General features: G+C 43.2%; 1 protein-coding gene across 2 annotated transcripts; it reads right to left on the minus strand.

The window, feature by feature from the left end:
• Window positions 1–208: 208 nt before the first annotated feature.
• LOC147611045 (serine/threonine protein kinase HRR25-like) lies at window positions 209–42,978 on the minus strand. Of its 2 annotated transcripts, XR_015263947.1 has the most exons (15): window positions 42,660–42,978; window positions 42,486–42,526; window positions 41,651–41,720; window positions 41,389–41,537; window positions 41,179–41,274; window positions 40,991–41,061; window positions 18,037–18,098; window positions 17,880–17,943; window positions 17,713–17,797; window positions 17,488–17,614; window positions 2,022–2,101; window positions 1,702–1,765; window positions 1,450–1,604; window positions 671–1,061; window positions 209–560 (listed from the first exon to the last, which is right to left on the minus strand). XR_015263947.1 is itself a non-coding variant. In XM_086785690.1 (14 exons), the coding sequence occupies exons 1-14, from the start codon at window positions 42,733–42,735 to the stop codon at window positions 756–758; spliced, it is 1,446 nt and encodes a 481-aa protein (XP_086641816.1). In that variant the 5' UTR covers window positions 42,736–42,978; the 3' UTR covers window positions 209–755. The 2 variants fall into 2 exon arrangements, 1 of the variants encoding a protein (XP_086641816.1); XM_086785690.1 differs by having other exon boundaries at window positions 209–1,061.
• Between the last annotated feature and the right edge of the window lie 29,111 nt (window positions 42,979–72,089).

The following is a 72,089-nucleotide window of genomic DNA, read 5'->3' on the forward strand; positions in this document are numbered from 1 at the left end:
GTCAACCTTACATTCTTGCAGGACCATAGGGGATAAAAATTGAACAGCTCAGTGTGGGTGAACATGGCTAATGGCTGCATAGAAGAGAAAGAGTTGCAAACACCCCGGGGATAAGCAATATCTACATAGGTTGATGAAAGAGAAAACAAACACATTTAATTTACTAACAATAATAGCAATTTACTCATTTAGTCGTACAAAGTTTATGTGCATGTCAATAGCCTTTTAACTGTTGCCAGCCTGCACTGACTAAGAAATAACAAATAACATTTTATCATTTTCTTGTGGCATAACCAGATAAAATAGCATCATGCCTCATGTCCACTTAAAACTGTGACATCTTGGAGGCCATTATTATGAGAATGAATCCCAACATTGTGTCATGTCACCTTGACCACACTCTTTTAACGGTCTTGATAGGGGTTCAAGATTCATATATGTAAATTTTAAAATAAGGGAGCTTTGATCCATCAAGCCTCCAACTCCATCATGCATTACATACAAAGACTCTCCATATTACACGAAGAGAGAGGATGAGGCCTCAGCAGATGTACAATAGACTGTCCAAAGAACATAAAAACAAGGCTCAAGTAGAACTTCCATGTGTGGACTGGTTCAATGAAGACCAAGCAAAAAAGCATCAGCACTTTGGAAAGGACTTAGCATTTACCTTGCATTGATCCGAAGATACCGACTCGTGCCACAAGTCTATATCTCACTTGAACACCCGCTTCCATGGGGCCAATGAAAACCATTTATTGCCTATGCTCCACGTCCATAGAGAGAAACTGAAAGCCTTTAAGCGAATCTTCATGGTTGCTTCGGACGGATGGATTCCGTTTGGGAACCACCCGCTTCTGGTCAGATGAGCCTAGCATTGAGGTGCGTTGGACTGACGATCGAAGGTTGATAGGTGCCGCTTTGCTTTTTAGTGCTCGAGATGCGTCTGCATTTTCATTCAATAACCCTTGCCTGCTGCTATTAGATATGACAGCTCTCCTTGATGAGCTCCCACCTCGGGTAAATATTGAAGCACGGCCATGCTCAGGTTCAGTTTGACCCTGGCAAAAATTGAAGCTAAAGCGATTGGTTATTTTTTGCCTTCGTGACTTGATTGCACTTTTACTCTAGCCATGGAGATTCTTACAAGGCTTAGATTCACAAATTCTACCCAGGTCTCGGTTTCCACCATCATTTAATGCAATTCTAGGTAGAGCTTTGCTTAGAAACCCAAATCTCAGTTTCTTGTAAGCACAACTTCCTTAGAATGCAATGTTGATTCACAATTCCGATTGTTGTTCTACCCAAGTCTCTGTTTCCACCATCGTTTGATGCAATTCTAGGTAAGACCTTGCTAAGAACAGCGATGGTGATTCACAACTGAGAAAAGAATAGAGTTCCAACTTCAGAATCGTTATGTTAGGGCTCATGGACGTTTGAAACACTGACCATGTTATTTGCAGCAATGCCATCAGCCACCGGACTCTTCAGCTTGGGTGTCTCTGATGAGACTTGAACACCTCCACCACTCAAGCCTCCAATGAGCCTACGTCGGGATCCATCTGCAGCATCAGAATTTCGTGGCAGCTGGTGGCCATCCAGCCCTGATTGCAAAAAGGAGGACTCCAATACTAAGAAGCTCGTGGATGAACAAACACAAATATTATCTACATAAATAAGCTGATAATTCTGCAAGGATACCTGGTAACAAGTCAGGAACAGCAGTTGGTGCCACAATGCCATTGCTAGGGCCTGCAGTTCCAATCTTCAAAACAGAATTTTGGTAGCTGTTAGGTATACGAAACTGGAAAGTTCATGCATGTAAATTTTAATAATTTTGCACACTAAAAGGCAAAAAACTAAATTATAAATGCCTCAAAATCCACAACTGAGTGCCTGAAAAGGGTGCAAACATGCATGGGCACCGGCATGCGTCGACATGCATGAGTGCATATGCATGGTGTGGTTCAGACAATGAGTTTAAACAAAGGACGGTTGAAATATGACACTCAGTAACTTACAAGTCTCTGAGGATTGCTGGCGATTTGAGACTGTTGATATTTGAGAATGGTCCAATCAAACACATAGTCGAACTGAAATCCTGAAAATCCCAGTACAAAAACTAGATTGGTACTATGCAAAAAAAATATTTTTAATCTAGTGGGATGGATGGTCCCATATTCATGGGATACTTTGTCAACTCAATACAAGTCTCCTTTTCAAAAGAACACCAGGCTCAAGCCTTGTTTCATAAGAAGATACTTGAAATATAGGAGGAAAGAGTTTATCCTCACAAAATTTTCTTGGAATTTGGCACTGGTGCAGATTTTCTGACAAAAAAATCTTTCTGGGACATGGGTAGGTGAGTCCTTACAAGTTTTTGAGGCGGTGTTAACTGCCTGGTACAATATTAGGTGCAGCTACCACTAGGCTCACATCACATCTCAGACCAGGCTCACGCATGTCCCTGCACGCTCACGTCATGTCTGATTTTTGCGAGACTGTTTGAGTAGAGTTTGGGGCCTGGTTTTTCTAGTTTTTCTTGGTCTACTGGACATGTTTGGGGGTGTTGAATGTTCCTAATCCTAATGAGGGGGCATGCAAGTAATCTAATCTCCCTATATGTATAAATGCCACTTCTAAAACGATACTTGCATTTAATATCTTCTACCAGCTGTAGATACCAAGTCCTGATCCCGTCCAGGATTAAGGACCAACTCTGTGAAAGGACGCCATTTAAGCAGACAGCTAACCAAATGGACATGTGCACCTGAAGATCATTGCTCTAGTGGTAAACATAGAGGACAAAGAAAACCTAATGCTAAAGCTAGGGTGTAAAAGAAGAATTTTTCCAATCTAAACACTGCCCTTTTGACACTAAGTGCTTACCCTAATCAAGCAGCCAACTTGAGAGGAATAGCTACAAATGAATATGTACGAAACCCTATGCACTCTTATACCAAACGCAAGGCTTGTCTGTCTAAAGTACAAGTAAATAATAGAGAAATAGAGAGCAGTGAAAGACTAAAAAACTCACTTCTAGGAGCAAGTGCTTTATGGACAAGCCCATTAGAATATGGCCAAGGGTGAAACAAATTGGCAAGGTTTGTTGGCAACCCAACCTTAGCTCCATCCAGATCACTTCCAAGCAATGTTGCATTTGTATGCGCACAGATCCTTTCGATGTATACGAAACATTCCATATAGTATTGAACGTTCAGTACCCATACTGAAACAGCCCACTTTCTTTATGTTTTTAAAATGACGTACCCTATCCTGTACATAGACAGTAGGCCACGTTTCACTCCTCTACCTGATCTCTACAGGTCACTGCAACCTGCCCCAGTCTCCTACATCCATACCTGTTGCACGTCCATTGACCGATACAAGCTGCAGCTCTCCTTAGATTCTCTCTCTCTCTCTCTCTCTCTCTCATGGTCCACATTGCAGTACGTTACTTGCCCCAGGGACCACCTGAAGAGGACCATCTAGCCAAGCCATAATATACAATGAGTCCAGGTGTAGCTCCAAGCTCCAGGAGAGATCTGCCAAATGAAGTGACGTGGCTCGTATCCTGTGATACCCTCAAGTCTTCTGGCTTGAGCTCGTGCAACAGAATCGGGTCCTCAAAATAAAAGAGTTGGACCTGTACGACTCTGTGTCTGTGTATTGCAGGCACCCAAGAGGAGGACATCCCCAAGTCTTGAAAATTCCATGATGTCATTGAAGAGAGACAAGTATGGGGACTGCCCACCTGCCATGGATTTGTGCATAGGTGGATGTTCTGCATAGGGGAGGCTCAAGCAAATAGACTACTTGATGGGATCCTAGGCTTTAGCTGTAACATGCAACGGAAGTATTCGTAATTAAGGATCCTATCACACAAATTAGTCCCCACCTGCCATGGATTTGTGCATAGGTGGATGTTCTGCATAGGGGAGGCTCCAGCAAATAGACTACTTGATGGGATCCTAGGCTTTAGCTGTAACATGCAGCAGCGGAAGTATTCGTAATTAAGGATCCTATCACACAAATTCTCACACCGCCTTCTGTATCCTGAGTTTCGCGAGTTTAGAAATCCACTTTTATGACTTCAAACTTTAAGAGATTGAGAGAGAGAGAGAGAGAGAGAGAGAGAGAGAAATTGTACACCGTATGGGGTCCCGAATTACCCACTGAAGGGCCCCCTATCCCATTTACCGGAAAGATATTTGCATTATTACTTTGAAGGACTGACTGTGGACTAATGATAAGCCAAACGCAAGATCTCAAATGACCAAGAGTCGGGCTGAACTGTACACGGCTGTAGAAGCACCAATGATGACCAATCTCGAGCCTATGCACTCTTCCCAATGGAATGAAAGAAGGCTACAAGTCTGAGGCTGAGGTAGGTGCTCATTGGGACTGTTCTAGGCTATGTATGAATGCTGAAAATGAATATGAATGCTGAGTTTTACATTCACCAAAGTGCTGCAGCAAAACGATGAAGATAAGGATGCTGAAAACGCAAGGTGACCTGAAGGGCTGAATGCTGTAGATGCTGTGTTTTGATAAATGAAGGCTGAATGCTCAAGCGTTGATGCTCGTATGTGCTGATGGATGAAACGTTGATGGCTGATATGCTGAATGCTCCAATCCCTTATGCTCCTTGGGGTGAAGGCTCCAAGCGTTGAGGTCTTGTTGGCTGAATATGATATGTATGAATGAATGATGAAATGCTCAACTATTTATATGGGCTTTTGATGCTGGTCGGCTGGCTACAGAGCTGGCCGACTGCATCATGTCCTGGATAAATGGATAAATAAGGTAAAAATGCCAATTAAATGCTATAAATTATGGAAAAAATACTGGAATAATACTGAGTAATATTCTGATGCTTCTGCCATGGTCTATGTGGTCTTATGTGCCTATGGGATGAATGATATGCAAAATGAAACCATGATACTGACTCTATATGCATGAATGCATCTCTTCAAGTGGGTTAAGGGACTTGGACTGACTGACTGACTGTCTAAGGCTGAGAAATGACCTACGTAGCTCGTGCCTAACTTATCCTAGACCGAGGATTACAATGGAGTCACGGCATACAACAATTTTCATCCTAAAGGGTACTAATAATGTACAATGTTGCACTGATGATGATGAGCCATCTTGTCACCATGCACTACAGTGCAGAGTGCATGTGGCATTAGCCCAACACATCCATGGTTTCATTATCCTCCCCCCTGCAACCCCCGGTTTTCAACCAAACTTACCTACCCTGATCCATTACCGGTACTTTTCCCAAACAACCACCTGTTAGTCTCCCCTCTTACTACACTCAGGGGCACTTCCATCATGACCTCGATAACATCTACTACGATCAACTCTATTGCCACTTCGCACTTCTGCCCCTCTCAACAATCACTCTCTCGGCCGACTACCTTTCTGCAAGATTCATCAGGCCTCCTTCCCTTGCAATGGCATGCACACAGTACCAAACCCCCATGATGACAAGTGTCCAGCCACTCGCCTGCACCTTTTATGAGAGCAAGAAACCGAGCAAATCACGAAGAGTGACAGAATTTCCACCATCTTACTCATCATCAGAAGCGAGCATTCTTCGTCCAATGCGAGAACAAATTTTACCAACTATTCTTAAGCATAGAGAGTGGTGAAGCATGGTGTAGACTACTTGAACATCAGCAACCCACTTTGGCACACCTTAAAAAAATCTGCACAACCCACAACCCACCTCAACCACCCTCCAATGTTACCAAGGCCATACACAAATTCCCGAACGGCAAAGCTAAGGATCATGAGGGATTACTCGCTAAGCATATTGCTCACAAATGTGATATCTTAGTTCCCTTGCTAGCTGATATGTTCAACAAGACCCTCTGCCAGGGTTTCCACCACTCTTGGTCCAGTAACACCATCAACGCCTATCAATAAGGCCTAAAACTACCACTTGTTGTCTCAAGCATCCCGTGTACAAACACAATATATGATAGTGCTGGTTGCTCACCTCCCAACCTTAGCTCCCCCAAAGAACCCTTGAGCTATGAGGCTAGACCAACACCTTGACCTCACTCCTCACCTAGCCACGGCATCCCATACCACTGTAGCCTCAAGGTCTAGGCCTTGCTGGGTGAAAAGACTTAAAACGCTAAGCACATAAAAGTTTAATGCTAATCAAAATTAAGCAAGACACAATAGAGGAGGAAAGATAGAACTAATCTATTGTATATTGCTAAAACATGCTATACTTACAATGCTCAACCTGGATCTTGACTTAAATCATGGTTATTTGTTGATTCACAACTTTTGTGATGATCTCCTACTGCTTGCGTTTGAGAGTTGGGGACTACCTTCTACTTAGTGATATCAACACCTATGTGTGCAAGAGCGAAATGCCTAGAATGCACTCTAAACTGCCCTTTTATAGGGTTTCATGTAGTTGGTCGGTTCAGGTCAACCTGCCTTTTTATGACCCCAAAAAGTCATCCAAAAGGCCTTCTATTGTGTTCATATTGTGCCCAACTTATGTCCCAGCTATTGGTCCATGTCTTGGGTTCCTTCGGGCACCTATTGGACTGCCAAAGCATCCCAAAATAGGCCATACTCTACCATGCACTCTACCTAGAAGGTGAGTGCAAGCAAGAAGAATGTACATGTGACACTCACATGAGTGATGCATGTGACATCCCCTATTGCTAAACTTGGAGCACTGGAACAAATCATGCACCTTTGATCCACATCTGTTCCAGTCCATCTGTAGGCTCAACCGTATCGATCTCCAAGCTCTCTGGCTCAGTAACTAGATCATTCATCATCTACAAGAGATGTATCCTCATCTTCCTCCGTATCGGACTCAAGAGACATGTATCATTTGGATACTAAATTTGCAAATATATGGGCTGATTTGATGGCTAGTCATGCACAAGCCTCTTATGTAGTGAAAGATGGCTATCTTATGATAGATAACTACCTATGTGAGGCTCTAAACATGAGACAAAAAGTTTTGGACGAATGCCATGCTCCTTGTCACCATTTGGTCCACCCTTTTGATTTGTACAGTGTCCAATGAGCCCGGACTTGTTTTACAAAGGATGCGAACTGGGAATTTTTCCAAGGTATGATGGGTTGCCAGACAATCTGGAACTCTATGAATTGTGATTTCACACATACATGGTATGGTGTGCACAAGTACAGGCTCATATATGGACATTTCACATGGAAGAGGACACCTATGGAGGTCAGGATTTGATGTGCAGTCTTTACAGAGGTTTAACTAGCACGAAAATGCCTGACAGATGGACACAAAACATAAGATTCATGGGATTTTATTCATTTATATGGTTTATAAGGTTTATAAGTGTGTGTGTACACACTCACTGAAGTTGGGCCGCCAACAATTGCTAAAGGAAACCAACATCCTTTTTGTACTGTATGGATATACTGAATACACAGCCATCTCTCTCTCTCCTCTGTTTATGTTGATTTCTCTTGCATCAAGTGTTCCTATGCAATGCTTAGGGCTGAAAGAAGACTCCAGAGCTTCCGCACGTGACAATGGTATCAGAGCTTTGCCTATTGGTGAAGAGATTCAACCAGGGAAAACATATGTTTTTTTTTTCCCTGCTTGTGTGGTTGGTTTTCAGATGTCGGTTGCAGTCCCATTCCGGTGTGACTCCTGTCCCTCGAAGGATGGTTGATTTATAGCCTCCAGAAGCAACCAGAAATGTCTCCCACACACATAGTGGATGGTATTATTACAACCATTCAGCACTTTGCATGGATTGCTTCTCCTTTGTATGACTTGACAAAGAAGAAGGCTATATTCAAATGGACTGATGTAGAGAGAGATGCATTCCTCAAATTGAAAGATGCAACTACACATGATCCAATGTTGATCATTCCGGATTTGCAAAAACCATTCAATGCCGAATGCATCTGGAAATTGCATAGGAGCTGTCCTAAATCAAGAGGGACATGATGTGGCTTATGAGAGCCGTAGGTTGCATGATACAAAGCTCTCTCTTGCCATTTATGAGAAAGAGCTCTTGGTTATAATTCATGCACTAACGATATGGAAACATTATCTTCTTGGGACTGATTTCACTGTGAAGACAGATCACCAAAGTTTGAGGTGTTTCTTACACAAACTAAATTATTGAAGAAGCATATGAGGATGGCCAATTTCCTCTCTATGTTTCATTTTCAAATCTTGCACACCCCATGAAAGAAGAATGTAGTGGCTGATGCATTGTCACAAAAGCCGTATGTAGCAGCTATCTCACTTGCCTCTCATGGAGACTCCTCTGCCATGCGTGATTTGTATCATACGAATGCCTGATTTTGCCACTATTTAATGTGATTTGATGGCTGGTCATGCCAATGCCTGATATGTGATGAAAGAGGGTTATGTTATGAAAGTTAATTGCCTATGTGTGGTGTCTAGCATGGGGTAAAACGTTTTGGATGAGTGCCATGCTCCTCTATATGCTGGTCATAGAGGCACAATGCCTACTACGCACGTGATTGAGGGGTATTTATTTTGGCCAGGTATACGAAAGGACATAGAGGCATCACCTATCAAAAGGTGAAATTTGATAGACAAAAGGCACCAGGGTTGCTTCAGCTATTTTCTATTCCCACGCAACCATCGAAATGTATTACAATGGATTTCATTGCAGACTTGCCATAGATCCAACAGGGTAATGATGCTATTTAGACGATTGTGGATAGGTTTAGCAAGCAAGCTCACTTCTTGTTGGTCAAGAAGACCATCAAGGCTGAGCGTATGGTTAAGATATATCTTGCACAAGTGTTAAAGGCATCATGGAATGCTGAAGTCTTGTCTAGTCATTTCATTAAGCATCTACAGGTGTTCCATAATCAAGCTTAGGACTCGATCACAGAAGGAGGCTTCCGTGCATGCAACAAGGGTGCCAATCATTTGAAAGATATTGTTTGCCACTGTCTTCACTTGCATTGTGGAAAGAAGTGGTAGTTTGATAAGGCTGGGGGCTGCCCATTGATGATGCTTAATGTATTTCACTCCTTAATGGTAATGAAAATGCCAGTTTAAGGAGGGGGGGGGGGAGAGAGAGAGAGAGAGAGATGTATTTCACTCCTTAATGGTAATGAAAATGCCAGTTTAAGAGGAGGGGGGGGGGAGAGAGAGAGAGAGAGAGAGAGAGAGAGAGAGAGGGACCAGCCCATCTTGTGGTCCCTAATGTTGTGCAGATGTGTCATGATGGAAAGAAGTAAATCTTTCGATGTATATTTGTGAAATGATGTTGCGATGCTTATGCTGAATTCAATGGTTAATTACAATGTTTAAGTCCAAATATTCTTGGTTTATGCTTCCGGTTTACTACAAGAAGACTACAAGGTGGCCAACAGATTTGCATCAGGGTAGAACCAGCACTGCTGTGTGTTGATAAGAGACTGGGGCGTAGAAAACAGCGAGGAGCAAACTACGCACCTCTCTTCTTGTACACGAAGTACATGAGACTTTTGGTAAGTGATTTTACGTGATATTCTCAAGCTTTTTACTTATGGTTGAAGCTTTTCTTCCCTTGCTTCTTGGAAAAATCAGAATCAGCACATGTTCATCTCCATGTTTTTTGTAAGTGACAAAGATACACCCTTGCTTTTTCCTCTCTTCCATCTCTCATACCCATAGCGACACCCCATCCCCTCTCCTTTACCGATGATTTATCGGATCATGAGCGGGAATCGGGAGATACACGTGCAGATGTTGGGGAACCCAGCCATGATCTTGAGTTTGGCCACCATACCATCATGGTGGAAGAGGAGGAGATGGTTGTGGTTGAGAAAGCTTATTTTGATAGTGAGATACAAAAATTTCAAGCAAAAGTCTCTACCCTAAGGAACCAGGGTAGTGAGATGGCTAATCTCCACAAGGAGATTACTGCCTACATCAACAAATCACTATTTTACATAAGGTGGTGGCTAGTACTCCCGCACCTGCAGGACCTACAAGAAAAACTCCATTCTGCATCCCTAACGTCTTTTCGGGGGAGAAGAAGGACAGAATCCAGGAAGTGGTTGATGCATGGTGAAATCAGTGAATGACCATTTTGCGTTCCACCCTCTCTAGGATGCTCGAAAGATTCAAATGGTACAAGGGCCTGAGGCATTCCGCTAAGAGCATCGGCAACCACATTAGAAAGACCACGAACATATTCAATAGCCATATGGAAGTTGGCCAAATACTCCACCCATCTGCCTTGTCGTACATTCATAACTGGTTGAGTGAGATATACTTCAGGGAATGATAATCTGTCTTCACAACAGAATCAGCTCCTGAAAGATAATGTTTCCAGGCTCGATAAGCATGAACAATGTGAAGAACTCCTTATCATACACTGGATAACGTGATGTTGAATGCTTATAACCATCGAAGGTGATAACTCGGCCTTCTTGTATGAGGATTGTGCCAATTGCAATGTGAGAAGCATAAAAATTCTGCGGCATTGGTCAATCCTTAGGATCAACAAAAACACCATCAACTAAAATGATATGCCCAAGGTACTCCAGTGATGTCTTTAAAAAATCACTTTTTTGAGGATTGATAAAAAGTGCATTGTCACGCAATATCCGAAAAACTTGATGCATATGCCTTTTGTGCTCATTGACTTAAGCACTAAAAACTAGAATATCCTCCAAATAAATAACCACGAACTTGTCCAAAAATGGTCGGGATCATGCAAAGGCCATCTAACATTCATCATCTTTACGAATATAAGAATAACGCTTTTATAATAAAACAATTTCCTTTATGCATCTTTCTATGCATAAAAATCAATTTTAGTAAGAATAACACTTTCCGAACTTTAAATCATTCTTAGAAAATACTTTGGCATGAAGTAATTCATCAATCAGAGGAATAGGATACTTATTCTTGATGGTGAGTTTGTCGAGAACACGTTAATCAATGCAAAGTCGCATTGATTTATCTTTCTTTTCCACAAGGAAAACAAGTGCGCCAAAGAGACTCTTACTAGGATAAATATGATCTTTGACTAAGAGCTCCGTTAACTGATGGTAAATTTTTTGTGATTCAGTAAAAGATACTCGAATTGCCACGAAGTAGATCAGTTGGATGATTCATTGGTCGTCGAGGAGGAAAAACTAGGGATAACTCCGTAGGAAAAAGATCCAAGCGCAAAGCAAAGAAGGGTTGAGCAACCTCGGAATTATGGTTAGGTATCATCTCTTCACTATAATATATCATTAAAAGTGTGGAAGAACAACCTGTCTTTCGAACCCACCGCTTTGCTTGAAAGTGCCGACAAAGTCGGTGTAGAAGGTTGATCGTGAACGCCTTGGAGATCGATGACTGTACCATTTTTGACAAATTATAAGGTGTCACTTCGGAAATTGATGAGAGCATCATCCTAATATAATCATTGCTCACCCAAGATCATGTCGTATCTGGATAGGGGCATTACCTCAAAGTCCATCTTATCACAATATTGGTGAATGTGATAAGAAAGTTGAGGAGCCATGTTATTGCACTTAAATCCAGACCCGTCTGCCAACTCTATCTCAGAAGCGTGGGGACTGCGAGTGGTGCATATTTGATGCGGCCACAAAGTTGTGGTAACATCTACTATTGATCAGAACAGTGATTGGGCAACCAAAAAATGATTCATGAAGTGTCAGCACATGCGTTGACACAAAAGTAGAAATAAGAGGTAGATTGTGCTTGTTCCACTGACGTAATTACACATGCTTGTGTATGCTGAGACAGGACCATAGTACGCTGGCCTTTTGAATTTTCTGAGCACTGAACTTAGGACTTGTCCTCTGAGCTTAAAGGTTTCATATTGGAGTTGTAACATGTAGTACTAACTAGCACTAACTACCACTAGAGTAACATCTATCAGCACTAATCAACATTGATTACACATTATCCAATATCAGACCAGTAATTTCATCTAAACACTTCCCACGGAAATTTCAGTTATTTAGGTTCTCAATTTGTCATTTCTTAATTTGGGTCTACTGGGTCAAAGGTCAAACTACGAACAATCTATCAGCACAATCCACTAATCTCATAGTGATCTACTGAAAGTCATAATCGTCTTCCAAGTTACTAACATCATCACTGGGATTCTCTTCATTCATCCTCATTGTGACTTTATTCAACTTATCTTCTTTCAACCAGAATTTAGAAATCATCATCTTTCAATCAGAATCTAAATCAATTCATCAATTCTCAACCAGAATTCTAAAATCACATCAACCAGCATTCGAATTCATCAGTCAACCAGTGGTTTCTCTAGTACCTGCCATCCATCATAGAAATCTCTCTCTGGTCCGACCTGGTTGACAAGCGGCTCCCTCCTCGTGTGGTAGAGGCTGGGTGTCCATATGGGTGAGCCATATAAGAGTGTAGGTGTGACCAATGTGTCAAACAACCAGAGTTTGGTGCGCGGCTCCTGAAACTGAATGTAGGCACATTGTCTCTCTAGTGCCCCTAGGGCTACATATCCACATGCCAATCTAGCCTCTGCTGCCTGCCTCATAGAGAAGTGTGGTCCGCTGAATGTGACTCCTAGGTACACACATGATCTGGTGTACTCCACTGATTCACCTCTAAAAGTGAACTGATGGTCGGATCTAGTCACCCAGGCCTGTGCGGTATTGAAGACCATAATCTTAGTCTTCCCAAGGTTCACTGTGAGGTCCCTATCTGCACAAAACGACTGCAAAGCATCCAAATGCTGTTGCAAACCCTCAAGGGAGTCTGCAATAAGTACAATGTCATCGGCATATAGCAGTATGGGTATCCAAACCCCTGCTAGACTGGCCCCCTGCCCCCCCATCCTGTCAATGTAGTCAGATATCTCATCAATGTAAAGTCCAAAAAGGGTGGGTGACAGTGGGCATCCCTGCTTCACCCCAATGGTGCTAGTCACTGTATCCGACATGCCTCCAGAAGTCCGTACTCTGCCTATCACCGCCTCATATGATTCATAAATGCCCCATTGCATCTCCTCGGGAACATCAATGTCATGCAATCTCCTCATGAGTCTAGCACGTGTCACCGTGTCAAAGGCTTTGCTGGAAGTCCACAAAGCAGCGATATATCCTCTTCCCCCGTGCTCGTCCCTCCTCAATGAGAGCCCTAAGGATAAATATGTGATCCAAAGTCATGAATCCTCGTCTAAAACCTACCTACCCAGGTGCTCTCTCTGAGTCCATGTGCCTCAGCCCATCTACTCAGCTCTTGATCCAAAATAGATCCGAAAATCTTGGCCAAGCAATCGCCAATCATGATGGTCCTGTAGTTCCCTAGTATCATGGGGTCACCACTCTTACATAGAGGTACAATAGTATGTGCCGACCAACTGTCTAGGAAACCTTCGCAAATGGCCCTGTTAAACATGTGTACTAGCAGTGGTGCCAATACATCTCTGGCATATGAAAAATGTTCTGCTACAAGACCATCCTAATCTTGGGCTCTTCCATTACGTAGTCTGTCAATAGCATCCAAAACAATCCGAATGGTGACAAAAGTACTATGATCCGGGCCCGTCGCTAACGGATGAGGGATGGGGGGCTGCCCTGGTACTTCATATAAAGTTCTTGCATATTCATGCCATGCCTCAGGTGTTGTGATAGGTGTGGGTGGCTGTCGCTCATGAAACATCTTCCACGGCCTCTTGCTGTCCTGCCCCAAAAATAGTTGGTATATCTCCATCTTGAGCTTGGCCAGGTAATCCCGCTTCTTCTTCCGCACAAGGCGTTTGAAGAGCATTCTAGCCTGTATATGTGTGTGGATGCCAAGAGTGATCTCCCGCTGCAGGCAGTCGTGAGTCTCGCGACATTCATCATCGTACCAACCATTCTGTGGGGCCATATGGCAAGGAGGGGTATATGGGAAAGCATATGCTGATGAACCATGTAATACATCTGCCAACTCTTTCATAAGCTCATCAAGTGGACTGCTCGGGTCAAGAGCGAACAGACCATCATATACTGCACTGCCATATACCCTAGAGGTCTCCCGAGTAAAGTGATATCTTGGGTATTTGGTATGACTAGAGGGTGGTGTGCCAACATATCCACAAGTCACAAAAAATGTCAAATATGCATGGTCTGCTGCTATCCCAATGGGTCTGCCCGAAATGGGATGTGCGAAATGTAGCATCGGCGGCTCCTCCAAGTTCGGCAGCAATCTCCTCTTCGTCCATGTTGTTGGACTGAAGGGGTTCCCGTTCTAGTGCTGATTCTGGTCCTCAGCTGGTGGCCCCCATAGGTGGCCAGCTGCAATTGGGGAGGCAGGTACAGGCGACAACAGGAGGAGAGAGGAGGCGCAAGTTCGAAGAGAGAGGGAGGGAGGGACGGAGGAGGCGCAGGTTCAAAGAGAGAGAGAGAGAGAGAGAGAGAGAGAGCATACCAAACCAGCTGTAGCTGTGTTGATCGGAGATCTCTCTTGACGTCCAACAAAAGACGTCCAACTGAGAGAGAGAGAGAGAGAGAGAGAGAGGGAAAAGAGGACACAATATTGGGTCCCGAATACCCTCTGTGGGGCCCCCACCACGAATGGTGTATTTGCTTTATTAGAATGATGCAAATCAGCAAAACAAAGACTGAAATCTTGACCTTCAATGTTCACCTTGATTGGAGCTTCCCCTTGGCTGTCCTGGCCCTTGGAAGGCAGCAATCCTTTGTGAATTATGAGATGATTGACTGAATTCCAGCATTGGATTAATATACCCCATCGTGCAACCAGTCGGCCAGCTTAATAATTCCTCCACGACCTGAATAAGTAGCTTAATTCTCATTAAAATAGTCGTTTCACACTGTCAATACTTGCTGGCCAGGCTGCACACCGATTGGACTGCTGGCCAGTCCTGTGCAGCCTGTGTGGGCTGCCCAGCCAGATTGGCTGGCTGCCCATGGGCTAGCCCATAGTCTGGCCAAGCCTTGAGGCTGGCCGAGTGGGCTGCCCAGACCTGCAACACTCGCCAACAGGCTGGCCAGGCCTCAAGGCTGGCCGCCTTGCTGTCCAGGCCCTTCTATATGCAAAAGGGGGAGCCAAAAGGACTGCCCCCTCTTCTATATGCAACCTAAATGCACCTACAGATGTCTGGCACTTGGTCGCAGACCAGACACTCAAATCACCTGACATCATTCCAGACGGAGACTTACAGCGCACACTGGCACTGCTTCATGTGCAAGACAATGCACACCTAACCTCGAACGCATAGAGTGGAACCCTGCCTGACTCGTCCCGGACTGGACTCACATGGGACTAGTTTCCACTCCAAGTCCTGCACGTTCTTGTTCAAATATGTCTACGTGGCATCCAAGTGCGAGATGCACAAGACAAGAGTTTTGTCGATTATTGGAACCAATGATGGTTACTTGAATACATGGTACATAACCCTGACTTTTGTTGTTCTTGAGAAGAGGATTGAGTAAAGTGTTTGGGGTTACGGGATTAGTCGTGTCCAAAGTCACATCCATAGTTAGATCCTCGTGGTTCATAAGATTGCTCGCGCCATGGACAGTTAGAAGAAAACCGACCTCGTTGGTGATACTTCTAGAAAGATTCATGCTGAGAAAAGGTCGAGCTTGAAAACCGCCAAAATAAGGCTTGAAACCATCACAAACCGATCAAATACCATTACTGAAGTTAGAAGATCATGGGCGACCCTCTGACGAAGATCCCCGAGGTGTAAAAGTGATGTCGACTATGCGCTTGGCATAGCAAATTGCAACAGACAGTTCGACTGGATTATAACTATGAAGGTTCGTGCGCAACATGGGTGTAAATCCTTTGACATAATGTAGCTTGTCTTCTCAAGACAATGTAGAAATCTCCAGTACCAGGCTCGTAAACTATGAGATAGAAGAGGCTAATGATCATGTTTGGGTAAAATGGTGTAGCTAGCATGCTTGGGAAAGTCCGCATTGCAGGTATGAACTACTTACGATCACATGCTCGAATTTCTCCCACATGCCGACGGTCTGCCCCTCAGTCAGTCGCGTCATTGCCACCATAAAAAGGCATTGTCTTTCAGCAAAGACATAGTGAAGGTAATCTTTTTTGCATTGGTGAGGTCCAAGGATTCAAAGTACAAGCGGAGCTTGTACAGCCATTTACCTCTGAGGGTATAGTATTGGTGTCCTTGATTGGTGCGTCGATATTGAGCTTGCATTGCCGCCATCTGAGTCTTTGTTCCTTTGCAATGGTCCTGGAGATGCTGTTGCACCCTAGTGAGAACCATCACTAGAAGGGCGAGTTGACACCATTGGAGAATAAGATTGGGGCGAGGCTATCACTGGAGGAGCAGCAATAGACAACTCAGTATAGCATGGGAGATCGGCTGAGACTTGGGGGTACTAGAGAGGGTGTCGGTGCCCGAGGACAATAGTCAGGTGTCAGATCACGCACTGTAATAAAAGCTGTAGGTGGCACATTTGGATAAAGACAGATTTCGTGGAAGAGGATGCGGCAAACTAGAATGGAGAGGCCCATGTACAGGTACCATTGCAGAAGAAGAAAAGTGTAATGGTGAAGGTACTCCTCGGCAGTAGTCACTGCAAAGATCCACACGAAGATGGGGGGTGCTGAAAAGGGGACACACACTAAGGGGTCAAAGGGGAGAGTACTGGGAGAAGGGATGACATGGAGCCCCAACAACGGGTGGGGCAGGCATGAGAGAGACCAGGGACTCGGAGGAAGCGGGTCATGACCTGGAGAGGAGGGAGCAGGACAGGGCGATCTCCATCGAGATGATACCTCTAAAGGGGGGCAGGGAGAAGGGGTCCCTATGATGGGGTTCTCAACCTGAGATGGAGTAGACTCCATGCGGTGGGCCTCTTCTGGGCCTGCAGGGGGCAGCCAGCAGCAAATCCTCTAGACACTCAGTAGGCAGATCATAAAGGGCGGTCAGGCTGCTAATACTAACCTTTTATTCACAATTATTTTTTAACAAATACTAAAGATAAGCGTTAATGATTTGGTTGCCCTGTTCAATGTTCACACCTATTGCTCTGCCTGCGGCCTGCCTACCTGAAGGTGCCCTGCCCAAACACTTTGCAACCTGCCCACCGGCTCCCCTATCCAGCCTGCCTGGTCGCAAATGGACTATGGATCTGGTCTACATCCCATTAGGAAAGCACTTGATCGGGGGCAGACCGTGCCTGATTGAGGCTGTTTGTCAGCTGTACAGGACCAAAGTCCTGCAGATCATCTGATGCATACCATCTGAGCAAGGTGTGTCCCAAAGACCCTTGTCTGTGTTCTGATTTGGGTTTCCTTCTTCAACACAGCAAAAACCCAACTTTAGAACCCAAGGAGCCAATACATTGACAAACCATATCTTCAGCGAAGCCAGTAATTAAAGACTAAGCAAAAATTAACCAACTCCACTAGATCAAATGCATCTTTTGAATCTCTTTTAGGTCTTTCAAGCCCTCATTCATTTGACCAAAAAAAGTAAGTGCATGTACCTTCACGAATGAAAAGGTCCCGAAAGATTCTTTTCAGGTAGGCATAGTCAGGCTTGTCGTCAAAGCGTAATGACCTACAGTAGTGAAAATAGGATGCAAACTCTGATGGATAAGACTTGCACAGCACCTAACACACATAAGCGTTTGAGATTAGCTTCACTATAATACTCAAAATAGTGGGATTTGCACATCTCAAGACCAAATTAAAGCAAAAATAATTGATACCTCAATAGGAGTGGTCATCTTCTTCTCGCTTATCTTTTCATATTTCTGCTTTTTGGTTCCAGCTTTCAAACCTTGCCAAGGCAGGCTAATAGAAAAAAGTATGTCATTGATTAAAAAGAGCCAACATCTGCATCCTGGCTACTGCTAGTAAAAAGCCCAAAAGTTACCTTCCCCGTAAAAAATACATGAGCACATATCCAAGGGACTCCAGATCATCTCGCCTGCTTTGCTCTGTGTTTTACACAGCCATGAGAAGTTTAATAAATCCATCTTAAATCACAGGCTCAACTAGGATTCAAATAGACACTTTGAAGCTGGAATTACCGATTCCAATATGAGTATTGATACTTGCATAGCGTGCAGTTCCAGTCAAATTTTTGTTTTCCCTGTAACATCAACAGAAACAATATTAGAACACATTAGAATGATCATATAGAAAGCCACTACCCACAACATCCTGCACTCCTTGGGACAATCTGGAGATGCCATCTCTCTCTCTCTCTCTCTCTCTCTCTCTCTCTCTCTCTCTCTCTCTCGTATTATTTTGGGCACATGGTTGTAACTTTGGTCTCATAGGTCACTTTGGCCTTTTGAAGACGTTAATATAACATTTCATTTCTCTCTCTCTCTCTCTCTCTCTCTCTCTCTCTCTCTTCTCTCTCTCTCTCTCCCTGTTCGCTGTTCGCCCCTGCTCGCCGCCCCCTCTGTTCGCTTCCGCCGCCCTCTCCCTGTTCGCTGTTCGCCCCCCACCCCCCTCTCCCTCTGTTCGCTTCCCCCACCCTCTCTCTCTCTCTCTCTCTTCACTGTTCGCCCCCCACCCCCCTCTCCCTCTGTTCGCTTCCCCCACCCTCTCTCTCCCTCTCCCTCTGTTCGCTTCCCCCACCCTTCACTGATGTATACCATTTTATACCCCCAGTATGGTACACGATGGAGCTAGCTAGGTTGCATATCATGATTGTATACTCCATGCATATAGCTTTGCATTCTCCTAGTAGTAGAGCTCCATCCCCTGCACACCCAGATTCAGCTTTTTTTTGTTCAGTACTTTTTCATTTTGTTGGGATGACAGAGGATACCCCATACAGGTACTCCGATTTGTCTCATAGGCCGAGTTCGGTCTTCTAGAAGACGTTAATAAAATGTTTCTTTCTCTCTCTCTCTCTCTCTCTCTCTCTCTCTCTCTTCGCTGTTCGCCTGCCTGGGCTGGTCCGTCCGTCTTCCCACCCACCCAACCACCCACCCTTCCTTCCTCAGGCCCCCAAGGCAGCAACATAACTCTCTCTCTGCTGAATCTCCTCTTTTCTCTACATGGCTTGACCGCCCCCCCACCCCCCCCCCCTGCTGCTGCGCGCAGGTGTCATGGATTAATTTCCAGTCCATTGGCTATGGGAAGTACTAAAAAAGTCATGGCCAAGACCGGAGTTAAAGAGGAGCTCGTGAAGGTGGAGGACAAGCTCAGCACAATTATCAAAGAAAACAAGAAGATGGTCGACTCTTCCGTTACCGCAATCATAAACCGCCTCTCCAAACTCGAGAAGGGATTTGACAAAATCCAAGAGCTCGAAGAGAGAACATCCAAGCAAGAGGCTGAGATTTCAGCCCTAAAGGAGGAACTAGTGGAGGCCAAATTGCATGCTAAAAGTGAAGCGGCTGAAATCTCAGCCCTCAAAAAGGAGTTGGAAGCCACTTCACAAGGCAAGCTTGAGGATGGAAAATTTCAGCCCTCCTTTATTGAAGAGCTGAATACCATCAAGGAACAAATGAGGATCATTCGAGAGGAGGAGGAGCAACATAAAGAGAAGACATCTTCACGGGTGGCGGTGATCACAGAGACACAAAAGAAGGACGAGGCGGAGAAATGGATCGAGGTCACCAAGAAAGGGAAAGGTAAAGAATCGCCACCCATCCCCACTCCCACCATCATCAACATGACCCTTGAAGAGGAGCAAAGGAGGAAGACCCGGGCCTTACATGTACGAGTGTCCGGTCTAAAAGACCGTGATGATGCGGAAGGGGAAACCAAGGAGCTCTTCTCTACGATGGGCATTGAAGCCACGCACACAAAGGCATGGAGAGTGGGAAAGAAGAGAGAAGGTAGTGGCGAATCTTCTAAGGAGAGAGCACTTATCATTCGTTTCCTCTCCATGGAAGCGAAGAAGGACTTCTTGAAGAGACGTCCTACACTCAAGAAGACGGGAATATTTCTTGGAGATGACCTCACACTCTTGCAACTTGCCCACATGAAAGAAGTTATGCCCGAGAAAAGGGCAGCCCGAGAGAAAGGGAAGTGGCCTTCTATAGAGATGGTAGAGTGGTGATTATGGAGAGGCGCTCTTCATGACGGCGCGAGACCTATGGGACTACACTCAAAGTTGCTACTTGGAATTGTAATGGATCTCTACGCCTTGATGTAGGGGCTTTTGAGGATAGTTTCACTGGGAGGGACATCATCTTCTACTGTGAGACGCATCAGGCTCCTGGACAGTCCATGCCACATGTTAGTGGATACCAATGGGAGACAGCTTGTAGAGAGGAGACTCGTTCAGAGCATAGAGGACGGGGCTCAGGAGGAGTGGCAGTATTGTTTAGAGAGGAGCTGCAGCCACTGATACATATAGTCCGCACAGATGAGCAGGCTAGGTACATGTGGGTTAGACGGAGGGCAGAGACGGGCAGATATCTCTACATTGCTATATGCTATTTTGCTCCTAGTACATCAGTGTATGCATCACCTAGCGGGCAGTCCCCCTTTTCTATTTTGGATGATGACATTTGGGAGTTCTCCAAGGATGGTGACGTCATTCTCCTGGGGGACTTCAATGCTAGGACCGCCCATAACCAAACAGTATTTTATGATACCTCAGAGGAGATGTTGAGGGAGCTTGATGTTAGGGATATGGGCCTATCTAGACTCTCACAGGATAATGAACATACACTGTATGGGCGGTATTTGATAGACATGGGGAACTGCACATGGATTGGCCATCCTGAATGGCCTACAGAGATTCCCAACAACCAGCGGTTTCACTAGCTTTCCACATCGGCATGGTGCTAGTACAGTGGACTATGTTATGGCTCAGCCCGGTCTCATTCCCTCTTTTCAGGATTTTATGGTGGGCACTAGGCCGGTTGGAGTAGCAGTGGATCATGCTATCGTGTCCTTCACTCTCACATTTCAGTTCACCACCGCTCCATTGGGACAGGTCTCCACACACACTTGTTATACCTTTACGAGGGAGACTGACACCGTGTACACGAATGAGATATACAGACGCTTATGTGCCGAGGAGCCGGGACGGCCATTAGATGATCTCACTCAGATATTGATAGAGACGCTTCATGCTGCAGCATCAGAGGCATATCCCCATAGTCAGCCTACACGGAGACGATCTGGGAACATGCCCCAGAACAGCTAGTATGATGAGGAGTGCAGAGAGATGAGGATCAGATTACAGAGAGAGGTGCTCATGGGTGTTACCACTCACAGACAGTCACGGCTTACCTTCCGACGCCTAGTGCGACGGAAGAAGAGGGCTTATCTTGCTCAGTTAGAGAGGGATTTGTATCAGTTATTTATGAGGCAGGACTTAGACGAGGCATGGAGACTATTCCATGAGCATTCACCATCACCAGCCATTACCTCCATAGAGATTTGGGGTGAGTATGCAGCATCCCTATACACAGCACCAGGACAGCCGCCCCTACCAGACCCATCGGAGCCACGCCCAGAGACGTGCTTTCTTTACTGCTGAGATGGTAAGGAAAGCTATTGACAGGATAAGGACTGGGAGAGCATATGATCATGATGGTTTGGTAGCAGAGCACTTTATTCATGCCAGAGATATGCTTGCAGAGCTTATTGCTATGATGTTTAACCGAGCCATGTGTGAGGGTTTTCCTGAGACTTGGAATATGTCCACGATTGTGCCTATCTTCAAGTCAGGGGATCCCATGCTTCCTAGGAATTATCGTACCATCATGATTGGTCACACATTCGCTAGATTATATGCATCTATTCTTGAGCAAGAGTTGAGTAGATGGGCAGAGAGAGAGGGCATACGTACATCAGGGCAGGCAGGGTTCAGGAGAGGTTTCTCCACTCTTGACCATATCTTGACACTCAGAGCTATTATTGAGGAGGGCAGATTATATGGCAGGAGGATTTATTGTTGCTTTGTGGATTTCCGCAAAGCTTTTGACACAGTACCGAGAGCCAGACTGATGCGCAGACTACAGGAGATAGGAATCACCACAGAGCTGATTTGGGGAATCATGGCTTTATACAGGACAGTTGTGGGGCAAGTACGTACTACTGAGGGTATATCTGAGATGGTTCACTCCACTATTAGGATGAAACAGGCTGCCCCCTTTCTCCCACCTTATTTGGGATGTATGTGGATGAGGTTTCGGACTATGTAGAGAGGGAGGGTGACAGAGGAGCACAGCTAGCAAGGACATGGATTCCGCTGTTATTGTATGCTGATGATATTGTGCTAATCTCAGATTCTCCAAAGGGGATGCAGCGTCATTTGGATGCATTGCACACGTTGCACAGGACAGTGGATTGTCTGTTAACCTTGGTAAAACCAAGGTGATGGTGTTTAACACCACAACACAGTGGGTTAGGAGGTCAGTACCCACCTTTACATATGGTCAGGAGACAGTGGAGTATACAGATGCATATACTTACCTTGGTGTGGTTTTTAGTGGCCCACTATTTTCCTTGAAGAGAGCAGCGAAGACCAGATTGACCAGAGCTTATGCAGCATTGGGGAAACTAGAGAGGATGTGTTCGTAGGTTCAATTTCAGGAACCTCGAACAAAGCTTTGGCTTGGTCACTTCAGCCATGCTGTATGGAGTGGAGATATGGGGACCCTCAGTGGATCACCACAGCCGAGCTGGTAGCACTGATGGATGGAGATGTATGGAGAGGCCCTTGATTTCTATGATTTCCCGGATGATTAGGGCCAAGGCCTCCGTACCACATGATATTATCCGTGCAGTGATGGCTGCCCCCTCATTGGTAGTAGAGGCACTCACTCGATCAGTCTCCTTTATACATAGCACTTGGGCTCTCCCTAGAGACAGATATGCTTGCTTAGCCCTGGAGTCTTCACGACAGTTGGCATCAGAGGGAGACGGATCATGTTGGTATGCATAGATGACAGCTTGGTTCCAACTGCATGGCTTTAGTATGGACAGGCTACCTCCATTTCAATACTCCCTGGATGCACCCTCCCTCTCTCTCACACGGGCAGAGATTACCAGACTTATCAGGCAGGACTTGACTCAGCTGGACACTAGGAGGACATGGATACAGCCGACACACGAGCTTGGTACGAAGATGGCTTTCTATAGAGATCATCTTCTCTAGCTCACGGAGGATGGGTTTGTGATTAGACCCAGCTACATGGATACTCATCTTTCTCATGGGGTACGGTGTGCTATTGGTCAGATGCGCACATCCTCACACCAGCTAGAGATTGAGAATGGCAGATTCAGAGGAGTACCAGCTGAGGCCAGGATTTGTCAGTTGTGGCAGATGGAGCCAGAGACAGAGTTACATTACATATGTCACTGTCCAGTATATTATGAGATACGAGGCCGTTTTCACTGCCTGTTCAAAGAGGGTTTCGGACCACTTTCTAGAGTCATGAGATACCAGGATCAGAGATGCCTCGGATTATACTTGCTGGAGCTGCGTAGACATAGAGAGGGTCTCTTGAGAGGGAGGGGATCAGAGAGGGAGAGACACCTACAAAGGCCGATTACAGACTTCTTTCGACCAGAGATTGGGTAGTCAGGCCAGCAGGCATTGCAGCTAGTCCCAGAGTATAGCCGCACCAGAGATACATTGATTGATCAGGCTAAAGAGCTGGGGCGGTCCAGCCGCCCCAAGATGAGAGGCCCATCCCAACACCTACAACAGAGGATCGGGACCATACTTGCACAGCATGGGAGACGTCCAGTCAGAGTACTCACCATGGAGGACATTGAGGATATCCACCATCGACCGATGAGAGACATCTTTGGATAGTGATGTATATGATGCTTACCTTTGTTGCTGGAGTTTTCCTTCCCAGATGTTATCCATTAGGAGCTCCTAGTACCTTACTTTTCCTCATAGTTGTTGTTTCAGTTTCAGGTAGTTGTTTAGTTGTTTTAGCTTTTCTTACACAGACATTGTATCAGATCCACCAATTGTTGTAACCTTTTTGGTCTCATAGGTCATTTTGGCCTTTTGAGGACGTTAATATATCATTTCATTTCTCTCTCTCTCTCTCTCTCTCTCTCTCTCTCTCTCTCTCTCTCTCTCTCCCACCACCATCCACCTCTTTCTTTCTTTCTTTCTCTCTCTCTCTCTCTCCCCAACTTCAGATATACTCTCAGTTTTGGTCTCATAGGCCACTATGGCCTCTTAGAGACGTTAATATATCATTTCATTTCATTTCTCCCCCACCACCCGCCTCTTACCCCCCCATATCCACCTTCACTCATATATTCATTTTAACCATGACCTTGATTCTATGTATGAGGATCATACGTCTCCCCTCATTTCTGATCTTGATCCCACCTTGCCCATCTGCATCCTCACTTTACAACTATCCTCCAACATTCATAAATCCACACATGCCAATTTTCCTGGCACCATTTGTTTGACCCTGAGCCTGGCCGACTGCATCTGTGACATGGCCGACTGCACCTCATGAGTCGTGGGACTCTTCTGCTGTTGCTGCTGGCCGACCCATCTTGATGCTGGCCGACTGTGTTTATCCAGTCGTGAGGATTCTTGTGTCCAGTCGGCTACCTACAGTAGGTCGACTGCTGATGTGGGGGCATATAAATAGGCCCCCAGCCCCCTTGCCACTTGTGTATATAGAGCAGAGTTACACGCCTACTTCTCTCTCTCTTGTGCTGTATTTTTCTGCCTGCGTTTTTGCTCGTGTTCCCAGATCTGGTCATCATCTCCGCTGCGTATTCTGACAATATTTGCTAATGAGAATATACATGTCTATGAGCATCGAGATCAACGGGGTCCTCCTGCCACTACAGGGCTGAAGCCACAGAAAAAATGGGGAAAATAGGGAAAAAATGCGGAGAGTGGGGAAAAATGATAAAACACCTCATAAGGGCGGGCACACCCACAACAAAGGCCCTGGTGTATCAAATAGACAGGAGATGACTTTCCTGGCTGTGAAACCAACCACAGGGAGCTGGGGTGCCGCCTGAGCAAATCCTGAGATAGCGACTTCGTGAAGAGGTCCACCGTACTGACCTCCGTCGAACGGATGACCATGGGTTCCTCTAGTGGAAGCCCAAACCTGCAATGCAACCTCTGCATCCTCACCACCTCACAAGCAGCATCACTAGCAGCCCGGTACTCTGCCTCTGTGCTCGACAAGGCAAAAGATGACTGCCTCTTACTACTCCAAGAAACTGCTACTGGGCCTGAAGTAGATCTCCTCGTGTCCGGATCTCCTCCCCAAACCGAGTCACTCCAACCGTGGAGTCGGACTCCATCCAGCAATCCCCCTCCTGTGTAAAAGAGTCCATGATCCTTCGCATGCCGCAGAAACCACAGGAAACGCAATCCTGCCTCCCAAAGAGACATCTGCAATCATGAGCTCAACTGCCTCATCAGGAAGCTCCCGTCCAATCTGGTGTCCATCAACCAGATCAATGAACCATACTGCTTCTGAGTCAAAAAGGCATCAGACTGCTCACAAGGATCAACACCTGTTACGGTGCACACTGCACAAACAAGTCCTGGAAACCTTATGAAGACCACGCAAGGCCTTCTGAAACCTGTCAACCACCCCCTCTGAATCCGGAACCACAAAGCCTGGAGAAAACACCTCCTTCTACAAGTAATCAACTACCACCTGCCTGGCTTTCCGAAAGGTCCCTGTGGAAAGAACATCCTCATCTACTGGAGGTTCTTTGTCCCGAACACGACGAGACATCAAAGCATAAGTGACATGTTCAGTTTCCTCTGACTGACGAACACAAGAACTACCAACCTCAGTACTGGAAAGTTCCTGCCAACTGCTGCCATCTACTGGCAAGCTATCCACCATCTGGTCCCGGAAAGCCCGCACCTGCAGCGTATCCACACTTAAGTGGCCATTACCAGACTGCCACTCATCACAAACCTGAGGACCTGGGAGAGAGAGTGCTGAAAGCTTGTAAACTCCATTCTCCACTCCGCCTTCCCAAACCACTTGGCCTGTTGCTTTGTCCCGGAGAGCAACAAAATGCTCATCAAACTCCACCCGTACGCCAGTCTTGCAAACCTGATGCACTGACAACAGATGAAAACCAAGTGCCAGAACATACAACACCTGGGAGGAATGCTTCCCCCCTCTGCCATCGGGAACTATCTCCATCCTGCCCTCACTGTGAACTGGGATAGTGGACGTATCCCCAGTAAGAATGTGACCAAAACACCTGAAGAGATCCTGTAAACCGGAACGGGAAGGAGTCATGTGCCTGGAAGCACCACTATCGAGAATCCACTCCCGAGTATCCGTTGCGGAGAGTCCTCCAATCTCCTCCCTGCCTGAAGAAAATGAAACATCGGTGTCCACCGCCTCCAGGTGCACAAAAGCCAGAGTCTTCATGATTGCTGCTGAGGACTCTTCACCCTTATCGGTCTTCCGCTTGGGACATTGCCTCCAATAGTAGCCTTTCTCGCCACAATCATTACAGGTTCTCTCTGCCTTCAGTTTCTCACGGTCAGCGTCGGACTTCCTCTCAGAAGACTTCTCCGATGAAGCCTTCCCTTTGCCCGAGTTACGCCTTTCAACCGTTGGCCAGTTAAGGCCTCCGAACCTCCACCCTGAGGAGGGTTCGTGAATCGTTCCTCCTGGTCCAGGACCATAGGCACAAGCTCCTCCCACGTGATGGTGCTAAGCCTGCCCCACTAGTAATCAAAGACGAGTAAAATGCTAAGTACGAAGAGGGCAAATGTGACAGCAACGTTATGGCCATGTCCTCTAACGATATCTCCTTCCCAGCCTGAAGAACTTCCTGCTGAAGAGCCTGCAGCTTGTTAATATGCTCCCGCATCGTCGATGACTTTGCAGGGCTCATAACCCGCATCTGTACTTCCAAGGAAATCCTCTTCATGGGCGATACCCTGACCCTGAGCCTAGCCGACTGCACCTCATGAGTCGTGGGACTCTTCTGCTGCTGGCCGACCCATCTTGATGCTGGCCGACTGTGTTTATCCAGTTGTGAGGATTCTTGTGTCCAGTGACCAGTCGGCTGCCTATAGCAGGCTGACTGCTGCTGATGTGGGGGCTCCAGTCATGAGGATTCTTGTGCTCCAGTCGGCTGCCTACAGCAGGCCAACTACTGATGTGGGGGCATATAAATAGGCCCCCAGCCCCCTTGCCACTTGTGTACCAACACAGGGATTTTCTTGTGTATATAGAGCAGAGTTACACGCCTACTTCTCTCTCTCTTGTGCTGTATTTTTTTGCCTGCGTTTTTGCTCGTGTTCCCAGATCTGGTCATCGTCTCCGCTGCGTATTCTGACATGGTATCAGAGCCCTAGGCTCTAGATAGTTCTTGGGATTTGTGTGAGCAAGAGGGGGACTGTTGTGTGACTGATTGGTGGACTGTTTTGGATTGTTCGAGAAGAGGAGAAGCAAGAGGACGGCGGGCTGATTTGCTGGACAGCCATTTGCAAGTATTAGTTCTTCTCTGTTCCCGCCCACCCACTCTTTTCAGAGTACATCCCCGCAATGGCAGATCTCTTAGAGATGGCCGAGAGGCATGTGAAGATCCCGACACTCCCCACGTTCCCGGTGGAACGTCAGTTGGACGGGAGTAACTACGGCATATGGAAGGTTATGATGGAATCTGACCTCGCAGATTTCGTCGTTGTTGGTATTCCACGGCCGGAAGTAGAGGAAGGGGAGTTACCGTCAACCCAAAAGGACCGGGAGGCTCAGACACAGATGTGGGATCGTGTCAATGCCAGGGTCCGTTCGTTTATCTTTCTCAACTGCACACCGCAGGTAATCAATCATGTAAAGCATATGACACTGGCCAGAGGTATATGGCAACATTTGGCCTCTCTTTACAACCTCCTGCCACTATAGGGCTGCCTCCCAAGCCACAGAAAAAATGAAAAAAATAGGAAAAAAATGCGGAGAGTGGGGAAAAATGATAAAACACCTCATAAGGGCGGGCACACCCACAACAAAGGCCCTGGTGTATCGAACTAGACAGGAGATGACTTCTAACAAATATATGGACAGATTTAGGGACAGATTTAGAGCGGATTTTGCAGCCCTACAAGCTCCCGGAAATGCCCAAGACATAACCCAATGGTTGGGATACCTTTTGGGTGTAGTTGGACACAATATATAACTTTTTGGACAATGTTTTGTGGGGAAAAATAGGCAAAACCGACTTAATTACGAATTCATACCTTTTCCCTATAAATAGGATCATTAGACATTCATTAGAATCATCATTCAAAGATCAAGAGAATCCATTTGTCAGAGTCTACAAGGCAGCAAGGACACACTGGTGGATCAGCAAGAGCTTCTCTTGTCCGATTGCAAGTAGAGGACTGCAGGGATCTTTGGTATGCATCATGAAGCTGTGAATCAGCAAGATCATTTGCATGAAGCTGTGAATCAACAAGATCATTGTATATATAGCATGTTTTGGCAATATACAGTAGATTTAGGTCTATCTCTCCTTCTGTTCAGTGTCTACTAAACATAGGATTAGCATTAATCTTCTTTGCTTAGCATTAATCATGAACAAGCTTCCGCAACGCATGTTACATTGGTATTAGAACTTAGGTCATCCTAAGACAGCCCTTAGCTTACGTTTTGTGCACGTTGAATTAGGGTTTTTGAAATTAGGGTTTGCAGCCCAAAATTAGGGTTTTTGTATTTTGCATGAGTTCAGCCCTAGCAACAGTGTTTTCAGCCCTAGATTCAGTGTGGAAAGTTGAAAAACCAAATTACGGTTTCTGTTTTTAGGATTTCAGCCCATTTTTGCATGTAGCCTAGGTTGCATGTAGGAAAGAACACAAGACTTAGCCTAGGTCTAACCTATGTAGAAAAAGACTTCTTTTTGCTACTCCCTCCACCAAAACCTCACCTTGATGGAGAGCAATGATGCTTGGAAAGAAGAGTTACAGCGTGCGTATGAGACTATGCAGAGTCCTCGAAGACGGGAAGATGAAGAACGATAAAAAAAGGAAACAAGAACGCCAAGCCCAGTATGAACAAATCATCGCCGAGTATAGGCAACAACTCATAGAAGAGGACCGTCGGCAACACGAGAAAGAAGCACATCAAGTAAAGCTTCAAGAAGAGGTATGTCAAGCCCAACTTTTGTACCACCAAGGTTGGGCACACCTCAAGGAAACATGGGCACAGTTCATGGCAGCATCAATAAAGGCCAAGGAGGAATCACCTCGGGTTGTGAAGCAACCTAAGACTGAGAGTGTTGACACAACAAAAAGAGAGCTTCTAAGACGAGTCTTGGAAGACGTGATCATAGAAAGAGGTGTTTCCGAAGAGGTGCTGAAACCGATCCCGTAAAGTGGGAAAGACTCAATTGGACACCTACACGTTTAATAGCACAACTTTAAAACCACAAATATGAAATGGACAACTTAAAATAACTTGAACTTTAAATGAACAGAAATGGAAAGATGGACACCAGCACTGGGGCCGGAACGGGCCGACCCCCCCCTCAATATATGATATATTTATTGGGAGTATTTAAAGAATACAATGCTCCATGGGTTCTGAGAACCAGATGATGTCCATGTACATATGAAAACAGTATTAAACAAATAACTCGAATTTTGATGTAGAAAAACTCGGAGCAGAACGACCACTAGTGTGGTCCAATCACTACGGTCCTGTGCTTTCACTGGACTCCGCGGAGAGCGCCACACTGGTGTTCCGAGACCACGCACAGACAGGCGCTCTCGTACTAACGCCTGGCTCTCCCGATCTCAGCACCTTTGGACCGAGGTTCGCCCATATAGCTTGGACAACCCGGCACCGAACGGGTGTAGGCCGAGCGGGGCGAATCTTTTATCAGATTTAAACATATAGAACTTTACTCAAATCTGAAAATCACTTACTTGTAGGTGGATGATAGAAGACCAAAACTAGTAGTGTTTGCTGAGGATGAAACCACCTTTGTTGGAGAAAGAGTTGTCTAGTGTGGAACTATCAAGACCAGCACCACCACGAAGTTCCACAGCCGCCTGCTGTGAGAGTAGGAGTGCCCACTAGCAAGGGGAGCAGAAAGAGTAGTATGTGTAGTTACCTTGCTGTGAAGAGCTGGCTGTCTTGTAGGAAGGGAAACGTAGCCCTCCAGAGGTGGCAGCTGCTGTGCAGGGTAGGCAGCCGACTATAGGAGAGGACGGAGGGAGTAGTGTGCAGCCTGCAGATAACTCCAGCACTGAGTAGGGGCAGCGCAGCCTATGGTGCAGTCGCCTGTAGGAGAGGGTTCCAGCCAGCCTGTAGAGGGTAAACACCAACGCACATGGGGCAGCGCAGCCTTCAGGTGATGGCAGCTTTTGTATGGAATACCAGCGCACAGTAAAGGGCAGCGCACAGTAGAGGGCAGCGCAGCCTGTAGGTAATACCAGTGCACAGAAGGCAGCCCAGCCTGTAGGTAACTCAACGCAGCCACCTGCAGTAGAATTCAGTCGCCAGTAATAGAGATGGGAGGAGTCGCCTGTAGAGGGGCAGTTGCAGCCAGCCTATGAAGGGGCAGTCGCCTCTTGTGTAGCTGTAGTATCCTGAAGCAGCAACAAGATGAACTCCAGCCGGTAGAAGAGCAAGCGCAGAGATGGTAGCCGCCTGGTTCTCCACGTAAGAGAGAAGCGATGCATGCCACGCTTGAAGAGGAGGCTCTTTTTAATTAAAATAAAGGTGGAGTTAACCTTAGTAATTCCTACGCATGCATGAAGGGGACTAGTGGGGGTTGGTGACCATGCCCACCCCCACACTCACTTAAAAGTGAGGCTCCCCACCTTGGCCCCAAAGTGGGTGCCCAAAGGGGGTGCCCACTTTTAAATGAATGTGAACCCCTAACCTTATAAATCAAAGGGTTAGAATATAACACATTAAAACAACATGTACCATATACTTACCACCTGTTCACATGCACTGAAACTCGTCAGAATACAGAGCAGTCTTCACGACTCACTGGCAGGCGTCCCCGCTCAGTAAGTAACACGTCAGACAGGCAAACACACAAATACAGGTCATGCGAAAACAGTTTCAAGCATGCAAAATATGTGTGCATGTGCAAAAGTAACATGGACATATCTCCCGTTCATGGAACATGTACAAAATATCTGTCGGCACAAAACTGGCACGACATTTATTACATAAAAACCTGGTCTTCCTATGGAGTGACAGTCCCATAGGTAAGACGCAGTTCCAGGCACGAGTTTCCCTAGGTGTGACAGTCCCATAGGTAAAACACGGCACGAATACTGGCCCTTCCATGGCGTGACAGTCCCATGGATCGAACACAGTCCAGGTCATACACGGGTGGCACTGATCTGGCTCCCGTCCATACGACACCATCCTGCTAACACACGGGTGGCACCAGTCTGGCTCCCGTCCATGTCGGCAAAATACTGGCCTCTTCACATGAGACACTGGCCTGGCCTCAAGTGAACGAGACGCAAAAATGTGGGAATGGACCAAATGGTCGGCCAATTGGTGACATCCCCCCGGGCTTCTAAAGAGTTGACCTCAACTTAAAAGCCTCAAGATATGCCTGCAACAACTGCGGATAATCTGCAAAATAATCTTCATTTACCCATTTGGCATCAATAGGCAAATAATTCTTAAACTTCACAAGGTATCTCCTGGAAAGCTTTCCTGCAGGTAGCTTTCTCTCCTTGTGAAAAACAATCTGTTCTGGCTGGAGGATCTCCTCAAGCTCTTCAATTTCTGGCGGATCTTCTGTGACAGGCTCATCAGGATCTGGCCCCACATATTTCCGAAATAGACTCACATGAAAAGCATTGTGAATCTTCCAATGACTAGGTAAAGCAAGCCTGTAGGACACTTCATTGATTTTGTGAATCACCTTGAAGGGTCCATAATAGCGAGGAGAAAGCTTAGGATATGATCCTTCTCGTCCTGGCCTCTTTCGAAGCCTAGCCTTCTCAAATTTCAGCAATACCCAATCACCTTCTTTGACTTCCATGTCCCTTCTATGCTTGTCAGCAGCCTTTTTATGCTTATCCTGAGATCTTGCAATGGCTGTCCGCACCTGACCAAAGGCAACATCCAAGTCACGAACATATTCATCAGCTGCAAAAATCTCATCCTTGGTACGAAGGATGGGTGGCAAGACCACTCTGCCATAAACAACGTCAAATGGAGCCTTTCCTGTGGAAGCATGGATTGTATTGTTGTAGGCAAACTCAACAAGTGGAAGATACTTCTCCCATGCACTCTTTTGATCTGCCACATAACACTTCAATAAATCCAATACAGCTGAATTCGCAGCTTCACTTTGGCCATCCGTTTGGGGATGATAAGCTGATGAAAACTCAAGCTTAGTACCCATATTATCAAACAAAGCCCTCCAAAATAGGCTTGTAGTCCTGGGATCTCTATCCCCAACAATGGATTTAGGCATACCATGATGCTTGAAAATATTAGCAAGAAAAAGCTTTACCATATGATCAGCTTTAATGGTTTTCTTGACGGGCAAGAAGTGAGCTTGCTTGCTAAACCTGTCCACAATAGTCCAAATAGCATCATTCCCATGCTGGGATCTAGGCAAATCCATAATAAAATCCATCGTGATACTTTCCCAAGGTTGCGAGGGAATAGGCAATGGCTGAAGCAAACCTGGAGGCTTTTGCCTGTCAAATTTCACCTTTTGGCAAATAATACATGCACGCACATAAGCCTCAATATCTTTACGCATGCTTGGCCAAAAGAAATACCTCTGAATCATGCGAGTAGTAGGCATAATACCTCTATGACCAGCATAAGGTGGAGCATGACATTCGTCCATAACCTTTGGACGCAAATCCTTCACCACACATAGGCAATTATCCTTCATGAGATAACCCTCATTGAGAACATAAGAGGCATGTGAATGACCAGCCATTAAATCAGTCCATACATGGCAAAAATCAGCATCCAAATGATACAAATCTCTCATAGCAGATAGATCTCCATGAGAGGCCACTGAGACGGCAGCAATATAAGGCCTCCTAGATAGTGCATCGGCCACTACATTTTTCTTTCCTGGAGTATGCACAATCTGAAAATGAAACATGGAAAGAAAATTCGCCATTCTCATTTGCTTCTCTGAAAGCTTGGTTTGAGATAGAAAGTATCTCAAGCTTTGATGATCTGTCTTGACCACAAATTCAGCCCCAAGAAGGTAGTGTTTCCAAATCTTTAAGGCGTGAATTACAGCCAAGAGCTCTTTCTCATAGATATCCATATGAAGCTCAGCATCATGCAAACGACGGCTCTCGTATGCAACTGCATGCCCTTCTTGATTTAGGACAGCTCCTATGCAATCACCACAAGCATCACATTCAACCACGAATGGCTTGTGCAAGTCAGGAACAATCAATACTGGACCACATATGATCGCATGCTTGAGCTGCAAGAAAGCATCCTGTTCCTTTGAAGTCCATTTGAAAACAGTTTTCTTCTTCATGAGATCATGTAGAGGAGTGGCAATCATAGCAAAATGCCTTATGAAACGCCTGTAGTACGAACATAATCCCAGAAAACTTCGTACTTGATGTACGTTTTGCAGTTCGGGCCAATTCCGAATAGTCTCTATCTTTGCAGGATCCATTGTAACTCCATCCTTGGATACAATATGTCCCAGATAATGAATCTCTGAAAGGAAAAACTCACTTTTCTTGGCATTGACGAAAAGTTTATGCTTCCGCAACTCTTCGAATACTGTGACCAAATGAGTTCTGTGTTCCTGCTCATTCTTGGAGAAAACCAAGATATCATCAAAGAAGACTCCTGTAAACTTGCGATGGGATCGGAATATCCTATCCATCATACGATTAAAAGTAGCAGGAGCATTGGTGAGACCAAAAGGCATTACCAAGAATTCATATAATCCGAAGGCTGTCCTGAATGCAGTCTTATGGACATCTTGTGGCACCACGCGTATCTGGTGATAACCACTCTTCAAATCAAGTCTGCTAAAGCAAGCTGAACCATCAAGCTTATCCAGTATATCATCAATACGCGGAATAGGAAATCTGTTCTTGATGGTGAGCTTGTTCAAAGCTCTATAGTCTACACACATACGGAATGATCCGTCCTTCTTTTGAACTAGAAGCACAGGAGAGCAGTAAGGTGAGGAACTGGGCTGAACCAAACCTTTCTCTAAGAGCTCGTTTACCTGCTTCATAATTTCTTCTTGTTGTGCAGCACTCACTCGGTATGCGGGTTTGTTAGGTGGAGAACTACCTGGCACAAGATCTATACAATGATCTTCGGGCCTTTGGGGAGGTAGTTCACCTGGCAATGAGTCAGCAAAACAGTCTTTGAATGCATTAAGAAAATTCAGCCTATCATTAGACATAGCATCCACACTTTGATGATTTGGCACAAGACTATCACGCACAAAAACCAAGTACGCTGAAAGACTCTTTTTCATTGCTTTATTTATTTGGATGTGTGATACAACTGGGATGGAATCCCCTTCTTTGCCAGCATCAATAAAGTGCATGCGGCCTTTATGCATAAAAGAAATCATATTGGACTTGTAGTCTTTGCGGGGCTCAAGCCTATGATGCCACGGCTTGCCCAACAATACATCACATCCATTCAAAGGAGCAACTAAGAAATGCTCATTGTCAAGATAGCCCTGTATATGAATACGCAACTTCCCAATCAAAGGGGTAACCTGCACCTCTTTACCAATGAATGCAGCTTCGGCTTCAATCTGAGGTCCCATGTTTTCAACCTCAATTCCCAATGCAGCTGCCATTTGCATAGAGATGAAATTGTCAGTTGCACAGTCATCAAACATGAAAAGTGCGGGCTGATCCTTAACTTGCCCCCATGCCTTGCAAACCATTCTCTCCTTAGCATCATGACCTGTATTACCTTGCACATCAGGAACTGCATGAACATTTGCTTTAGTATGCTTGTCCTCGTGCTTTGGTTTGCGATCTGGGCATTGCCGGAACATGTGGTCTTTGCTACCACAAGAAAAGCATTTTCCATCCTTAGCATATTGCTCTCTTTGCTCCGGGGTTAATCCAAATTTGTTCTTTCTTGGGCCCTGTTCTTTATTTTCAGCTTTACCACCCTTGTAAGGCTCCCGGAAGTTCTTTTTAGGTGGCTGTCCACCCTTTTGCTGATTTGGGACAGCCTTGTCCTTCGCCTTGGAACCTCCTTGATCTTGCTTGATCTTGAGCACCAATTGCTCTGTAGCAAGGGCAGAAGCTGTGAGTTGTTGCAACGTATGTTTTGGGTGCAATTCAATACCCGATCTATAAGCAGGTTGCAATCCAGAACGAAACTTCCTCTTTCTTTCCTCCTCAGAGATTAGCATGAAGGGAGTCACTTCCAGCAACACTTTCCAAAATTTGTTCACATACTGTTGCACACTCTCATTATCTTTTTGTTCCAGCCTGTCCCACTTTTGAGTGAGAGTTTGCTCTGCATTGGGTGGCAAGAACTGAGCATAAAATCTGTCTTTGAATTCCTTCCAAGTAGAGATGGGATCCTTGGTGATCTTTTCGGTGATCCACCAATGGGCAGCAGTGCCTTTCAGAAACATGCTAGCATGGCGCACCTTCGACTTTTCTGTGAAATCCTCATCACTAAAGGCAATGTCGAACTGTGCCACAAACGCTAGCACCTTAGAAGCATCATGTTCACCATGAAAGACATCAAATTTGACAGATTTATCACCTGCTTTGAACTCCTTGAGCTTCCTGGCATGAGGCTCATGGTCCTCTCTTTTTCTTTTCCCCTTATCCAACGGGGTAGCCCTATCTGCATGGGCTCCATGGGCCGTCATAGAAGCTTCATGGGGCACGGTGGCATGTGCTCCACGAACTCGAAGCTCAGATGCATGTGACTTACCTGCATATGGCATGGTCTCTCCATGAGACAACTCAGAAGGCAAAATTTTTCTGGAAGCAGACCTGTCACCATGAGATACATATCTTGCATGCATGTGACTTTCGTGTCCTCCATGAGCACTGGCATACATATTTCTGTCAGGCTTAGTGCCTTGGGGAGAGGATGCATGACGAGAAGTGACAGTCACCTCTTCCTTTTGCATATAAGATTTCAGCCTCTGGGATGCAGGATCTCCATGCTTTAAACGAGGTGGATTTCTGAATTTTAGCTCTCCGTCATCCCCCTCTTTGATATCACCTTTGCGAAGGAGATAGGCAAGTGCCAACTCCCTTGGTTTCTTGCCCACTTCACGAGCCATTGATTCAAAGGTTACATCAACCATAGCATCTGCCTTCCTGGCTTCAATAGCACTTTGCAGATGAGGATCTTCATGCAAAAACTTCAATTCTTGCTCTTGAGCCTGCAAAAGTTTTCTCATATGTTCCATTTCAGCCCTCATAGCATCAGGGTCTTGTTCAAGCATAACTGTCTTTCCTGGAGACAGTTGACCTTTGGATTCACTATCCAGAACCCTTTCAAGAGGCTTGTGTCTACCTCGCAGGGCATCAGACCCACGAGAAGCACTAGAGGGACCCCTCGAATTTGGTACTTCCAAAGGGTTGCCTTGGCTGTCCATTGTGTTCAAAGTTTGCTAAAAGCGGGATGTCCAATACACAGGTTCGTTTCCCCACTAGGAAGAGGGAAACAACCGTGCTCTGATACCAATGAAACCGATCCCGTAAAGTGGGAAAGACTCAATTGGACACCTACACGTTTAATAGCACAACTTTAAAACCACAAATATGAAATGGACAACTTAAAATAACTTGAACTTTAAATGAACAGAAATGGAAAGATGGACACCAGCACTGGGGCCGGAACGGGCCGACCCCCCCCTCAATATATGATATATTTATTGGGAGTATTTAAAGAATACAATGCTCCATGGGTTCTGAGAACCAGATGATGTCCATGTACATATGAAAACAGTATTAAACAAATAACTCGAATTTTGATGTAGAAAAACTCGGAGCAGAACGACCACTAGTGTGGTCCAATCACTACGGTCCTGTGCTTTCACTGGACTCCGCGGAGAGCGCCACACTGGTGTTCCGAGACCACGCACAGACAGGCGCTCTCGTACTAACGCCTGGCTCTCCCGATCTCAGCACCTTTGGACCGAGGTTCGCCCATATAGCTTGGACAACCCGGCACCGAACGGGTGTAGGCCGAGCGGGGCGAATCTTTTATCAGATTTAAACATATAGAACTTTACTCAAATCTGAAAATCACTTACTTGTAGGTGGATGATAGAAGACCAAAACTAGTAGTGTTTGCTGAGGATGAAACCACCTTTGTTGGAGAAAGAGTTGTCTAGTGTGGAACTATCAAGACCAGCACCACCACGAAGTTCCACAGCCGCCTGCTGTGAGAGTAGGAGTGCCCACTAGCAAGGGGAGCAGAAAGAGTAGTATGTGTAGTTACCTTGCTGTGAAGAGCTGGCTGTCTTGTAGGAAGGGAAACGTAGCCCTCCAGAGGTGGCAGCTGCTGTGCAGGGTAGGCAGCCGACTATAGGAGAGGACGGAGGGAGTAGTGTGCAGCCTGCAGATAACTCCAGCACTGAGTAGGGGCAGCGCAGCCTATGGTGCAGTCGCCTGTAGGAGAGGGTTCCAGCCAGCCTGTAGAGGGTAAACACCAACGCACATGGGGCAGCGCAGCCTTCAGGTGATGGCAGCTTTTGTATGGAATACCAGCGCACAGTAAAGGGCAGCGCACAGTAGAGGGCAGCGCAGCCTGTAGGTAATACCAGTGCACAGAAGGCAGCCCAGCCTGTAGGTAACTCAACGCAGCCACCTGCAGTAGAATTCAGTCGCCAGTAATAGAGATGGGAGGAGTCGCCTGTAGAGGGGCAGTTGCAGCCAGCCTATGAAGGGGCAGTCGCCTCTTGTGTAGCTGTAGTATCCTGAAGCAGCAACAAGATGAACTCCAGCCGGTAGAAGAGCAAGCGCAGAGATGGTAGCCGCCTGGTTCTCCACGTAAGAGAGAAGCGATGCATGCCACGCTTGAAGAGGAGGCTCTTTTTAATTAAAATAAAGGTGGAGTTAACCTTAGTAATTCCTACGCATGCATGAAGGGGACTAGTGGGGGTTGGTGACCATGCCCACCCCCACACTCACTTAAAAGTGAGGCTCCCCACCTTGGCCCCAAAGTGGGTGCCCAAAGGGGGTGCCCACTTTTAAATGAATGTGAACCCCTAACCTTATAAATCAAAGGGTTAGAATATAACACATTAAAACAACATGTACCATATACTTACCACCTGTTCACATGCACTGAAACTCGTCAGAATACAGAGCAGTCTTCACGACTCACTGGCAGGCGTCCCCGCTCAGTAAGTAACACGTCAGACAGGCAAACACACAAATACAGGTCATGCGAAAACAGTTTCAAGCATGCAAAATATGTGTGCATGTGCAAAAGTAACATGGACATATCTCCCGTTCATGGAACATGTACAAAATATCTGTCGGCACAAAACTGGCACGACATTTATTACATAAAAACCTGGTCTTCCTATGGAGTGACAGTCCCATAGGTAAGACGCAGTTCCAGGCACGAGTTTCCCTAGGTGTGACAGTCCCATAGGTAAAACACGGCACGAATACTGGCCCTTCCATGGCGTGACAGTCCCATGGATCGAACACAGTCCAGGTCATACACGGGTGGCACTGATCTGGCTCCCGTCCATACGACACCATCCTGCTAACACACGGGTGGCACCAGTCTGGCTCCCGTCCATGTCGGCAAAATACTGGCCTCTTCACATGAGACACTGGCCTGGCCTCAAGTGAACGAGACGCAAAAATGTGGGAATGGACCAAATGGTCGGCCAATTGGTGACAGGTGCCATTACTCGGGATGCATGTGCCAGAACCAAAGCCAAAGCTAAAGCCAGAACCAGAACCAGAACCAGAACCAGAACCAGAACCAGAACCAGAACTAGCAGGTGGATCTTTCCAAATCCTATTTGAAGGAGGATAAGGTCAACCCAAGGAGGTGGATCTCTCCAAATCCTATTTGAAGGAGGATGAAGTCGCCCCGACAGTCTCACAGAAGCTTCCAGAAAATCTCTCCGAATCTTGTGAGGAGAATGAAGAGACATGTAATTCACAAGATCCAAAGATCGAGCCAAAGAACTTGAAGACCAAGTCAGACAGCTTGGGGAATGAGCCGATGGATATGAAGGACCAGAACGGAATCGGAGCAAAGGTGTATGGATTACCCCAGTGCTCCAAGCTTAGCAGGAGGGGATGTCATGTGCATCCGCTAATCTCGATGCTCATAGATATGTATATTCTCATTAGCAAATTTAGGGGCAGCTTTAGAGTGGATTTTCCAGCCCTACAAGCTCCCGAAAGTGCCCAAGACATAGCCCAATGGTTGGGACACCTTTTGGCCATAGTTTGGAAAAACATACAAAATCGACTTGATTAAGAATTCATACCATTTCCCTATAAATACGATCATTAGGCATTTGTTAGAATCATCATTCAAAGATCAAGAGGATCCATTTGTCAAAGTCTACAACACAGTGGTGGATCAGTAGGAGCTTCTTTTGTCCAATTGCAAGTAGAGGGATATTCATAGAGTCCAAATGTGGTCTTGAATGCGGTCTTGTGAATGTCCTCTGGAACAATCCTGACTTGATGGTAACCACTCTTCAAGTCGATCATGCTAAAGATGGTGGCTCCATCCAATCTATATCTAGGATGTCATAAATCCTAGGAATAAGGAGCATGTTCTTCACAATGATCTTGTTAAGAGCCTTGTAATCAATACACATATGCCAAGAACCATCTTTTTTCTGAGAACCAATAAAACTAGGGAACAAAAGGGTGATAAACTAGGTCTAATCAAATCCTTCTCTAATAACTCATGATCTTCTGGTCTCTCTCGAGGTAACTCTCCTCAAAAAGTATCTGCAAAATAATCTTCATATTTCCTTAAGAAATCTTTTCTTTCAAGATCAAGAGTTGGGACTCCGGAGTGATTCATCACTCTCAGATTCCTTTGGATCTCTGAAATATACCAAGTACGAAGAAATAGATTGCTTTATTGCTTTAGAAACCTGTACGTGACTGATGAGTGGAATAGAATTTCCCTTAACTCCTACATCAAAAGTTACATTCTTGCCTTTAAAAGGAAACCTAATCTTGTTTCCAACCCAATCAATGACTGGATCTATCTTCTTATGCCAAGGCATACCCAAAATTACATCACAATGTCCAATTTTACCAACAACAAAGTTCTCATGCTCCACATAATCCCCAATCTATAAACAAAGCTTTTCCAAGATAGGGGTCACTTCTGCTGACATTCCCTCAAAAGCAGCACCTCCAGAAATAGGAACTCCGAACCTATCTGGAGGGAGGTTCATAGCTTCGACCACTCGGGGATGGATATAGTGGTGGGTAGCATCACTATCAAAATGAATAAGCACGGGGTGGTTAGCCACTTTGCCCCAAGCTTTGAAAAGTTGCCTTCTCTCTGGCGGTGTATCATCCTGGTGTTAAGAGTTCCTTTGGCATAGGTCTCTCTGGTCTGCTCTATTGTATGTTTGCATAGTTGATTAGTGTTAATCTCAATTGTCCTTGGCGTTAATCAGAACACACTTCTATAGGCATGTTAACTCTAAGAACATTTCGTACCTGTACTTGATGTTTCATACTTAAAGATTCCAAATATAAGAACAGAGATGCCATATTTCATGCTTAATCTCCTGTACACTCAAAGAAACCTGTGCATTGACCAGCTTTCTTGAGTGGCTGCTGTGGCAAATGCTGTACACCTTACATCCAGACTTCACTTATGTGCCGTTATAAACTAAGCTTTCTATGGTCTTAGATTATGTTTTAAATAAGTGTTTGCCAGTATTCCAATGTGCTCTCTCATTAATTTCTCGATTTCAAAAGTAAGATAGCCCTAAAGTAGGACCATCTCTTCACAGGTGCAATGCGTACAGAGTAGGACCATCCAAGCTTTCTTACAAAGTCCCTCAAGCGAGTTTAAACAAAGTTAGAACACACCTTCATGTGAGTTTAAGATGAGAAAAAAAGGCACTAAAAACCTGTACGGGATGTGCTGGTGTGTCGTTGGATCTCTGTACTTCTTGGCAAGACCAAAGTCGATGATGTAGACCTGCAACAAACCAAAGTATTGTTAAGTGAAATCAATACTCTCAGTTGTAATATTTTTTACATTAAGAGGCTGTATTCTCAGCCACGATATAGCTAGATCTTAGGATTTCTGGCATGCCTGGTTTGCCCTCCTCCCGAGTCCCATTAGAAAATTGTCAGGTTTGATATCCCGGTGAAGGAAGCTCTTTGAGTGTACATACTCGATCCTGTTGATCTGTTGAAAAGTTGAACACAATTCAATGAGATCTTGGCATCAAAGGTCCTACAATGAGATGAAAATACAGCAATTGCACTACAAAGACGTAATTTATTTGGTCAACAAACACACCAGTTGATCTGCAAGCATCAGTGCTGTTTTGAGAGAGAACTTTCTGCTACAAAAGTTAAAGAGATCCTCCAAGCTTGGTCCCAACAAATCGAGCACCAACACATTATAATCCCCTTCTACGCCACACCATCTTATGTTGGGAACACCAGCTGTGACCATAACATTCAAAACACAGCCATTTCATACCATTATCTGAACAAAAAAGTCTATGGAGAAGAGCACCACCACAATCGTGGATCTCATGAGTAGACAAGAGCCTTACTTCCCCCTTGGAGTATCCTATAAAGCTTTGACTCATACATCAGCTGCGGATGTTTCGTCTTGACACTTTCCTGAGATCATACCTTGCAGAGTGTCAGTAAAAATAATTATCTGCACCCCTCCCCCAAAAACGAAAGCAAAGACTATTTGGAGTGCATTTAAGTATACAATCTCAAACATAGTAATTCAAATAAAAGCCACTTAGCCCCCAGCCCTTGAGAACCGTAATAGGCCCATTGTATCTCACAATGTAGCCCTTGGCTTTACATAGTCAGTCCAGAGCAGCCCTTTAATCTATGATGAACCAAATGCACATCATTTAAGTTCACTCAGAAAGAGCCACAATGTACAGCACCATGTTGCGCCCTTAAATTTTCAATCAATACAATCAAAACAAGCACTTTACAACCATGGTCTGTGCCATGATGCACACAGCATAGTCCCCTAAAGCTTTTATATACACTCCAAAACCACCGTGGTTGAAACCATGATGTGCAAGAATCTAGCTTTCATTCCCACTATTACACAGTTGTAGCCCCTTCCATATACCTCAAAACCATGTTGCATCACAATATCGCCCATGATATCTGCAAATGCACCCCTCCCCCCTCCCTCTCTCTTTCTAACCAAAAAAATGAGACATTCCCTGTAAAAAGTACATATCATTTTCCATCCCCACCCTTTATCCAAGGAATCTGATCCGAGTGCCTTTGGCCCTCAAGTAAATAATAAAGAGAACAAACAATGTTGCCCCTCAAAAAATGAGATTTTAAATGATAACAGAATGTTAATGAGATGTTAATATATGTCCCATTAATGTCAGAGCAAGGACTTACCAATTTGATACCGACCTCCTCGTTGGTCTGGACATTGGTTCCTGGACAACCCCCCACCCCCCCCCCCCACCCCCAAAAAAAAAAAAAAGATAGCAATTCAGATGAGAAAGAGGGTAGGAAGATGTGCCTTCTCAAATCTGAAAAGCGGATCTATGGAGGCAATCGGGGTAGTACCCAGGTAGATCTCGCCGAAAGAACCACTGCCAATTTTGCGCCCGAGACGATACTTGTTGCCCACCCGCGGTTCCATGGCGCCCTCTTCGCCCAAATTGTGAGAACATGCATATATGTGGGTGGGCTTTTTCACCAAAATTGTGGAAAATGCATGGTCTCAGAAAGAAGAAAACTTGGCGACATGGGATCTGGGCTAGCGAGAAGGGTCGGAGGGGTCGTGGCTGAGGTGGGTTTTGGCTGGCAGAGCAGGTTACGGAGGGGAAGGTACTTAAATTTGGGTTCCCCGGCCCCCAAAAGTGCACGAGAGAGAATGCCCAACTCACCCCATGTGGGTGAACTAGAGAGAGAATAATGGTACCTTCTCTCACCCTCCCTTGCCACGTGGCGGACACTTGCCTCAGCCTCCTTAACATACAGGGGATTCACACGCATGCCCCATATAACCTCTATGTGTCATTGTCCACTGAATTTTATAAGGATTCCTTTCACTTGATCATCAACAAGGATCAAGAAGACATATCTTTAGGCTTGCACACCCCTTAGAAAGAGAATAAACAGAGAATAATTATGGTACACACGCACAGATAAGAAGAGAGAGAATGCCCAACTCACCCCATGTGGGTGAACTAGAGAGAGAATAATGGTACCTTCTCTCACCCTCCCTTGCCACGTGGTGGACCCTTGCCTCAGCCTCATGTGCCTCCTTAACATATAGGGATTCACACATACCCCCATAGAACCTCTGTGTGTCCCATTTCTTGACATCATTGTCCACTGAATTTCGTAAGGATTCCAAGAAGACATATCTCTAGGTTTGCACACACCTTAATAGAAAGAGAATAATTATGGTACATTTTGTTCTTCCCTCTCACCCATCCCTTTGCCATATGGAAACCCTTATGTCTCCCAACGCTTCATTGTAGAGCAACTTCACATTTGACTCTCAAGCTTTGCATGTTCAAGTTGTTTACAAATCACTTATTTATATCCAAGAAAGCATGTTGAAGGATTGGCAAAAATGTTTGTCCATAGCTCAAACCCTTAGGTCCTCTGGATTTTTTGGCAAGCAACATTAGATTGGAAACACCCTCACACACATGAAGCAAAACATCATATTTGTGTACACTGTAAATGCCATCCAAATGTGGCTCTTTGTAAGAACTTCATTCCATTCTTTGAGATGGTTCTCGATCACCTTGTCAAAGACAATGTGTTCCTCTCATGGACCTTTGGGGCCACATCAATCAAGTATCCTTCTATTCATCTTAAACAGCAAGGCTAAGTGACTGCCACCTCATTTTGCGAGCTCTTACTCAAGAAATTGTGTTCTTGGAAAGTATATTTATCCATGTTAATCTAAGGATATGGTGCAATGACTCTTTTATTATCATTCGTGGATTCCACATAATTGTCACTCTTGATTTGGAACAAATATGTGTGCAACATGAGTCTATTCTCAAATAACTATTTCTAGAAGGGTTGATGAAGGTTTTGGTACTAAGCTTCAAATAAAGAAAGTGTAGTTTTTTCATATACATGGGCTAGCATGCGAGAGTGCAACAACATGGGGTAGAAGTATGAAAAGCAATGTAGGGAATAAAGACACGAGCATCCCCTTTGTCATTTTCTTTGAGATGGAGAAAGTTATGGTTTTTGTAGCCTATGTTGGCTTAGAATATAGCCCATCATAGTAATTTACACTTTTTAGTTTGTACCTTAGTCATTACAATTTTAACTATCAATAAAAAGCACAAACATACATGACGTTTTGTATCACCTGGGGATATCTTATAAAGTGAAAAGTATAAACATACATTACATGAAGATATAAAGATATGGATAATAAATAATCAGTATAATATTGTTCATTGTCTTGTTCTTTGTAAGATGATGATAATTGATTGTTTATTTATTTGTTCATACATTATTTGATTAATATGGTAATCTTTATGTGTTGGATATCCACCAACATTGTTGGCAATCTTGTTGCAATTGATGTCCCGTTGTGCTCTAGTTTTAATGTCAAGGCTTTCTCATGGATTTATCGCTTGTTGCAGGATTACCCCTCCCTACTAAATGGGGATCGTCTTGGGCTTTCTTATGGATTTATCGCTAGTTTGTGAGATTACCCTCCCTACTAAACGAGCAGTCATCTAGGGCTTTCTAATGGATTTATCTCACTACTTGCGAGATTACCCCTCCCTACCAAACGGGCAATCCTTTAGGACCTCATTAAGTCGAAGGATCTTATTATATATCGTCTCGCAATGAGGCTCTTGAGCATGCAACTCCTGAACAATGAGGATCTTATTTTATATTGTCACCAATGAGGTTCCTAAGCATGCAACTCCTATGTGCGTTTGGATTTTGTTTGTCAATGCTTATGCGTTATCCTACATTTATCATTTTCCTGCACATTTATTGGCTCTCCAATTAGCCAGCCATTGGAGTATAGTGGATTGTATAGAGTTTAAGACCATTCACTTTTTTAATGGGTTAGGTTAGTCCCATCTGGGTGAGATTCCCTGCCCCATGTGGTTTGATGATTTTTTGTTGTTTTTCTCGTTGAGTGGGATGGATGTCTCTTTTGATCCAAATACAAAAAAGGAACTGTTAGGAGGGGTGTGGCTATGACCAATAATTGTACCCCAGCTTCTTGCGAGTGGGCTAGTCTGCCTTGTGTCCTTTCATGGTAGATTCTGGTGTGATCAAAGTTCGAGCACAGATATGGAGTGGGCCGCTTGGTTGGAAAGGCATCTTCAATGCTAGGAGATAGTGACCCGGGCCAATCTGCACATTTGCTGACACTAGTTCCACATCTTTAGAGAATTTTGTCAACGGCCAATTTAGTTCCTCTCTAGATTTCGTCTCTCACGCGGTTAATTTGGTTCCTCTCCATATGGCCTTATCCATTGACACATGGTTGTTTTTCAAAGATGAAGGGGATTCAACAGCACCCCTAACTGAATTAGACATACCAACACCCACTTTTGAGTGTCGGGTCGCATGGCGACTCCACCTCCCACTCAATAGGCCTTCAAGATTAATTTCTCTAAATTTAAAGGAAATAGAATGGGGATTTAGATACATATATTGCAAAATTCCAAATAGTATATATCGTGCCAATCAAATGGTAATTGATAGGATGAAGTTGGAATGATCCCACCCACGCTTGCAATGTATTCGTATGCTCATTATGGACCTGCTCATTTCACCACTTATACTGTGAAGGTGGCATTTCTTGATGGGTTCAAGACATATAAAACCACTCCATGCCTGCTTTAAAAATTACACTCTAATCTGAGGAATATGCATCAAAGCTCTGAACGATAATGATTTCCTTAATATCAATTTCTGGTGATTATCTTTTAGCGGAATGGTTTGTTTCGAGCCTCCACAAAAATGATTCAAAGCCTATGTTTGCCTTTAAGGATTTTTCACGAAAAACTTGTGGTTACAACAATAATTCGATCAAGACTTATCTTGGATCTATCTGTGACAATTTAACAATGAAGAAAAAGAAGAAGAAAAAATTAACATGATTCGAAAGAATCCGATACTTCTAACTCAAATTGAAGGCAGCGATGCTGAATCCAATTTGGACTCTGACTCCAAAGTCCCAAAAAAAGAAGGACATGAAGGCAACTAACAGGAAGACCGAGGATTGATTAGTAGCCACTTTGTCCAAGATAATCGGTGGTGTTACTATAAAAAAGTTCAAAGGTCCACCAAGATGTCTGGTGCACCAAGCATAGAAATCAATGTTACAATAAGTAGGACTACAAGCTCACCAAGTATTGTGCTATCTGTGGCACAACTACATATTCTATGAATGCTTATCATTACAACTCCAAGGTTCAACAACAACAACAATTAAAGAAATCGAAGGCGACGTTGCAGTTGTATGTCCTAGGGCACTGGTTGGAGTTATAAAACCAAGGCAACTAGTTCCATCGTTCACAAACAAGGACAATGAAGACCAAGAGGATTCCATTATTATAATGGAGTGAGTCACCAAAAGACAAATTATGTGCTCTAGCAGCATCACCAACAAGAAGGTACAGAGTATGACTCCATAGAGTGAAGGAGCCAAAACTTCCTACCCCCCCACCATCAATATGGTGGTCATTCAGCCAATTCTGGTAGTATCTTCAAATGCTTGCAGTTACACAGTCAAAAAGGGTCCAGCACGACTTTCGCCTTTGGGGGGAAAGACAAGTCTATTGAATGGGAGGAGCAGAAGGAGGTCCAGAAGCAAGTCACTAATTAGGATGGTTCAAAAAACCCAGGGTAGCCTATGGAGGTCTAGGATGGACATGAAGCTCCAGCCCTTTTGGATGAGGAAATTAAAGAGATAGAAGGGAAACCCCCACCCCAAGGAAGGAGACCATTTTAGATTTGAGATAGGCAGGATATCCCGAGGCATGTGGTACTAGTGGAAGAACCAAAAGCCATTATCTCAAAGGCACCTTAGAAGACAGTAATGTATAAAATAAAGCATCCCATAAAGAAGATTAAGGAAATTGTGGTTAAGAAACTCAATAAAGAGGGCATGTCACAATACGATCTATGGGATGATCTAAAGGAGATGAATTTGCACACAATATTCGAACAGACCCATTCCCACTACCATTTACCGATTCTATGCTAGATGTTGTAGCAAGCCATGAGATGGTATACATTCTTGGATGGCTTTAGCAAGTCATAATGATGGCTACAAAAGATCGTGAGAAGGTAACTTTTTATCACCAAATAGGGAGAACTCGCTTCTAATGTGATAACCATTGGTCTCAAGAATGCTCTTGCAACATTTCAAAGGATGTGCTAGGATATATTTTTGGAATACCTGATAACATTCATGTGGGGATTTTTAGATGACTCCAGTGTTTTCAACAAAGTAGTGGAGCACCTTTTTTGTTTGTCTTTATATTTGGAAAAGTGCCAATCTTACAGTGGGGTAAGTGGCATTTTCTTGGGTCATGTGGTAGCCCATGGATTCCAAAAATAGTGGAGGTGAAGCATTACAAAAAGTAGGGCAAAATCTTAAGGAGTGGCATAGCCAATTCTTATGCTTCTTGGCTGATTTGTGGCTTATGCATTCTACCTGCTTACAAAGAAGGATGCTCTATATACAGATAAGTCAGAGAAATGCCAGAAAGCTTTCTGTTACTTGCAACTCTTGTTAGCAATTGCTCTGATTGTCCAGTTGCAAACAATTTCATATGTTTATTGATACATTAAATATTGGGAGTGAGTTGGATGAGTGTTAGTTCCGGCCCACTATATTATGCCAGTTAGATGTTGTCCAAAGTGGGATATCACTACTCCATCACCAGTGAATGAGAATCTATTGGGATAATCTATTCATTTAACAAATCATGATGTTATTTGTTGCTATGGGGGTTCACCTCTAAAATTATGTAATTGTAGCATGTGAGTTCATCAGGAGGGCTATATTAATTCAAAAAAGTTACAAAAGTACATTTACAAGAGGGTTTTAAAACCAATTTGGGGAAAAAAAAACGTAAGTTTATGAAGAAAAGGGGGTCATTTTATTCATAAAAGTATGTCAGTGTAAGGGGTTTTTTAAATACCCCTTGAACGCATGTGATACATAAAATTTCTTAGAGGTGAACCCCCCGAGATTTGTTGTTTGCAATCACTTCACTTTTCATGTGGATCATTAGGCTTTGTTGTTTTTTTATCAATAAGCCAAATTTAGTTGGAAAAATGGCTCGTTGGATGTTATTGCTTCAAGAATTTGATTTTTCTATTTTGACATGTAAGAAAACACAACCAACCAACCATATCATTTGACTAGGACCATATTAGACTACAATAAAATCCTACAAGGACTATGCATAGATCCCATGGCAATCCAAGACCGTTTAGATCCTCAATTAGGCCTCGCAACAACAACTTGAGAATAATGTCTCCTCAATTTGCTATCCAACACTCACTAATGCAGTCACATAGCCTGTACAAGCATGCATCCTACTTGTCAGAGTACAAAGTCTACATAAGTTGTCTCCTAACCATCTCACCATATTTGGCCACCCACCATCCAATGGAAAAACTGGGAACTATTGGGTGCTCGAGTGCTCACCATCATAAAGGGTGCCTTACAAAATAGAGTACATACGTCACCCACAATAATAATACGAGGGTGGGGCATTGAGAAAATGCTTTTGCAACACCCCCTCAATGTCCACTAGTAGATGAAGTACCTCTTCAATCTAATGTCGAGTCGACAAAGACAACGCTCAAGTAAATCTCTCCTAATAGCCTTCATGCACAATTCTCTATTATTGGGCAGTAGGAAAGCTCCACCTCTCCATCCATGATAAGAATATATTTCCCAATACACTGTGAAAATATATGCACAATTTATTGGGCAGTAGTCAAGCTCCACCTCTATATCCATGAATATAATGATACTATATCTCAATGTGCTTGTTGTGAGCATGAAACATCAGAATCTTGGCAATCTATGAACATAATGATATTGTATCTCAATGTGCTTGGTACGAGCATGAAACACTGGTTTCTTGGAAATTGCTAAGATTTGGGGTAGTAAGCAAGCTCCACCTATGTATCCATGATAAACTCACAAACATAATGATATTGTACCTCAATCTCATCTGAATGTTCTTCGTGCGAGCATGAAACATGGGTCGTGGGGCCATTGCCATACAACTCTGGGTGTCAGACATCAATACTGTCACTCCCTTTTGAGCAACACCCAAGATCCTTCTTAACCACATTGCTTCACATAAAGCAAAGCATGCTACTTTAGCTTTTGTAGAAGAAAGTGCAACTGTAGGTTGCTTCTTTGTTGATCCAGGATGTAATTCCAGACCAAATCAGAAAACAGTAAACAAAAACAATTTTTTTACTATCATAATCTCTTGCCTAATATGAGTCACAAAATCCAATAAAGGAATTGCCATACCCAATGTTGCCTTTGATGTATTTCAACACTCGTATTTGTGCCTTATATCCTACTAGTCGTTCTTTCGAGGTAGATCTGAGAACTTGCTAAGGACAAAAATTGATGATGTCAAGCCGTGTGTATTGCACAGAAAGATCAAACATCCCACCGATTTCATGTACTCCTTCATATCCACAAATGGAGAAGTATCTTCAAGATAAAGCCTTGCATCATCAACCTCCATCGGAGTAACCACTGACTTGCACTTAGCCATACCAAATGCCTTTAGAATTTTACTAAGAAATGAAGATTCTATCTGACTCTTGCTATACCTCAATCCCCAAACACAAATACATAAGCCCAAGGTCTATCATTTCAACCTCTAAACTCAACATCTCTTGTGTTTGCCAAATCTTATCTTCATAGTTCCTTGTCATGATGTGGTCACATCCACATATAGAATAATGATCATGTACTTACTCTGTTTGGTATTCAAAATTGCATCTAATGGGCTTTAAAAAGACTAATACTCATAAAGAAAGCATAGATCCATTGGTACAAGTTGTTAACCCTCTTTGGACACCTCTCCAGTGTCGATGCCTCCATTGATAGTTGTCACTTCATTTGGCCATTGGCGTTAGAAATGCTAATATTGCATATTTTACATGTGTGATTATTGCTTGTATATGAAGGGCATGCCACGAGATTAATTATGGAGATTGCATGCTTAGATTAAGTGTTTGCACAAGCCCAGGCAGCCTTGGATATCCATGGGCCTATATTTTAAGTATGGCTGGCCAAGGTGTGAATGTTTGGGGCCAAGATAAGGGTCCATTTGTATTCTCACCATTCATTCTCTTATGCAACTAATAGAGTGCTCTTTTTATCCATTATCTTGCTTCTTGCCTAATCCATTTAGAGTTATTATATGCTCATTGTGTATGTGTGAGTATATGTGTGAGAGGGACATTGAGTGAGAGGAGGGTTGAGCTTCCATTGGTTGGAGTGCAACGCGGTGGTGGAGTGGAGCTCTCGGGTGCTCTCACAGTAGCAAATGGCAACCACGAGAATCTCAGCTATACCAGTATCCAATGAGGTGAGTGACACACCCCCGTTTGCATTTGGTGCATAGGCCATGGCAGATTGGATTCTCGGTTGACATGTTTGTGCTCCCAAGTGTGATTGGGTGAAGCCCCACGATATTTGGTCATTCCATGTACCTTTCTCGTGGTGTAAGGGGTGCTGTTTTTTGGGGAATAGCCCCATTGCATAGATACTGTGCATTTTGAATGTGTGTGTGTGGACTTAATTTCTGTTGTATTTATGTTTTTTGTTTTTTCAAGAATGGCAAAAATGAAAGCATTAAAATTTGTGAAAGGTGTTTGTTTTCCTATTTTGTTGCATTTTCCATTATAATTTTGTGTTTAATTTGTGGTTCTCATTATAATTTCTCATGTTTTTGTAATTTTACTATTTCTGTAATTTTTAGTTTTGTGCATTTTCACATTTTTAAATGAAAAATAGTCAAATGAGCATCTCATGGAAAGAATTTGGCTAAATTAACCTTAGAATTGGCTTTGTAGTATAGTTTTTACCCTAATTTTGATTCCTGACACAATGAAATTGGGATAGAAACTAAATTTAGAGAAGGATTCGCAAACACATTTTTTGTGTGTTTTTGCATTAGTTCAAATATGCAAGTTAATTAGCCTTAATTCTCTTTCTAATTTGGGGTATCTTTACTAGGTGGCTGCATTTAATTCTCTTTCTAATTTGAGGCATCTTGACTAGCTGTCCGCATTTAATGTGTATTGCCTTTTAGGCCACTAGTCTCAAAATTCCGAATCCTAACATTAACCAATTTTGGATAATTTGGGATGGGCTGGTCACATTCAATGCCTAAAGGCTTTTAGGTAGGCCTACAAATCAAAGATTCTGAAAATACTTCTTTTTGGTTAAAAAATAAATTAGAATTAAAAAGTTTTAAAAAGGAGAAAAGGTAAAGGGAAAGGGAAAGGGAAAGGGGAAAAGGTAAGGTCCATGCATGTATATAAATTTTTTGAAAAGTGCACGCACAAGTTTGCCTAATATATGTTTTAGGCCGTTGTGATCGTGTTGACGCAATTTGTGTAACACCCCAAAAAATTACATTTTTTTCATGAGCTTAATTATGGGAGCCAGGGCCTATAGCACTTGATTGACCCAAAAAAAACATTATTTTTTATGCCAGATGGGTTAAGAAACACCAAAGACATGTTTTGGAAAAACTTTGAACAATCCAAAAAAATTCTCAAAATTTTTTTTTTCTTGAACTTGTATGGGTCATTTGTAAGACCAAACACCTCATTGCACGTACAATTTGGGTGTGTATTGGAGGCCTATTTAGATGATAGTGCATTTATCAAGCTAGGCACGTACCAGCCTACACTAGGCTCAAGACCTTTGGTCGGAACCCAATTTAGCGTTATACAAGGACCTACAATAGGGGATATTGATACTTTGTTTAATTTTGAGAGTCAATGGATGTTAATCCCATTTTGGATTAACAAACATGATCCTCTAATTGAGGACATTAATAAGTGTCATGAAACGGCACTATAAAAGTTATACATTATGAGATATTGGCCACCTAAGGCCTAGCTAAGTAAGTTTTGGGCACCCAAGTGTGAATAAGGGCAAAATGTATCCCATTTTGGATTAACAAACATGATCCTCCAATTGAGGACATTAATTAGTGTCATGAAACGGCACTATAAACGTTGTACATTATGAGATATTGGCCACCCAAGGCCTAGTCACCCAAGTTTTGGGCACCCAAGTGTGAATAAGGGCCAAATATATATAAAGCATTTTCTCATAATGAAAATACACAATCCCCTTTTGTGCTATAGAGAGCTCTTCTTTGTGTCTTGAGGAGAGAGATTAAGAGAGAGAGCATTCTAGCATTGTTCCTTTTCTATGCTTGTATGATTCATACTTGTGTGGGAGAGTGAGAGAGTGATCGCCTTATGCGACGGTGCGAGCAACTCTATGGTGACTGCGTGGAGGTGGAGCTTGGAGGTTTGGATCTTAACAAGTGAGCTTGGAGGCCTCAAGGGACTCAAGTTCGAAGCATTGGTAAGTGCCCTATGACAGTTGTGATCTATTGCTCATCCTTTAGGTGAATGCATTGAGTTCCCTCTCTTGGAGGTGTGGTAGCTCATAATATTTTTGGTGTCGTTGCCGGGAAAACACCTTTGTTTCTTCCTTCCTCTTGGAGTTTCAGCTCCCATTGCATATGATTCATGATTGCCCTTGCATTCTGGTAGTGCATTGTGTAGAAAATGAATAGATAAGATTTGTGTGGAAGTAAGAAATCGTGTGAAATTGGTTGTGGTTGTTGTGTGTGTATGTGTGTGGTGGAGTGGTCTTAGAATAGAGCTTCATTGTTTTTTCTAGTTAATTTTGATATTTGCATCATTGGAAGTATGAACGTGAATGAGCAAGTTGGTATTCTATTTTCTTCTTTTCCAAAAATTCACAAAAATAAAAATATAAGGAGCCATTAACTGTGCCTTGAACTTGTATTACACTCCTTAGATGTGGCACAATCATTTTGGGAACCATTGGATAAGTATTTTGCACCCAAAATCATAATAGTCGATGTGGGAAGTTTTCACGTGAAACTACAGAAAAACGTTCATGCCATGAACCGTTTTCTACAACTTCACGTGCCGCGAATTGCTCTTGACATTAGTGCCACAATTAACACCACAAATCACAGGATTACCTTGCCAAAAATAGGCAACCTTATCCTGACACCTCTGACGCCATGAGTCTCTGACAAGATTAAGAATCATGAAAGTTTATAAATTTGTTCATGCCGTGAACTTTTTCATAACTCTTCACACGACGTGAACTAATTTGTTCACAACGTGAGCCATTTAGAAGACCTTTGCGGCATGAACCTTTTTTTTATTCACGACGTGAACTTTTTCTGCAAACTCACTGTTTAGCTCAATCCAGCACACAGTCAGGCTAAGGCTACGAAGGTCGGTAAAGGAGGGACGCCTACAACAAGGACGAGGGGTTCTTATCCTAAGAGCAAAAATTTTTGAACACGTCAAAGTGTAGAAAAACGTTCATGACATGAACTGTTTTCTGACACTTCCCGCCGTGAACTATTCTCTCCAATCTCACGGCCTCATAAACAGATCGACATAATCTGATCAAAATCAAATTGGGTCATCAAAGTAGCTTATCAAATCATACATACATGCACTTAAGATTTGGAAAGCTCATCGGAGATGATCTTACACCTGACGATAATGCATCAAATCACCCAGGATCTTCCTATCAAAAAAGTGTGGGTTCAGGTTGTTTAGCAACAACCACTCACTTGAGTGTCTTAAGGAACTTGACCACTGTTGAAACTAGTAGTGAAGAATCCATGGAAGAAGGGTCGAGGTACTCTAGGTTTGGGGAAGAGGAGAAACCACCCTCCCCAACCAGGTCCAGTGGTATCATTGGTATCGCCCATAGATTTTTTGGTCTCCAAAACCAAACGAAGAAGCGCAATCTGCGGGCATGGGTCCGTCAACCAGCAATGAACTTGGTCCAAGACAAGAAGTGCCCATCCAAATGTCAAATTCAAGGCTGTCGAACACTGGCACCCCCGAATGAGACGGGACATGGAAAGTGCAGCCAGGACGGGTCAAGTATTCTTCCCCATCTCAAAGGAAGTAGAGTTAGATCTCAGAAGGAGCGAGGTGGAACGACAGCTCTATGAGAGTTAAGCTTAAGGAAACAAGAGCTCGATACTCGAAGGGCGAGAGCTGAGCAAAGGAAATGGGAAGTTTAAACCTACTCCAATCACAGGGTAAGGAGTTGGAATTGGTCATGGGAAGAAGTGAGGGAGAAATTCCAAACTTAGAACCCATAAATGAGGAGCCCAAAGTTGAGGAAGGGTTTGTAACCCTAGAAGAAGAGGATAACCTAACAAGAGTGGTGGGTGAAGTGGAGGACCATCTGTACACCAAAAAAGATATTGAGTAGATGATCAATCATCCTATGTTCCTACATGACATGGAACTTTTAATTTTGCAAAGGCGTACAGAGGCAACTGAGCCACTCCAAGGTACAGTGGGCAGGACCATCCCATGGATCGGAGATACCTAGAAGAGCCAATATAGGAAGAGGACGAGGTCTAGGAAGGGGGGGAGCAATTCCTCAAAGACCAAGGATGGATCCAACCATTGACCTCAATGCAGCCATAAGGATAGATCTACTAAATATGGCGGTAGAGATGGGCCGAGGAATGGTCAGATAACTAGGCACTACTCTAGAATCCCGACCCTCCCAAAAACTCGTCTAAAAATTCTCCGGGGATGGAGATCCTATCCAACATGTAGAGATTTTTGAATCCACATGTGAAACCTGCGGGCCTGTCAGTGATGTGACAATGATTCATGCTTTCTCACTGGCCTTGGAAGGGAAAGCGCATCAATGGTTCCAAACCCTCAAGCCCGAGGATAACGTTAACTTCACACGACTCAAGAATGTGTTTGTGCCTAGCTTTGCCAGTAGTGGTGACAGATGGAGCCCTGTGGCACAGTTGCATAATATCAAACAAAAGGAAGTGGAGTCAATGAGAGACTGTGTGTCTCGACTTAAGCACTTAAATTCAAGGTGCAAACTACGGGAGAGGTTAATTGATGACCAGTTATTGCCTTGCTTTTGGAGAGGGGTTAGAGACCACAAGATGCATGATTATCTGGTACTAGCCCGACCAGCTACTCTTGATGCATGTTGTAAACTGGCAATTGAATATGAAGATAATATGCTGGAATTGCCGAACCAAAAGATGTCAGAACATCTTCAGCAACTATGACTTCTCGTGTCTCGAGTCACCAGGAAATTGGAACTCGGAGCAAGCAAGTCGGAAACATGACTGTGGACGAGCTTAGTAACGCTATACTAGAGAAATTGAAGGTAAAGGAGGGAAGAGAAACATCTGGGCATGGGCATAACCATCTTTACCCCTGCAGGGAATCGGTGTGGTGCTCTGTGTGCAGATTGAATCACACTACCACCGAATGTTCACAATTAAGAGCAAGGCCATTACTCTATTGTGCACACTGTGTAAAATTAGGGAATCATGACACTTCAATGTGCAGATATCCAAGATTCCAAAATATTACACAGTTACTAACACTTAGAGCTCCATTGGCTTTACCTCCCAGCGCCAACTGGACAGATCACTACTACTGCAGGACAACCCAACTCTTCCTACTTACCTAGGGGGATGTTCCAGGTACAAGATGCTTTACCTCTGCCACCACCAGTTATACCACCATAACCACCGCAGGCTAAAATTAACTAAGTATTTATTGAAGAGCCGTTTAGAAGATGTTGATGTGGTACGTGAAGTAGAACTTAGCCGGAGAGTACTATGAGGAAACTGCGGAGGTCACACTTGAATTCTACGTCCTACATAATAACACGCCAGTACTTGTGTTTCAAACCACGTTATAGTGGAAGGGCAAGGACATGAACTCAAACCTGAGGAGAGGACCGTTACAATGTTTTGGCTATAGAGGGCCGTCGAGTCGCTGCGGAGGTCACACTTGAATTTTACGTCCTACATAATAACACGCCAGTACTTGTGTTTCAAACCACGTTATAGTGGAAGGGCAAGGACATGAACTCGAACCTGAGGAGAGGACCGTTACAATGTTTTTGGCTATAGAGGGCCGTCGAGTCGCTGAGTGCCCAAATAAGAATATGGTCCATACGAACCAACCCTAACAAGTCACTGCTACGCCCAATGACATGCCAGCACTCAATTGTACTAAATGTGGTATCGATCATTTGATCAAGGATTGTCCATACCGCGCAAGTGGTTTGACTCCTACTGCTAATCAGGCCACCATCCGAACCATTAGTGTGCAGCCTGGAAATATCACACCACTCAATGTCCTGACACGAGCCCAAGCTCAATTAGGAGACAAGGGAAAGAACCGAGCAGATGCGACTATTTTAAGAACTGGCCGCGAAGAGTGAAAAAAGTGGGTAAGGGTGACACAAATGGATCCGAAGAAGATACGATTGACACCGGATCCACCCAATCGAGAGAAGAGGGGGATCAAAGGATCAACCACAAAGGGCCGGACCTAGAGGAGCAAAGGGAGCAACCAACAACTCCTAAAGGAGTCGGTGAGTACCCCAATGCCAATGAGGAAATAAGAAAGCTCGAAGACGCCAAGGCCTTAGTCAAACAATGCCAACGGCTTCATGAAGCTAAGCTAAGGGCTAATCGGGTCAGGGATACAATATGTATCCCCCACAAAATGAGCCAACAAGAGAAAGGGAATTGGACGTACCTACTCCAATTCCAGAAGAAATAGGAGAGGAATCCCAAGCAAACACAATGTCCAGAATGTTTGAGGAAAATGCGTTGGGTGAGTCCATCCATTCCTTCCCTATGGATGAATGTGAGACACGCACTTGTTGGGGGGAACCCTCAATCTCCAAAGAACCCAGAGACATAGGAAGTCTCATGGGTTGTACTGTCCTTGCCTGTACAAATGCTATTAGGGAAACTATTACGCAATTCACCAAGGTAGAAAGCGGACTAAAGCCAGCCGATACTATAGAGGAGGTTCTGCCACCTCTGGCAGAAAGAACCTTAAGACACACAAGGAAAACTCAAGTCGTTAAGATACCAGTTAATCAAGTGGGGCATTATTATGAAAGTGACGACACAAATGCTACAATCTTGATTCATCATAGCAGGTACGAGGCAGTGGCTATCCTGGATGGTGGGGCGGGGGTTAGCATCATCACAAAACGTTGTTGGGAGAACTGGGGATCTAAAAAAGTAGATCTAATCGTTAAAATGGCTAACGCAACATCTTCAAGGCCCATTGGACTTCTGGAGAATGTGAAACTCAAGCTCTTTACGTTTCACTACCATCATACATTTGTGGTCATGGACTTCTTGCGCCGGTCGGACTCATATAACATAATATTGGGGAGACCCTTTATGAGGGAATCCAAATTGGTGCATGATTGGGCATTAGATCACGTGTATGTGCGTAGGGATTCACAAATTTTAAAGATAGATTTGAGAACATGGAAAGCACATCCCATGGAAGGGCAATTCTTCAGTAATGATTCGGTCACAACAGAACGGACCATATATGTACAAATATGCCAGCTCTTGATGGAAAGTTCCAAGGAAGAAGAGGAAACAGAAATGTATACGTCACTTCCTCCTCCAGACTTCAGTGAAAACTGGATGCATGTGTTAGCTACCGTAGTTGTGATGCAACGCAAGGGGACCCAGTATGTGGAATCTGGAATTGTCCCCACAACCTCTGTCTGTATGGTTGATTGGTAGACCATTGATGAAGCATCAAAAGAGGAGACCTCTAGTATAGAAGGGACCATAACGCAAGGCCGTACCAATGCTCAACGCCTTAGAAGGTAGTGAAAACAAAAACGATATATTGCCCGACGAAATGCCCTATTACGAAGAAAACCCACAGATGCCCAGTGGCTGAGATACCTTGAGGGCCACTAAGGTACACGATGAGTTTTCTAAGGATTGGGGTGAGGAGTTGAGTAAGATATCACTGAAAGGAAGACACAAGGAGAGAGTCACCCTTCAAGAGCTAGAAACACCTAAGCTTACAAAAGTTGGGCGTCGAAAATGCAATAAATCCTTGGCAGAAGCGGAACGTGAGACTAGAAAGATCATGACTAAAATAAAAAGTGAAAATGAGGACAAATCGGACTTGCTCTCAGTACCCGACCACTTCAAAACCTATACTGTTAAAACGAGCGGAAAGTGGTCCGATTGACGACAACAAGGGTTAAGGAAGATGGGCTATCCACATCATACGATGGCCCGATAGAAGTCAAGGAAATTGATATTGCGGGACTAGGGGAGGAAGCCTGACCCATATACAATACTAAGGACTTGACTTCGGCTGAAGAAGATGAGCTCATTGCTCTCCTTAAGGAATTTAAGGACTGTTTGCCTGGATTTACAAGAAGATGAAGGGGGTACCACATAAGGTAGTGCAGCATACGATTCCAATCATGGAAGGGTCAAGGCCAACCAGGTAGAAACTATACCAGATGAATACTAACAGCAATTGTAAAGGAGGAAATAGACAAGCTCATTGCTGCGAATTTCATCTATGAGATCGAACATACGGATTGGTTATCACCAATCGTAATATTACCAAAAAAGAATAGAAAACTTAGGGCATGTGTTGATCTTAAAAAGGTCAACGCAGCTACTAGGAAAGACTATTATCCACTACCCTATACGAAACATGTTTTGGAGAGAGTGGCTAGTGAAGAAGCTTATAGCTTCTTGGATGGATTCTCCAGCTACAATCAGGTGTCCATAGCACCAGAGGACCAGCATAAGACATGTGAGACACCTCTGCCCCCTCCGCACACACGGGGTTCCCGGTTGGTAGCAGCGGAAGTAGCTTCCTCTTGAGGGCGGCAGGGTTTCCCACTTGGGGCCTTGCCCTCGAATGTCCGGGCACGAGACTAATCTGGTGGTCATTCCGAATCCGAAACCGGGAAAATTTTCCTTGCCCGAAAAACGGGGACAATTCCACCTTTTTGATTTTTTAACAAATTTTCTAATGGGGTCAAGAGGCTAAACTATCCTTCACCTGATTAAACCAGAGAAGGAAAACTATTACAGACTCAACTTGAAGAAATCAATGCCTTTTTCCTAACCGAAATCAAGCACAGCTGTTGATTTAATCATTTGAGAAGTCTTCAGGTTTTTATTTAACTACTTGAGTTCTAAGCGTATTCCTATTATTTAATTTTATTATTAAAACTCCGCTGATTCCAGCCTAACCCCATCCGGCCCAAGGGTTACACCAACCACTGGAATTGGTAGAACCAGACAATTACTCACCCATCCATAATTGAATGCTTTTCTTAACTTTTGCTTTTAAATACAAATACACACACACTCCTCTTTAAAACTTTAACTTATAAAACAATCCATTGACAAACACCTATTGGTTACGGATGTCATAACTCAAAATTTTCATCCAGTCCCTTGTTTCTCAAAAAAACTAGTATCACTCTGGACTCTCCGTTGAGACCAGCTGGTCAACAACAACGAGATCCAGTAACAAATTACAATAATCATTTGTCCATCATACAAATCTTCCACGACATACGCATGGGTGTCCTAGGTATCGCAAGCCCGTGCATCGCATGGTCAGAACCCTCCAGGATCCTCCTTAGGTGTCTTGGCACTTCACTCAGGGACCGCTTCATCGGCCCTCATCCATCGTATATCGAAAGCGCACCATTTTAACCATACTGAGGCTAGTCAAGACCTGAGTAGGCTTTGCCGCGTGAGATGTCCTTTGAACACTCCCCTACCAGCTGTTGCAACCAAACTTCCCTTAGAAAAACATATACCAAATGCTCCCTCCAGCATTCTGGCGTAAGACAGTCCTTTAAGAAAACAGGGTTTCTATGCAAGTTTTCAGTTTGATTTTCATTTGAATATAAGGAGTATTTCTTGAATCAGTATCCCAAAACTTCTTGATCTTAATTTTGAATTCCATAACAGAATTCCTCGAATTTTGTAACCTTGATCCACAGATCAATTCGAAGGGTCTCAAACTTAGTTTCAGATTTGGTGGGAGTTTTGAGGGTATTTTTCTAAACTGGTCACATCTTCTTTCCTCGAAAAACTAACAAAAGAGTTTGGTCTTGGTCATAGTCTGATTCAAGGTTCGAGTCTGAGAAGATTTTTCTTGAACTATCTTTCTCAAAAAGGGGGTGATATTTCACTTACTATTTTACTGCATTTCATTCATTGAGTATTCACTTAACTGATTTCTAATTTAATTACAAATTCCGATGAGGAATAAAATCTGAATATTTCGACTTCGATAGATTTCTTGAATTTTCTCTTTATAATCCGAGTGAATATAAAACGATAGGAATTTCTCTCTCAGAGTATTTACTTATTCATTTATCAAATACTCATAGAAATTAAGCATAGAATTAAAGAGAATTCTAATTTTATAAAAAAAATTCATTATGCATCTATTTATGCATAAAAATCAACTTCAATGGGAGTAACACTTTTATAAAAAAATCCTTTTATGCATTTATTTATGTATAAAATCAATTTTAATAGGAATAACACTTTAAAAAAAAGAATTTCTTTATGCATCTATTTATGCATAAAAATCAATTCTAATAGGAATAACACTTTTAAAATAAAAAAATTTCTTTATGCATCTATTTATGCATAAAAATCAATTTTAATAGAAATAACACTTTTAAAATAAAAAAAATTTCTTTGTACATTTATTTATGCATAAAAATCAAATTTTATAGGAATAACGCGTTTATAATTTTAAAAAAATCCATTATGCATCTCTCTATGCATAGAAATTAAATTCAATGAAAATAACACTTTTATAATAAAAAAATTTCCATTATGCATCTTTCTATGCATAGAAATTAAATTCAATGAAAATAACACTTTTATAATAAAAAAATTTCCTGCTTCTTTCTATGTATAGAAATTAAATTCAATGAAAATAACACTTTTAGAAGAAAAAAATTTCCATTATGCATCTTTCTATGCATAGAAATTAATTTTAATAATTAATATCAGTGATATCCATGCATATTCATACGTGAATATGTACATGGAGTAAATTAGAATATTTCTTTTAGAATGCACAAATGGTGGGAATTACTCGTTTAGAATAACATAAAAATAAACTTTCTTTTCCACAAAATTCTAGAAACTTTTTCCATAATCTCCTTTGTATGGCTGACCATTTCTCATTTTTAACATTCTATTTTCAATTTAAATTAACCCCAATTAGATGTAAAGGACTCTAATCTACATAATTTTTATTTTCCAAGAAAGTAAACAATAAGAAAAGTTTAATTAATCTTTTTGTTAAACATTCTAAGAAGAAGGGCTGAATTGTAAAGAAGAGAAGGGGGTGGCCTTTTCATCAAGGCATAGCATAGAATTTACTTCAATCAACTAAAAAAATAAAAAAATTAAGAAAACCATAGATTTAAAATTAAAAAGTAAGAAAATTTAGCCTACATGGAGTTGTAAGCTTTCCTTTGGCTTGAGGGATTGAGGGTTCTACTCTTGTTTGAAGCAAGAGTGGCCACCAATTACTTTGGAGAGAATTAAGCCAAAAACAATTGAATTATCAAGAGAATTCAATGTAAATGGCTCTAGTTAGGAGTAGAGTAACAGTGCATAAACACTATTAAGCTTTTACAAAGGGGGAGGCTTCTATTTATAGGAAAAAGTGAGCCTCAAATCAAGCAAATTGATTTTAGAATTTTTCAGATTAATTTGGTCAATTTTTGACCATTTTGGGTCAGTTCAGCTTACTTTTTGGAACTAGACTTGAAATAGAAGAGAGGAGAGATGAAATATCTCATTTTATTGATTTAAAATTGGAAGTAATGATGAGAAAAAAGGTGCCTCCTTCATGAGGGAGAATCCCCACTCTGAGGTGTCAAAAATTCAGTTTTTTAATGTTTCCTTTGGTCCTTAGTCCACTCTTCCTCTTATGTGAGCAGTTACTCATTTTTGGGGGGTTTTTCTTTATTTCTTCAATTTATCTCCTTCCTACATTTTGATTAATCTTATTGGTCCCTTAGAACCTTAATCCAAAATTTTCAGAAAATCTGGACCCTTAGGCTAAGCTTAGTCTTTTGAGCAGATTTTAATTTATTTCTAATGCACCTTAGGAAATTCTTTTCAAACTTCTGTTCCGGGAAAATTTATTTTAATAAGAAAGGATATTTTTCCATCCAAAGATATCTAAAAACTGAATTATCTCTCTCTAGGCCAAAACAGGTAGAAACAAGATCTTTTATTATTCTGAAAAGGGGATTGATTTACAGGGGAAGAAACTGGTCATCTTGAGGGGCTGGGGAGGAATCTTATAAGACAGCTATAAATACAATGTGGGGGACATTTACATACAAGTTCAATGATTGATGTGCATAGCCTTCAAAGACTACTTACAGAAGTGGTTGGAGGTATTCATTGATGATCTGTGTGCACACTCTTGATGGTTGGACAATCTGGCTTGCTTTAGGAAAGTGTTTGAGAGATGTTGATTATATCATATATCCCTGAACCCTTTAGAGTGTCAGTTTTGGGTCAAGCACGGTGTGATATTGGGACACATTGTCTCAAAGAATGGTATATCACGGATGATAGCAAGGTCAAGTTGATATTGGAGCTGCCACCGCCTACTAATTACAAAGGTGTGCAAAGATTTATGGGCCACCTGGGGTATTACCGCTGCTTCATAATTTTCTATGCTAAAATTGCCAAGCCATTGTACAAGCTACTCATTGTCTTTGATGAATGGATTGAGGAATGCTAGGAAGCATATGATCAATTGAAGTAGACATTGGCTAGCGCGCCAATTCTAAGATCTCCCAATTGGGATCTCATATTTCATGTCTATATTGATGCATCAAACTTTGCTATTAGATGCGTATTAGCCCAGCCTGGTGAGTTCAAATTGGACTATCCAGTAGTCTGCTTTGCTAGTTGTTAGTTAAATGATGCAGAGGTAAACTACACCACCATAGAGAGGGAAGGATTGGCCATGGTTTACATTGTGAAGAAGTATTGACATTACTTATTGGCCAACAAATTTGTATTCTTCATAGACCATCAAGCCTTATTATACTTAGTGAATAAGCCGTGCACCACGGGAAGAATCACACGATGGTTTCTATTATTGTTGGAATTCGACTATACAGTCACGGTAAGAAAAGGAACACAGCATGTGTTAGCCGATCATATGTCAAGAATTCCAAATGGGGAACCAACAACTGGTGTTGAAGATGATCTCCTTGGTGCTTATTTGTTCAAATTGGACATGGCACCTGAATGGAGCAAGGAAATATCGGATTATCTAGCTCATGGTTTTTCGTAGGAAATATCTTTGAACAAAGATAAAATGCGACGGCTTATCAAGCTTTATGCACCTTATCAATTGATTGCGGGAGAGCTATTTAAGCTAGAAAAAGATAATGTGCTAAGAAGATGTGTGAAAGAAGATGAGTTCGTCTCATGATATTGGATGAAGCTCATTCAGGGATAGCATGCGGGCATTTTGCTAGAGAGATCACGGCTCGCAAGGTGCTTCAAGCAGGATTATGGTGGCCTATGTTATTCGGAGATGCCATAGAATTTGTCAAAAGGTGCAAAGAATGTCAGCGTTTTGCTATCCCCCGCAACAAAAGGACAAGATGCCACTCACTCCTATTTTTGTACGACAACCCTTTGAAAAATGGGGAGGAGATTTTGTTGGACCTATTAGTGGAGCGGCACATCCATCCCAAGCCCGATATGTGATCGTGGCCATGGACTATTTCACAAAATGGGCAGAAGCCAGAGCCTTGAAGCGAGCCGATGCACGAACAACAACAAAATTCTTATACGAGCCCATTAGAATTAGTTAGTGATCGCGGCTCACATTTTATTAATGAGGTGATTGATTATTTACTTGCGGGATTCTTAGTGGTCCATTGAAAATCATCACCTTATTATCCATAGGCTAATGATCAAGCAGAGAGCGGTGTTTGTCATGCTTGCAGGTTCCATGGAAGAGGAAATGATTCTAGGATGATCCTAGATCTACGCGCTAGTAAATGCATATCCAATGGGAAGAGAGGACATCGTTGTTGAATGAGGGCGACAAGGTCATGTCCATACCCTTATGGAGCTTGACAAACAGAGGGAAACAGATCATGATTGACAAAAAAATGACATCGAATATAGTAACTTCAACTCATAAAACAAAACAAGCATTAGACTCACAAAACTTGCACAAAAACAATACCCAAAATCTCAGGGTACACAGAAGTGGGTGCCTAAGGCTAAACTTAAAAACCAACCCCACAAGAAGGAGAAGATAAATAATATGGGGACAACAAGAAAAATCCACAAAGAAATCAAAAGTCAGAACTGGCTTACACAAACAGATTGGTAGGACTCCAAGCATACCAATAGCCCACAAGGTTTCCATAAGCAATGGGTCCAAAAAGACTTACTACAAGCACAAGGATACTACCAAAGCAATATGGCAATATGGGTACCCAAACCACCCTGCTCAGTCTCGTCGCCAACACCATAAGTAGTTCAAGTAACAAAGGAAAAAGTAGTAAAAGCATACAACATCAACTCCCAACTCATGTGGGAACCTCGCCAACCTTAGTGTGGAGGAAAAAGACAACTCAACAAAATGGGTTAGGAATTGCCAAAGCAATGGCAATAGCCACTTCGATCATCACAGAACTGAACAGGGAACCTAAAGGTAGAAACAAAGAAGTTCAACAAAGGGACACGAATAAAAGCCCTGGCAACCACAAGACCCAGTAACAACATTGTTTAGTTGGGTGGAAGGAAGAATTAAAAACTCCACATAGAACTAAAACGACTGCATTCAGGGTATCAATTCACTCATTATGTGCATGTTTGAATGCTTGAGCAAGAAGAAAAAAATAGAAGGTATCAATCTTGTGCATTCATAATCCAAAAATGTTCACGCCGTGAACTAGTTTAAAAAGAGTTCACGCCGTGAACTAGTTTAAAAAGAGTTCACGCTGTGTGAACTGGTTCATGCCGTGAAACGATCATTTCTCACATGGGCCAATCGAACGACGCCACATGGTTTTCTTCATCAAGGCAGCCGCCCTGTCCCCAACGGCTGTGTTATAAAATCAAATCTCTTTCCTTTCTTGTCATTTTGCATTGTGTGACCATTGCTTCTCGCTTGCGCTCCTGTTGTTGATCGTTGTGCATCGTCCGTCTCTCGGATTTTCGTGCTATAATCGACTATCTTCTATCGAGGTGGGAGCTTTGTCCATTCCCTTTTCGTATTCTTTTTTCTTTTTATTTGTTGATCTTGATGTTATGATCAATATCTTCTTGACAATACTTGTTGTACATAAATAGCAACTGAATCATAGATATTCTAAAAATTTCTCCACGGTATGATAACTTGCACGAAGCATAGTCTTTAACAAATGGAAAAAAATTAGAAAACCAATATAATAACAATCTGCACCTTCACTAAAGTTTGACGGGATTATCACCCTTTATAACACAAAGACTATAAGATTTTCCCTCTATCTTGGAACACAATAGTAAATTGTAGCAAAGCATGCATGTAACAATTTTCTCTTGAGTTTGCAATGAAGACATTGAAGCACACTTCCATTTTCAGACCTTCCTTCCCATTGACTTTCATTTTTCTCTCCTATCCTAAATGAAATATGGACACACTTTATTTGTACAAACTATATGTTCCTAGACATGAAGACCCTCCCATTTATTTTCATTTTTTTCTCCTGTCCTAATGAAATACGGACATAATTTATTTACATAAATTATATGTCCCACACATGAAGACCTTCTATAACCAGTCCTAGGAAGGTTGTAAATGTCGTCACATACCGTTGTGTAAGTAATGTTGACCATGTGATGCTTCCATTCCACGTATCATTTTTCCTTCATTTTGATGAGGAAACTCAAACAAAATGTTTCCATAAAAAGTGTTAATCACATTGGTTAACATTATTTTTAAGCGTGGTTATGCTTCATGTAACTCATTTTCATGTAAATCGTGCTAAGAACTTCATGTAAACGATATATGGGATGACCGAGCTTACAACTTGTGTAATGCCGGCCATGAGCATAAGCCTAGGTGTACATAGAGCTACAAGAACCAAAATTTTGGCCCCCAATTGTAGAATGGGTGGCTGACCATTATAAAAAGAGAGTTCATGTATATAAGTGACTTATGAAATATGAAAGGGGACAATCCCATTATCACAATTGAATTTCCCCCCCTCTCTCTTTCTCTCTCTCTCACTCCTGTGGGCTATGATGGTAAGCTTGTGTGTATCCATGCTTGCTTGCTTAATTGTGTGTGTGTGCATGTAGGTGAGGTTCTCATTACTTGCCTCTCTTCTTCTTCTTCTTCTTCTCTCTCTCTCTCTCTCTCTCTCTCTCTCTCTCTCTCTCTCTCATCTTCACTCTTGCACATGTGAAGGTATTGAGTAGGAGTTGAGCTTTCCATAGCTCCTTCTCTCATTGCTCCTCACCTAGCTTGTGAACCTAGCTTGCGAAAAGCTCCACTTGAGTGACACAAGTGGCGGTGGAGTGATCCCCTAGCAGCCTTACATCGAGGAGTTAACCCTCATTAGGGTTGGCTAAATGCTAGTTCCTGAACTGATCCTTGCATTGTCTCCTTTCTCTTCTCTCTCCCTCTCTCATGCAAGGAAGCATGTTCATTTTGATGAACATCTTTGGTGCTGCTGTGTCGGGGAATGCATTTAGCTTAGGGTCCTCCACATCCTATCCCTTAGCTAGAGTCTAGATTTTCTCGGTTGGAATACAAATCCACTGGTAGGAGAAGTTTATGAGATACATGTTTGATTGGTTTGATTTCTATTTTTATTTATACAATAGAGTTCAATGGAGAAATTGGAGCATGAGGAGATTGGGAAGCTACATCAAAAGTGGGAACTACAAGTAAGTGCCCTAATCTTGCTCGAGTCTATTAATTTCTTGTTTTTCTTCAAGTAGCTAAAAACTGCATATTAGCTTAATCTCATAATTAATCTTAGGTAATTAGGTTTAATTAGGCATTCTAGGCATCATTGGATATCTCGGGGTTATCCTAAGCCGTCCACAAAAAGAAAACATAAAAAGTCATTGTTATGGCTCACCCTAACCCTCCCTGAAACACATCCAAAAAGAGCTTACTTGCAACTATCATGAGGATCTTTCCAATGGTCGAGCTCATAACCCTCAAGGTCTCCAAGCTTTACAACTCCTTGAGAAGCAATTCCACCACGTCTCCTGCGAGCGTTGTCACACCACCACGTTGCACTATGGGTCCTTGTCCCTCCTCTCACCTCACTTCACTCATACACACTCACTAGCATGCATTAGGGAGAGAGATTAGCAAGAGCAAGACTCAATTGCACAATGGGAGAGTATGTTGTATTATGAGACAAATTCACTTATATACATGGCCATAAGTGTTCACAGTCACTTAAACTATGGCCGACCAGGCACTTTAGGCTCATAAGAGGCCTGATGCTATTACAATGACTACTTTCATAATATATCCATGAAGTACATCACTTAGGACTTCATCCTAACTTGCTACCACATGCTCTTGAAGCGGGAATTGCCATAAATACTCCGTGACACCATTACAGGCGCCCATCCAAGTTGTAGCTTTGGACACTATTGCTTGATATCTTGAATGTATGACCCTTTGGTGTATCTATCGTGACTCCTTGATGTAAGATAATGGTGGTAGCTCTTGTTAATCCTAGAATTGGATTAACATTCCCCCCTTCCTACTACTGATGACAATCGCGTCCTCGTGATCGCATTGAAGGCTTTTGTGTGGGGAGAATGAACAAGCAGTTGTAGCTTTAGACACTATTGCTTGATATCTTGAATGTATAACCCTTTGGTGTATCTACCGTGACTCCTTGATGTAAGATAATGGTGGTAGCTCTTGTTAATCCTAGAATTGGATTAACATTCCCCCCTTTCTGCTGATGACAATCGCGTCCTTGTGATCGCGTTGAAGGCTTTTGTGTGGGGAGAATGAATAAGCTTTGTTGATGGCTTTGATGTCGAATGACGTTCAATGGTCTATGTTCCTCCGGAAGGAATAAGAAAAGTTAGTTAATGAATGAAATGGTTAATAGTGTATTGGGAATTCCTAACGGGGTGGGAGGTTTTTGCGAATGATTGCAGTTTTATATTTGTGTGAGCCGTTTTTTTTTTGGCTCACTTTGTTTTTAGTAATCATCGGCAAGGTTACATGCGCTTTTTGTTAGTGGGGACACTAAGAGATGTTAATAATGGGAGAGAGAGAAGAGAGAGAAGGATCCAGAGGAATGTAGACTTAATCATCAAAACGAGATGGTGATTTTCTCAGTTCCTCATTTGATTCATTGAAGCAACATCCATCATTTGAAGTAATTGGCTTGTGATGATGTCCCTTTGTAGGATTCTTATCAAATGTTGTTGAGTAGGACCTGATCCTGTCTTCTTCTACCCATGTGATTTTTATGTTTTTATGCATATTTCAGTGCTCTTATGAAGTTGATTTACATGAAGTACAAGAATGGAGTCATATAGACTCTTATTGTACTGCTCTGTGGTTGAAGTAGCGACTTGTTGGTGAGGATTGAAAGAATTGTGTCGACTTGCGAGGCTAATATAGATATCTTCACTAAGGATTGAAGACCATTGATTTGTGAAGATGGTGGCATCATTTGGAGAGGTTTGTAATTTGAAGGAACATTCTAGGCGATGGGATGTACCATTAACTAGGCTTTCGCCCACCATGGCCCCCCCATCCAGAGATATACCTGGAAGTTGTTGATGGTGAGGCATTGGTGCAAATGTTCTCCCCAGTGCATGAGTATGGATTCGTACTCATGGAGCAGCTACTAAATTAATTATCTAAAAGAATAGTAAGCAATAAGCTTAACAAATATATAGTGGCTATTGTGTGATATGGCTTAATCCATGATGAGACTTAAATCATGAAAGTGCACGTTCTTAAGCCTTAAGATGGAACTTTGCAAATTTTGACCTTATTTTTTTTCTCCACGTGAACTGCTAAGACGTGAAACAGTGAGGGGGCATGAAAGACTAGACGTGAAATAGCAGACATGAAAGTCATGACGTGAAATTACAGACGTGAAAGTCATGACGTGAAAGTGCAGACGTGAAAGAGCAGAGACTGACATGGGCCGTGACTTGTTCACAACTGTGTTTGCACTTGGATGGATCATTTATCATTTCCAAAGGGGTGACAAGAGCATTGTTATTTTGTTCTTGTTAAGTCTGCGTATTTGATCTCGAATTTGTTGTTGAAATGATGTCGAGGCAGCAGGGAAGACTGCTGATTGTTTGCTTGAACAGACAAGCTCTTGTGTTGGTGTTGGGTGGACGAGAGTGGTTAAGGGATTTGCTTGTTGCTGTTTCTTGGGCCTCCATTCTTGTTGAACTATAGGTTAAGTTGTTGGGACTGAAGTCGGTGGTGGTTGGTGAGGTTTTCTTCACATTGTTTGACTTTGGCAACCATATGATGGAATTACCATCATGGTATCCTTGTTGTTGAAGTACATGCATAGGCACCCATCTTTGATGAATATTGTAATTTGGTTACCGATGTGCTTGGTGTTGAGGCTTCCTTCTTTGTGCGAGCTTAGGGGAATTTGTGATACGCTTAGGGACCCAAGCTTTGGTATTTCTTTGGTAGTACCCTTGTGCTTGCAGCAGCAGGAATGTTTTTGGTACCCACACTTGTTGCGCTGGTGGAGTTCTTTGAGGAACTCGCATAGGCTTTTGTGTACGGTGTTGTGGAGTACTTTTCTTCTTCCTTGGCTTTCGAGTGCTACGTTGAGAGAAAGAGGTTTTGACTGTTGAGGCACCCAAATTTGATTGGCACCTTCATAGTAGCCTTGAGCTACAAGTAGCCGCTTTTTCACCCACATTTTGAAACTATTAAGATATCTTGATTGTGGTTGTCATGGTGGAGTTTTCTTTTGGGGTGATGTGGAAGGTTTGGGACCCTCCTTGACTTTGGTTGGTGCTGAGGCTGTAGGTTTGAGACTCATTAGCATTGTTGATAATGAGGTTAGAGTCTCTTGTGGAGTGGTTATTGATGATGACGAGGCCTTTGAGCATGTGGTTGTCTCCTTTGGTGAGGTTTGTCAATGAAGATGCATAGGAGCCGGGGCCTTTCCTTTGAGTTCCCTGTTAGAGTTAGATGGTTGGTGCTTGGGCATGCCCATGGACATTTCATCCCGAAACCTTAGGTATACATGTATAAACTTGCATGGATGAAGTATACCATCAAGGATTCATGTCAAGCAGCATGCTCATGCACGAGACATGTATGTTGGAGCCAAAAAGACATATGTATGGCTGTAAACTGCCCTCATCAATACCCTCAAATCAAGCCATATCATGTACTTCATGAAGCTTCCACACATTTTTCATCCAAAACCAAAAGGTATAGGGCTATTTCGATTCCCCAAAGGTAGCCAAAGGATAACCTATCAAAAAATTTAACCTCCTGGATCAAAAGGCAAACCAAGAGACCAACAATCAAGCCTCCTCAAACACAAGTGGCTACCTAGATCAAAAGGTTATCCTTATGATAGTTACTATAATCTCCAACCCATACAATTAGGCTACCATGTCTTCCAAAATGGACTTGAAAATGGATCATACAATGCATTCTCATGAACCTTCCATGAGCCACTCAATGCATCACCTAATGCATGATCATCCAAAGCATGGTCATCACGTGTATTACCAACAAATGAGTCATTATCCCATTCATCAGGCAACAAACAAGTACTCATAAAAAATGTCATCAATGACCATGTCCTCACGATCTCGTGGCATCATGTCATGAATTGAAAATTCCTCAATCAAAGCACTTATGAAAGTTGTCCAATCATACCCATTTTCTTCTTGCATATCCCCTTTGACCATGGATACATTGGTGACTTGTTGAGAAAGATTCGGCAACAAAGTATCTTCATCTTCTTGTTGTCTAGAAATTACTGCAAGCATGTCCTCCAATTCAACACCCATAATGTGTGCATAAAGGCCCACATAATCATACTCCATGCATTGACTAAATGTGAGAGTGAATGGAGACCCTCTATTTCTTTTGTCGATGAAGTAAAAATCTAGCAACATTGAGTGTATAATAGACCTTCTATCCCCACGCAAAGAAATAGGGAAACCAAGAGTCGCACCAACACTTCACATACATTGATTCTCCTTATATTGGCTTCACTTGTAGTAGCTTCACCATCAAATATTGTGCATTGCCTTTCTCCAATCACTCCTTTTGAAGAGAAGAGTGTTATACAAGGGTGAAGGGTATCTTTGATTGCACATACGCATTGAAAAGGAACCATACATAGGCATACTTGATCCATATGTATCAACTTAATGCATAGGCATACCAAATGCATTTGTCTTGCCTTGTTGCATTAAATATGGAAGTAAGCCCCCCTTTCCAAGCAGGGGTCCATGACTTTGATCACCATAATACATACTAGCTTGAAGAGAGCATGTAATGTATTTGCATGTGTTGAACCCACAAAAGGCTTACCATCCACTTGCTTGAAATGTGTTTAGTGTATAAACATACAACATTGGTTCACCATAAGTTTTATGGCCTTTGCCAAGTTCTTGTTCCAAGCTAGATAATCCACAAAGATTCTTCTTGATCGAAGCATTGGACTCTTCCACTATGGTGGAAATTTTGGTCCATTCTATCAAGCATGCTTTGCATGAAGTGCATCATTGTGTTTATATTCTTGGCCCCATTCATAGGACCATGCATAGGCATACCGGGCATACTTGTTCCACCTTGATG

The sequence above is a fragment of the Cibotium barometz genome, chromosome 48 (assembly GCF_041138505.1).
Source record: "Cibotium barometz isolate CiBa-2024 chromosome 48, ASM4113850v1, whole genome shotgun sequence".
Lineage (NCBI taxonomy): Eukaryota > Viridiplantae > Streptophyta > Polypodiopsida > Cyatheales > Cibotiaceae > Cibotium > Cibotium barometz.

What these genes read in the sequence shown, in the direction of transcription:
- LOC147611045 (XM_086785690.1), bottom strand. Translation starts at nt 42,735, where the DNA reads ATGGAACCGCGGGTGGGCAACAAGTATCGTCTCGGGCGCAAAATTGGC. An exon ending in AGGAGGTCGGTATCAAATTG is followed by an intron (nt 41,721 to 42,485) that starts GTAAGTCCTTGC and finishes GTATGATCTCAG; the next exon opens with GAAAGTGTCAAGACGAAACA. An exon ending in ATGTATTTTTTACGGGGAAG is followed by an intron (nt 17,798 to 17,879) that starts GTAACTTTTGGG and finishes TTTTTCTATTAG; the next exon opens with CCTGCCTTGGCAAGGTTTGA.